General features: G+C 43.1%; 1 protein-coding gene across 1 annotated transcript; it reads right to left on the reverse strand.

Annotated features, from left to right (window-relative positions):
* Positions 1-3,095: 3,095 nt before the first annotated feature.
* Positions 3,096-32,708, reverse strand: LOC147449402 (UV-B-induced protein At3g17800, chloroplastic-like). Its single transcript, XM_086521846.1, has 3 exons — positions 32,522-32,708; positions 4,904-5,172; positions 3,096-4,059 (listed from the first exon to the last, which is right to left on the reverse strand). Exons 1-3 carry the CDS (start codon positions 32,627-32,629, stop codon positions 3,267-3,269), a joined length of 1,170 nt encoding a protein of 389 aa, XP_086377972.1. The 5' UTR covers positions 32,630-32,708; the 3' UTR covers positions 3,096-3,266.
* Between the last annotated feature and the right edge of the window lie 39,381 nt (positions 32,709-72,089).

Raw genomic sequence — 72,089 nt, forward strand, 5'->3', positions numbered from 1 at the left:
ATTTATCGACCTGCGAGCGCTCGCCAACGCTCACTGAAATCGGAGAAAGTGAGCAAGCGTGTGCTAGAGCAGCTGGCGACTAAGCCCGGGAGGAGGTAACCTGCTTTGATACCAATTGTTGGAATTAGGGTTTCAGAGAAACGCACAGCTTGGAGAAGACGAAGGAAGCTCAAGGCACACGGTAGAGAGTGTCTTACTTAGTGTGTAATGGAAAGATAGATAGCCCTAGATTGATGGGCGTATATACAATGCTAGGGGGGAAAAACCTCCTAAAGAGGGAAAAAATGCCCCGACGGTCCTAGTGTGTTCACACACATCACTACCACATGTATATGGTAACAGAATTTTCATAGAAATATACTTGCTTTGCCTCCCCCCCCCCCCCCCCCCCCCCCTTTCATTCATGTCTTTCTTAATTTGCATATTTCCATTAGCCTTATCAAGTGGGCACAACAGCTTCCAACAATTTTACATGGTGATGGGTCTTGTAATCAACAACTAAACCTCTACACTTTGAACAATGAATGAGACTAATGCTCACCATGCTCAAGCTTTTTACACAATGAAGTCCATCCACCACATTTATCGTGCATGTTTGGCTAATAGATTTCCGAAAAGTATTGGTCGTGTTACAAGTTGGTATACAGTTGCATGCACATATGGTTGGGGTTTTGGGGGGGCGGGGGGGGGGGGGGGGGGGGGGGGGGAGAGAGAGAGAGAGAGAGAGAGAGAGAGATTTTGAAGACAAATTCGTCCTAAGAGATGAATTGTAACTTTTTTTTTTGTCTAAAGTGGAAAGGATAACCGGCTAGAGTATACACTCGTTGAGAGGGGATAATGTAATGTGATGTAACATAGAGGAGGATGGAGCAATATGGTGAGGGCTTAGAACGCAAATTGTACAAGTCCAAAACACTAGTATGATGTGCATAATTTGGCTAGATTTTTGGTACTATGGTGAGGGTGTAAAATTGTGTACATCATTAAGGGTGGAATGGGATAAAGAAATCCCTTTTAAAATTTCCTTAATCCAACTAGAGTTGAAATAATCTTTCCTCCATCTCCCTATGGTGCCAAGCTTTGATCTCTATCATATCCCTTTGGTTTTAAAGCATGCGCATCTGATAGCTTAATCCAACTAGAATTGAAATAATCTTTCCTCCATCTACCTATGGTGTCAAGATTTGATCTCTATCATATCCCTTTGGTTTTAGAGCATGAGTGTCTGCTAGATTGGTGCTCTTTGTCAAGCCAACTAGCTCATTAACTCTTTGCCCCTTGGAGTTTGCTGAGTTTTAATGTGGGTAGAGAGTGAGGAGTAGGCTGTTGAAAAAAATTATGTGTTATGTAGCTATTTTTCTCACCCCTCTATAATTTGGACCTATATAGAGATCTCTGTAATCAATGACAAAGACTACCTTTTTTGACCAAAAAACCAAGGAGTGTTCTATAATCATAAACGGAAGCTTTTCATCTAACCTTACCCACCAACAAAATACCATAGCTTAATGAAGGCCGATGTTATTAAGTACACAAAGTAGCTCAATCAAGTAAGCATATATCTAAACAAAAAAATTTCTAGCATTAAAAGTCCACGAATCAAAGTTATGTACTTCAATCTAGGTATTCAATAAAAGCCCAAAGCTGTCAAAACCTATAACATGCATTTTGAAAGGATATTTAAATTTAATTTGGAATAAAGTTATGTACTTCAATCTAGGTATTCAATAAAAGCCCAAAGCTATCAGAATCTATAACATGCATTTTGAAAGGATATTTTAATTCAATTTGAAATGAATACACCAAGGTAAGGCTCCATTTCCCTCTTGAATAAGAGATCTTCAGTTCAACTCTCCTTGTCGGATAGATCTTTAAGGTCTCTTGCGATAGTTTCCTACGACGTTAAAATACTCTATTTCTCGGGTGTGTGTGTGTGTGTGTGTGGGTGTGTGTGCGCTAATAAAAAGAGGAAAATGTTATAACCTTTCTATCACCCAAGTGTGGTAGATTGGTTATGCCATTTCCCTCTTGAATAACAAGTCTTGAGTTCAACTCTCCTCGTCGAATAGATCTTTAAGGTCTCTTGGGATAGTTTCTTACGATGTTAAAATACTCTTCTTCTTCTTCTACAATTTCAAGACATGAAAAACCTTTCAAAACATCTAAAATGCAAAAGTGAAGGGTAAGAGTGTAGGAAATGAAAAGCCTCGTGATAATTAAAAGTCAAAAGTTGTTTACTCTATATATAAAGAGGTGGACTTGTGAGAGCCTCGCGTAAATGCAATGTGCTTCTTTCTTTATCTATCCCTTATGTTTTCTTCTCCGAGTTTCCACTATGCGGACACTATGTATGTATTGAATTTGGTTTTTTGAAGGCCATTAAGTCTCCACAAGTTCGGCAAAATAAAAATCATTTCAAAACATCTCAAATGTATAAGCAAAGGGTAAGTGTAGGAATGAAAAGCATCATGAAGTGCAAAGTCAAAAGACTTCACATGTCTATATAAGGAGGTGGTCGAGTGTGCATGCAATGTGTGTCATTTTACATTGTATTCTTGTTTCTCTTTACTTTTCCTTTAGTGTTTTTGCCTCTGTAGAGTTTCCTTGCGGTATGCTATATTTTATGTAATGAATGTAGTTCCGAAAGACATTAGTACCATATTTGAAACCAAGCTTTGTTAAACTAAACTTCAATACCTGGAGTTTTAACAGTTCAAGCAAAAAACCAGAAAGAACAAAGGGAAAAGAAAAGCTAGAAATCTCATATAAACTTTCTTGTAATGTTGCTAGAAATCTCATACAACTCTACATTGCTGCACTTTTTCCACCCACAAGGGACCCTATCGTGGGGAATAACTTCCCCAATGGCAAAGAGGGTAACACCCATCGAACGCAACCCACGAGCCTCGAACCCTCTAACTAGGGGTTACATCACTAAGGCTCAACCAATTGAGCTACACACTTTGAGTAAAGTACCATATTTTGAGTACCAAGCTTTGTTGAACGAAACTTTAGAATTTCGAATTTAAACTGCAGAAGAAAAAAGGAAAAAAGGAAAAAACAAAACCAAAAAAAAAAAAAAGGCTTACAATGTATGCTAGAAATCTCATACAAACTTTCTTAGAGCAAAGAATATGTACAGGACCTCACACATTCATCACCATATACAATTTGCAACCTGCAAGACCTTGTGTGAAAGCAGTCTTGAGCAGATTGAGAGCAGCTCTCCTATGACTACTAGGATAAATACAAACATGGTGAGAAATTCAATTGTTTACAATGCTGTAATAGCTGTCGACATAGGTTTCCACATCCCAGAGAAAGCTTCCAAAAGCAACTGCCTCTAGAACCAACCCTTTTGACCTCAAGAAATTAAGCTGAGTGCCTTCATCCTTGCCTCCAGATCGCATCGAACCATTTGATGACACCCGAAAGTCCAACTCCTTGAAAAGTGCCTCAGTATGCTTGATCACAATACTGCAGCTCTCTTTTGCTCTAATGCTTCTAAACCCTTTCAAAGACTCCGCATCAAATGACAAGATATAAGCCAAGAATTCACTGGTTTTTAGATGCGACATTGAACTTGTCGACCCCCGTAGATCTCTTAAAATCGACATGGCAGCAGCAACCTCTGGCATCAACCTGCCCCCGATTTCCTGCGGTGACCTTGCTGAATGAGGACACGACTTCACTGCTCTCTCTAGTCGAAACCGATTGTTAAGACGTCTCATGAAGTATCCATAGGTTACAGAGTCTGTGTATATTTCTTTCATGGACTTCTTGCTTATGTGTGCAAATGTGCTAGAGCTAAAGTATTTGGTTGCTGTCTGTTTACCAAGTACAAGTAAAGAATGCTCCAGAATCAAATCCAATGCTTCATTAGAATGGATTGACTGGAGTTCTTCAAATTGTATCGGCCATGACATGTCTCCTGATAGGAGAGTTGGTATACTTGGGACCATCGCTATTTGGGCCCCCACAAATTTCTGAACTATAAGCATGTACAAAATCTCCTCCAATGCATCAAATCTCTCTTGAGATTTCAATTCAGCAATCCTCCTGAAAATGAAAGCCCAACAAAAGGCCAGTAAGGAAATTGTGCATCCCCTTCAAAAATCAGGAGTACAAGAGCAACATTCAAGGCCGAAGAGCCAAAAACACACAGGAAAATATTGCGAGGAGAAAAAAAAGTACTAAGGGGACCTTCACCATGCACCATAAGTCCACCAAGAATAGCTTCAAATGTATAGATCTTCAGATAACTAGAGAAAAAAGTAAACCTCAACTGTAGTAGCAGAACACAAAGGGTAAAGATCATAGATCAGGAGGAACCGATAAATAATCGAAGGGAAAAATTGCCAAAATGTCCCTGAAATTTATGGAGATTCCCAAAATACCCCTCGAATTTCAAAAGTTCCCAAAATACAACTCATAGTTTGTCAAAAAAATCCCAAAAAAAGCCCTTAAATTCTTCCAAATTCCCAAAATACCCCTTGATGTGAGGTTAATTGTCTCCAAGAACAGTTTCTTGTGCAACTCTTCATAAGTCCTTCCTCAATAAAAGATGATAGAACTAGGATTTTAGATGGTATTGTGAGCTTTCAAGATGAAATGGGTCATTATTTTATAGACACAAAAGCCTCTGTTTGTGAGCTCATTGGGAAAAAGATAGTTCTCTATTGTCAAAAAGAATGAACTAAGCAGAAATTGGAGCAATCCATCCAGATATGGTACAAGGGTATTTTAGAGATCTTTGAAGTTGGAAGGGTATTTGGGGAATCACAAATTTCAGGGGTATTTTGGCCATTTTCCCATAATAAAGAGTGTCTGCTAGCTTTCCAGAGAAACAGAGAAGAGCAGTTCTGTCAAAAAAGACCATGGAAGCAAAGGCATGGCCACTTACTTGTACAAGGGAAGGTCTGCTCCGCATGAAGTGAGCTGGTTTTGGTTGGCATCTGCTTCTCTGTTCTCTGCCAAGGCCTCAAGCTCATGCTCCACAGCCATATGAATCAAATCTGGATTGCTCTGAAGCAGATCTGCTAGGTATACACCAGTTGGTGATCGTGGTTGGAAGGGGCTAACTGGGTTTTGAAACCCCTTTTCACTCATGTTTGCCCTCACAAGTAAAGCCCTCAATGTATTTTTTGGTTCACCACACCTTGATATATTGACCTAATCAACAGCAAAACCTTACAATTTGTTAAATGTATCTCACCGCTAATAATGCATTCATTACATTAACCATATAATCAGCTGGATTAATTCAACTAGACAAACGAGATACTGCTTAGGCGCAATGCACTTCGTGGGCCGACAGATTGGCTCAAGGTTGCACCAACACGCAGTTTCGAGCTAGTTTTAAGGTTTGTTTTCATTAGTCAACTCAGAGTTTATGTTTTACTTTTGCTGCAAGTTGACATAAATGGCAATTAGGCATGCAAATGGCAGCCCAAACACGGTTAAGACAGGCAAGGCAGCATATACTAATGTGCAGCTGCAGTGACAGGATGCATTATGAGACAATCTGCCGTGCTGACTTGGGGTCTAAACTGTGAAAACAATCCTAACCTCCTCTCTGGCCACTCAGCACAACCTTAAAGTGCCATGGGCTTGCTTGTTCCTCCCTATCAGCATATGCAGAAATAAGTATATACATCTAGATGGCCATAGACACATAAGAGCTTGAACTATACCCAACAAAAGAGAAGAAGCTTACTTCAATGGAATACATACAAAAATTGGGCATGAGGCCAAATACACCATACACAAAAAAGTACAGAGACTCCATTCCTGTCACATGCACATCTAAACGTATGTGCATGTGGACAAGCTATTCCTACTTCTAGGGTTTAGGTAGCCTAGGAAGTGTACTGGCAACCTTGTGAGCCTGTACATGGGTTGTGCATGTCCAGGCACTTAAGAGTAGTTGCATACCCTCTGATTACACAACCCATGATCACTAGCATTACATTCAGTACCCAGCGTGAGCATTTTCCAGTGCATGAACCCTTTTTTGCCAAAGTAAACATGAACCACCTTTTTCACTTAAATTATTAATAAGTGGCTTTTTAATGCCAAGTCGTGGGGAGCTCTGCTTGACCCAGGCAGATGCACCTATATAAGTGGCCCATGGGGCGCCATGAAGGCAGAAGACACAAGTTGAAGACGACCAAGGAGCACAGACAAGCACTGCCCCTCAAGACCCAACAGCCTCGTGTTTTCTCAAGCAAGCAACAAGATCTAGTGTTTTTGCTAGCAGAGCATTAGCGTTTTCTGTAACAAACTTGGACACTCCAAGTCAAGAATCAACCGCGACAGCACCAAATAACCACTTCAAAACAATTCACAGATCACAATAGATTTGCACTGGCCCGGCGGAGTTCCGTGCCTAGAGATATTGGCCCCAAAGACTGGCGCCCCTTTCGGTATTTCTTTTTGTATTAATCAATCATCAAAGTACAAGAGAGCGGTTAGGGTTTCACTCTCAGACTCTGCGTCCAGATGCTCTGAGAAGTGAGGCCCTCACCACTAATTTAAAGGTTACAAGGGATGCCCAAAAGCAGAGCCCCAAAAGCTTTTAAAATCAAAAGCATCAGTTCTCTCTCTCTCTTAGAGAGTCTTTTCTCTTTTTTTTTTATAAAAAAAAAAAGCAAAAGCAAAATTCGCGTCGCTCATCATTTTCCAAAAAAAAAAAAAAAAAATTTTTTTTTTTTTTTTAATAATCCGCCTCCGCGATTTCCGGAATTTAGGGTTTTTGGCAAAAATTAAGGGTTTGCAGGAATTTTAGTGTTTCTGGCAGAAATTAGGGTTTCTGCTGTCCGCCACGTCATCACTTTGTGACATACCCCCCTCTTGAAAGCATTGTAATCGACCGCGATTACGCCTGCAAAACCGACAAAAGCCATAAACCGTCTTAGCAGACACTGACTGTTAGTACCTACGTACTAGGAACACACATCTACACATGTACAAAATCGACAGTCACATCACACGACATCACAGGACATCACCAGACATCACAGGACATCACATGACATTCAACATTCATTCGGATCTTAGACCATGATTTATCGGCAATGTAGCTAGCAATCACATCTAGGTCCAATCGGGACCTCAACGATGTCCGATTGACTAACCCCTATTGCAACCATGTCTATTCGAGATCAATCAGACCAAAATGCTGCAGTCATTTCGTCTATCAGTTCCTGTACTCACAAGAAGTCAAGAACAAATCAGTATCATAATCAGGAATTCCATTTCATAAAGTCATCCAGCAGAATACTGTCAGCTCTCAGTATCCCTGAAGCTCAAAGAGACATCAGTGACTTTAGTATCAAAATCGAGGCATCTGTTGACAAAGGAGTGGAGCGACTCCCCTCTTGTGCATCCCACTGCACCAAATCTTCGGCCAAGCTGAGTTTCTGGGTTCCGTTTGGAGTAGACTATGCTAAACCAAAACATCGAGGTAAAGTTTCACAATCCGAGGAGTATCTGCTAGGTCCTCCTCCTCCATCCACTTCGCATCAAATGCAGGAAAGTTCTTGAACTTAACCAAGAACCGCCTTCGGACTTTACCTTCCTTCGTATCATTATGTGCCAAAATCTGTTCAGGAACAAGGATCTCCTCGTTTTCTTCCACTTCGGGTTGCTCATCAGGCTCCCCATCATCAGGCACATCACCCTTAACAGGGTTCAAGAGACTCACATGCAATGCATTATGAATCCTCCAAGTATCTGGCAGTTTCAATCGGAAGGAGACATCATTTATCTTGTCAGTAATCTGGAAAGGTCCGTAGTATCACATACTAAGCTTTGGAAAAAGCCTCTCCTTTCCCTTTTTTTTTTCTTAAGCATGCCTTCTCAAAAGTAAGAGCACCCAATCATCCTCCTTCAGTTTCCAGTCGCGACGATGGCGATCCGCTGCCTTTTTCTGTCATTCTTGAGACTTCTGTAAAGTCTCGTGAACCTTGGCAAAAGCCGTATCCAAATCTCGCGAATATTCATCCGCTTCAAATTTCTAATCTTTCGTGCTCAGGAAGGATGGAACCTTCGCAGCAGTTTCAACAATCTCTCATGGCGTCTTCCCCGTCGAAGAGTGTATCGTGTTATTGTAGGCAAATTCCACCAAAGGTAAGTTCTTTTCCCATTGAGTCTTCTGATGCGAGATACAAGACTTCAATAAATCTAAAATCACTGAATTGGCAATCTCAAATTGCCCGTCAGTCTGCAAGTGGAACGATGACGAGAACTGCAACTACGTGCCAATGTTCTCCCAAATTGCCTTCCAAAACCAACTCATAAATCTGGGGTCTATGTCGAAGAGAATCGTCTCAGACGTGCCATGTAATCGGAAAATCATCGTGATCATTCTGTATTCTTGGGAGATCAAAAAAAATGAAATCCATTTCAATATTTTGCCAGGGGCGGGGGTGGGTGGGTATGGGTAAAGGCTGTAACAATCCCTGTGCCTTATGCCTGTCAAACTTGACCTTCTAGCATACCAAGCAACTGCGCACAAACTCTTCCACATCCTTCTTCCGTCTCCGCCAAAAGAAATGTCTCTCTACCCCTTTCATGGTGGTAGCAATGCTGCGGTGACCCGTAAAAGGTGGACAGTGGCAATCAGTCATAACCTTTTCCCTCAACGGCTGTGTAACGCACAACATAGTCTTTTTCATCAAGTAGCCTTCCCGAAGGGAGTATCCAGCTACTGTCTCCCCCTCCCGTATCCGTGTGAAAATATCTGCAAAATCTGTATCTGTGGCATACTGATCGACCATATCCTCGAAGCTCCTATGATGTATCGCGGAAATAGCCAGAACCAACGGTTTCCGAGACAAAGCATCTGCCACCACATTCTTCTGTCCCTGCACATGGACAATCTGGAAGTGGAACTGTGACAAGATGTTCGCCCACCGCATCTGTTTTTCCGAAAGCTGCTTCTGTGACAAGAAGTAGCGCAAACTCTGATGGTCTGTAAAGACAGTAAAATCCGCTCCGAGTAGGTAATGCCGCCACTGAGTAAGAGCATGGATAACCGCCAAAAGCTCTTTCTCATAGATCTGTGCTGTCATCTCCGGCCTAGAGAACAAACGGCTCTCGTAAGCTATGACATGGCCTTCTTGCATCAAGACCGCACCCAGACTACGACCACAAGCATAACAATATACTTCAAATGACTTCTGCAAGTCCAGGAAAGTCAAATCTGGTCCCGTAGTCAATTTCTCTTTCAATGTCCGAAAGGCAGTCACCTCTGTGGGTCCCCACGGAAAAGGTACTCCTTTCTGTGTCAAGGTATGCAAAGGGGAAGCAACCTCTGCAAACTTTCGTATGAACCGCCTGTAGTACGAACACAGTCCCAAGAAGCTTCTAACTTCATGGACATTCCTCAAATCGGGCCAATCACGGATAGTCTCTATCTTGGCCGGGTTCATTTGCACTCCTCCTGCTGACACAATGTGTCCCAAAAAGTGTATCTCTGGTAGGAAAAATTCACTTTTCTTTGCATAAATCACTAACTTGTGATCTCGTAATGCCTGAAAGACCTGAAACAGATGATCTCTGTGTTCTGCCTCATTCTTGGAGAAAACAATGATGTCGTCAAAGAAAGTGCCAACAAATAGCCTGTACTCTCGAAAAATCCTATCCATCATCCGGTTAAATGTCGCAGGAGCATTGGTTAAGCCAAAAGGCATCACCAAAAACTCAAATAACCCAAAAGTCGTCCGAAAAGCTGTCTTGTAGACATCTCTTGGTGCTATCCTGATCTGATGGTATCCACTCTTCAAGTCAATCCTGCTAAAGCACGAGGATCCCTGTAACCTGTCGAGTATATCATCGATCCTAGGAATCGGAAATCTGTTCTTGATGGTTATTTCGTTGAGAGTGCTATAATCGATGCACATTCTCCAAGATCCGTCTTTCTTCAAAACCAACAACACTGGAGAGCAATACGGTGAAGTACTAGGCTGGACAAGACCCTTTTCCAAGAGGTCTTTCACTGAGTTCATAATCTTTTCATTCTGTACTCGGCTCACACGATAAGGTGGCCGATTCGGTGGCGTGCTTCCAGATATCAGATCAATGGTATGATCTTCAGGCCCTCTCAAAAGCAATCTGCATGAGCGTGGAGAAAAAAAATCTTGGCGTTCTTTTCTTCAGGTCAAAACATATTCAATCTTTATCCATCGTTCAGTTCTCCCAAAAGAATGAGTAAGAAAACTGAAGTTCATCAAGTACAATCTCTAAGCCCTTCATTTATCAAAGTCGCTTTCTCGGCCCGGTAGTCAACCACGGCGTAGTTCTTGTGGTACCAAGGGATCCCGAGTAGAACGTCACTCACGTGCCCTGAACACCCCTGTCATTGCAAACAAAGTTTGCCAATGCTCGGTGTAATGGCAACATCCCATCCGGGTGCCAGTCGAACTACCTCCGCCAGTGGCGTCAGTCTGTCGGGCGCAGTTCCAAATCGAGCCGCCAATTCCAAGTGAAAAGAAGTTGGCCTTGGCTCCTTCAAAAGAGCTTCTTGATCCTTCACTTTGCCCCAAAAAAAAACGGCAAAGTTTGTACTTTCATTCATTTGATTCGGTGCAAGTCCCACGCCATGTGGTACCAGTTCTGCTTTTCTATCTGCCTTTTCTGCCACATTCCTCAGCTGCTCTCGAACTCTCAGACCTGTCGTCGTCTTTATCATTCTGTTCTTTCTGTGCCTTATCAGGGCACTTTGCGGAAATATGTCCATGTTTCCCGCATCCAAAGCACTTCCCCTCTCTGATGAAGCGAGCTCTCTCCTCAGGAGTAAGCTTGGGTCGTGCATCCTTTTTTTTTTTTCTCTGGGTTGCTCTTTTTCATTCTACTTTCATTCCCAGAAGTCTGTTTGGCTCGTTGTGTCATGGCCTCATCTGTGGGGTAAGTCAGACTGCCAGAGTGAATGGCAAAGCCCCGCTTCGCATGACTCATCAACTCCTGAATAGAAGCTGACTTCTGTTCCAAGCAGTGGTCTCGGATCTCTGTAGGTAGACCCCAGGTAAACCGCTCAATTTGTTCTCTGAACGAGATCTTCTTGAATGAAGAGGCGGGTAGAAAAGAGCTCCAGAATCTTTCACAATAAGAATTCACTGTATCGCTCTTGGTCATCCGGAGATGGTTCCAAGCAGCTCGTATATCTCGCTCAAACTCTTGAGTCAACCAAGAAGAAATAAAAAGCCTCTTGAATTTCAGCCATGTAACTGGCACAGTCTTGCTTGATAGAAGCGTGGACCACCAAGTACGAGCATTCCCCTCAGAGTAAGAGGCAGCTCTCCGAATCTTGGAGTGCTCTGAATAGCGTCCTCCCGCGAAAGCGATGTCAAACTGCTGTATAAGAGACAAAGCCTTCGAAGCATATGAGTATCCTGAAAAGTATCAAACTTGATCGAGTGGCCACCTTCCTTAAACTCTCGGACTTTCTTGCTGTTATCTTCGAGAAAGTCATACTGGTTGGCTTTGTAAAAATTCTTCTTGTTCACATAAAACTTTCCGTCATCGGAATCTGAGCTGTCTGTAGACGAGTCCTCAGTAGAACTGTCAGTCTCTGGGCGAGATGTAGCCTTCTTTGCCTTTTTCTTGCCCGTTCCGAAGCTTTGTGTCTTGCGCTTTTTGCTTTTTTTTTCTGTCTTCTTCGCTCTAATCCGAGGAGCTAGAAGAACTGTCAGAAGAAGAAGAAGAAGAACTGGGTACTCCTTCAAATCGAACACGCTTCGTCCGTTTCTTTGCTTTGTCGAATGTCGACTGACGACCCAAATATCCCGGGAAGTCAGTACCTTTGTTCTGCTTTTTGCCGTGCTTTTTGCCTTTCTTTTGCACGTCGAAAAGCTGAGCAATCCGTGCATCAACCACGTTCTCCAGTTCCTTCTCCGTATATTTCTTGGAGGCAGAAGGTTTCTTGAGAGCGGGTTTCGGGAGTGGTGTTGTGGTTCTTTGCTACTCCATCTGTACCTCTTTCAAAGAGGTCTGGTTCATATATTTTACCATCTTCGGGTCCTTGGCAAAATTGAGCATCATCTTTGTTGCATCGCCAATCAATTGACGACGCTCCATCTCTGTTTGCTCCGCCTGAGTAGGCCGAGGCGGGCCATACTCTCTGTCTGAATCTTCGTTGTGATCCCAGCCCGCATCTCCAGATGCAGAGGGAGTCGACTGATCATTGCCTGAAGCCATAGGTGCCGCGGAAAAAAAATTCGGGGATCGGATTTCCCGTAGAAGAGAAATCGGCCGTGCTCTGATACCACTGTAACAAACTTGGACACTCCAAGTCAAGAATCAACCGCGACAGCACCAAATAACCACTTCAAAACAATTCACAGATCACAATAGATTTGCACTGGCCCGGCGGAGTTCCGTGCCTAGAGATATTGGCCCCAAAGACTGGCGCCCCTTTCGGTATTTCTTTTTGTATTAATCAATCATCAAAGTACAAGAGAGCGGTTAGGGTTTCACTCTCAGACTCTGCGTCCAGATGCTCTGAGAAGTGAGGCCCTCACCACTAATTTAAAGGTTACAAGGGATGCCCAAAAGCAGAGCCCCAAAAGCTTTTAAAATCAAAAGCATCAGTTCTCTCTCTCTCTTAGAGAGTCTTTTCTCTTTTTTTTTTATAAAAAAAAAAGCAAAAGCAAAATTCGTGTCGCTCATCATTTTCCAAAAAATATATATATGTATATATATATTTTTTTTTTTTTTTAATAATCCGCCTCCGCGATTTCCGGAATTTAGGGTTTTTGGCAAAAATTAGGGTTTGCATGAATTTTAGGGTTTCTGGCAGAAATTAGGGTTTCTGCTGTCCGCCACGTCATCACTTTGTGACATTTTCAGATTTCAGCCCCTAGTGCATCAGCACATCAGCCCTTAGCTTCGCGGTACCACACCGTTCCCGTATCAGATCCTCGCCGGAATCCACTAGCACCATCAGATTCAACCAGCGTTTTCAGATTTCAGCCACCAGCGTTTTTTGCATAGCCTCGTCGTCGTCACCGGCACAGTTGCAAAATCCAGCCCTAGGACAGCGCTCAGTTTTCAGCCAGCCTTCAGCCTAGCGTTTTTCATTTTCAGCCCTCAGTCTTCGTCATCGTCGCCAACAAGTCCCACAGAATCTAGATGCATTGTACCATACCTTTGTGCAATCTAAAGCAAATACCTCTCTAGCAATAGAGAGGGGGGCCCTTGGAGGGGGGTTTGGGACCCCATTTGGTGTCATCTCTTTTCTGTCTCTCTCTAGCACTCTCGTGCACTTTGCACTCACAATTTCCACTCCCTTTGTTTTGGTCATTGCATATTCTCTTTCTAAGCAAGGAAGGCTCTCTCTCCCTCTAGAGTAAAAGGAACCTTGAGCACTCATTGTTCACTCATCCTGAGCTTACACCATCATTCATTTCCGCTGCACATTACATTGGTATCCGAGCCCATCAGCCGATGATGGAGATGATGCTACAACAAGAGGCGCAACACGCTACCATAGACCGCGACCGTGAAGAAAGAAGGGCAGCTATGGAGCTCGAGCGTGAGTAAGCACGCGAAGCTCAACGCTTGTGGCCGAAGAAAGAAGGGCAGCTATGGAGCTCAAGCGTGAGCAGCGAGGCTCAACACATACCGGCCGAAGAGAAGCGAGCGGCTATGGAGTTAAGAGCGAGAGGCGCAGTGGGACCAACGCATGCAAGAGTTGGTCCTACAGGTACTCTCCACGAAAGGGGAGCCCTCAAGGAGGCGCACAGGTAGAGGCAATGACTCCAACAATCCAGCCACTGAGAAGTTGACGTTTAGTAAGTATGATGGTAAGATGGATGCATCTGTGATTCATTCTTGGTTGCATCAATTTAATGCTTACTTTGCAACTGACAAGAAAACAAGTATCAATAAATTTTTGACGCAGCTGCCCTGTATCTAGCAGGGGATGCCATTAATTGGTATCAAACTTGGCAGGAGTTGAGGATCTTGAGCATGCCGAGGAAGGCGTACCTCTCTCTCTCAGTTGGGGCGACTTCCAAGACAAGCTCAAGGCTCGCTTTATGCCACCACAGTACCCAGATCGGTTAAAAGAAGATTGGTGTGGTCTAAAGCAAAATGACACTCTTGTTGTGTCTTTTTCTAACCATATCTTGCAGATTGGCGTCCAAGTGCACAAATCGGATGCCAAACGACAAGAGGCTTTCCTTTTTGGGTTAGACGAGTACATCAAGTTCAATCTGCAAGTCTTCAATCCTACAGACTACAACAACGCAGTGGCGATAGCTCTCACCCAAGAGTTGAAGAACAACAAAGGCAAGCTTAAGGAGGCCAAGACATCTCAAAGTACCTCTCAGAACCCTCGTAACCCACTGACTAGTAAGAACAATAAAACCAATGGTAAGCATAACGGTACCTCTTCTTCTCAATCTGCTTCCACACCTAGAGCACAAAACTCTCACAATGAATCTAAGGGAAAGAACAAATCTCAAGATAAACCTAAGGGAAAGAACAAATCTCAAGATAAACCTAAGTTAACCATATCTTGCAGATTGGCGTCCAAGTGCACAAATCGGATGCCGAACGACAAGAGGCTTTCCTTTTTGGGTTAGACGAGTACATCAAGTTCAATGTGCAAGTCTTCAATCCTACAGACTACAACAACGCAGTGGCGATAGCTCTCGCCCAAGAGTTGAAGAACAACAAAGGCAAGCTTAAGGAGGCCAAGACATCTCAAAGTACCTCTCAGAACCCTCATAACCCACTGACTAGTAAGAACGGTAAAACCAATGGTAAGCATAGCGGTACCTCTTCTTCTCAATCTGCTTCCACACCTAGAGCACAAAACTCTCACAATGAATCTAAGGGAAAGAATAAACCTAAGTTAACACTTGATGAAAAGTTTGCTCAAGGAATCGTAGGAGGTTGTTTAACTCTAGAAGAAAGAGTCGGTTATGGCAAAGAAGGAAGATGCTATCAATGTCACACTAAGGGTCATATTAAGAAAGATTGTCCTAAGAAAGCACCCCCAAAATCAACCACAGAATCCACATCTTCTGTCAGCACCTTGATTAACCCAGAAAGTACACCACACATTTCTGATAAGCACCTTGATGAGTCTCTCTTTAAATGTTATGGTCATGTGAATGGTCAATGTGTTGTGGTCTTGTTTGACTCTGGCAATATGCATGATGTGATAAGCGATTCTCTTGTAAAGAAAGCTCGCCTAAAGGCTATTCCAGCAACTCCTATCGAGGTGTCTGGTTACGCTCCCGGCATGCACTCTTTAATCACGCATGAATGTCCTAGTGTGTTAGTCTCTATTCAACAGGCATCTTTTCGTCCAAAATTTGTTGTTTCTCCTCTCTCAGGATGTGATATGATTTTCGGCATTAAATGGTTTCGTGAGTATGCTCCACACTTTGATAGGAAAGCAAACACGTTCACTCTCTCACCGGAAGGTTCCTCTCCCGTGGTCATCCGCGGTGAGCAAGACCTCCATCCTTTACCTCTCATTTCTCATGTGTAGGCTAAGCGTGAGTTACGATGAGGAGCTCAAGCGGCATTCATCTATGACACTCAAGTGATGCAAGACCTCAAGACCCCAGAACGATGCTCAAGTTTGTTTCAGAAGTATGAGGATCTTTTCTTGCAGGATGATCTTCCACCCCGTCTCCCTCTCGAGCGTCCGGAGGATCAACGCATTGAATTCATGGAGGCGGCACAACCCGTCAGTAAGGATCCCTACCATTTGAACAATTCTCAAGAAGCAGAGTTAAGAGCAGCAACTCACCGAGTTAGTGGCCAGGGGTTTCATACGTCCTAGTGTAAGTCCTTTTGTTGCCTCTATTTTGTTTGTTCGCAAGAAAGATGGGCCGTCTCGTTTGTGTATAGATTATAGGGCACTCGACAAGATGACCGTGAAGGACAAGTTCCGATGCCTCACATTAAGTATATATGTCACAAGACAGGCACCACGTGCCAATAGAAAAGAACAGATTGAACAAACTTTTAGCACTTCAATAACAACTGAACTGAAAGAGAGGGACGACACACAACACGAAGTGGCGGAATTCCACCCCAGAGAGTATTGGCCCCAAACCTTGGCGCCCCTTTCAGTATTTCTTTATATTGCATCAACACAGTATAAGCCGGTACTCAAGACTCTGCACCTTCACCAGGAAGCATGCCAGAGAATGAGCCCTAACCTCATATTTAAAGGCCCTTGGCATGAAAAGCAGTTACAGTGAAAAGCCTTCAAACTCACAAGCTTCCGGTCCAAAAAGCAATGCCAAAAGCTGCCAGCGTAATTTACGGAGATCCGTACAGCCTGCCACGTCATCAACCAACGCAAAACGCGGAATTCCGTACAGCCTGCAACGTCATCATGTCAGTGCAATTTTCGAAAATCTGCCACTCATCAGTTTGCGCAAGTCTTGAGAGTCCAGCTTTATTTAAATCCTTTGTCACTCGGGGCCCCATCGGACGGGGTCCCCATAAGTTGGTAGGACTTCTTCTTCTGTTACTTGTTCTCTTAGGGTTTAGGCCCCTCGGTCGGCATCTACAAGTTGACTCCATTCTTCAGGGCTTTGACACGTCAGCAGTTTGTTACATCTCTCCTTCTTGAAAGAGAGTAATCGTCAACGATTACAGCATATCTACAAAACAACTCAAGCTAGCTCAATGTCACGTGACACATCCAACCCTATGTGTCCGTGGACAAGCTACAGCATGATCAGGGCTCAGTCAGTCCAGATTAGAAGTGATCTGGCACTTTTGTGAGTCTATTCGTAGACCGTGCATGCCCAGTCACTGAGTGTAGATGCATATCCTCTGGTTGCACACAGCATGATCATAAGCATTCCCATCAGAATCCATTAGAATCAGTTAGGGGAATTTTCCAGTGCATTTAGCCTATTTTCCCTATTTTTGGTTATTTTCACTTATTATTTTTAAGTGACTTCCAAACAAAAGTAGGTAGGGCAATTTTGCTAAGTTTGTATATAAGCAAACTAGAGCTAGCACTATTTGGCAAAAGAGGCAACAGGAGCACCGCTCAACAGGCACCTTCTCAGCAAGACCCCAAGGACTTCTAGCGTTTTTGCTCCACAGCAACTTGGCTAGCGTTTTTGGACAAGACCACCGCAGATCAGCCATTGTTTTGCATTTGCAGAGCCACGGCGACAAGACCACAGCAGATCAGCCTAGCGTTTTTGCATTTGCAGAACCTCGACGAAAGAAACACCAGAATTCAGCCCTAGCGTTTTTGGTTGCAGATCAGCCCCGGCGTTTTGCACCTTCATCGCGACGGAGAGTCAAGAGCCACCAGCATTTCCAGTTTTCAGCAGTTAGACTTCGCAGATCAAGTCCCGAACCTCGCAGATCTCACCTTCCCGCAGCAGTTCCTCGCCGCACGGTCAGTTTCCACAAGGTTTACAGTTTCAGGCCAGAAAACGCAGATTTCAGCATCTGCGTTTTTAGCGCGTCGTCGTCGCATCGTCGCCATCGACATCGTCACCGACATAGAGTCAAAATTCAGCAGATACAAGATTTGCAGATTTCAGCCCATAGCGTTTTTGGACAGCAGTAGAAAGATTGCAGATTTCAGCCCTTAGGTCGACTTCGTCATCACCGTCGTCATCGTCGACATAGCCTAGACTTGCATCAGTCTCATGCATAACCATTGTACCAGATTGTGCAATCAATAAGTAGACCACTCTCGCCGACGAGAGTGGGGCCTTCGGAGGAGGGTTTTACAACGTCTCTGGTGTCGTATCTCTCTTCTCTCTCTATCTCTCAGTCTCATTCACTTGCACGCACAGTGTCCATTCACTTTGTTTGTGATCATAGCACTTTCCATTAAGAACGGAATGCTATCCCTTCCATAAGAACTCAAAGGAACCTTGAGCACAATTCAGAGCACTCATCTTGAGCAAAGCGCAAACAATCATTCCGCTGCACCTAACATTGGTATCACAGCTTTGGCAGTGTTCTGTATCACTCAAGGAAAGAACCACAAGAACCACAAGAATTTTTTTGCTTGTTGAGGTCGCACGACCCCAAGTTTGCTTGGGCGTGTCGATTCCTAATCGTGTTTTGTTGAAGAGTGACAGGAATCCCAAGAAAGAAGGACTTGTCCAGCCTCCCCTTGTGTCTCTTTTCACTCATTGAGAGCAGACCGTGCACTTAGCGGCCGGCCAATCGACGTGAGGTGGGAATAAGCAACCTTGGTGTGAGCGCAAGGCCGCTAAGGGGTGCGCCCGCAGAAAGGAGTCTAACTCGGGTGAAGAGAAGATCCTTCTCAAACACGGTTTGCAAGCGAAAGAAAACCTCAAGAATCAAGACCCCCAAGAACCCAAGTTCCTCGTGAACTTAAGAACCCACGATTGCAGAATGATCATCACCCGAAGCGGAATGGATACTTCGCTTGGAGGTGATGAGCATGAGAGGCGAAGAAGAATTTTCCCCACCAGGTGGTTTTTCTGACCGTTCCCCGTCTACGTCAAGGATTGCACTAACTCCTATGGAGGCTTTGAGCAATTGTTTCTGAAACAGAATTTAGAACGCGAAGCAAGAGATGCAGAAAGAATGGCAGAAATGAAACGCAGACACGCAGAAAGAGAAGCCGAAAGAAAGGCAAGACAAGAATGGCGCGACCGACACATGCAAGAGTTCTTGCGACTCTTGTATCCCGTGCCGACAGAGATGCAAGAGATTCAGGAGACGGAGACTCTCTGAGTCTCTTCTTCTCCAAAGCATGACACACAGGATATGCATGATTGTGTGAAGCATGATGATGATTTGATTGACAATGACTTGCATGATGTTTTGAACAACAATGATAAGCACAATGATTTGCATGATGATTTGAATGATAATGATGAGCATGATGATTTGGATGACCATGATAAGCATGATGATCAAGATGTGATTTCTCACAAGCATGATGATTTGCATGATCAAGATGTGATTTCTCACAAGCATGATGAGCTGCATGAAGATGATGTGATTGTTCACAAGGATGATGTGTTAGTTGATGCTTTTTCTAGCAAAGCTAACCTCGTTGTAGATTCGATCAATCACGAAGAACCGATCAAGGCTTTTGAGTCGAGGTCCAAAGAACCCCCACAAGACGATTCGATCATTCAGGAAGAATCGATCTTGGCTCTCGGGCCTAGGTCCAAAGAACCCTCACAAGAAGTATTATGTGTTCGCATGATTGATACGCACGCATTGTCCGAGTGTTTCATTCGTGATCGTTTCCTATATTTTAGTCAACGTCTTTATGTGATCCCTTTTCTTAGGCATGACATATTGTACGTTGAGCATGTTTCACTCATGAATGAGCACGTATGTATGCGGATTGTTCATGAAAAGCTGAAAAGTATGCATTCAAGGAAGTCACATTCCATGTCTCTTCCTTGGCATGACACATTTGTAGAAAGAGCACATGAAAGTATGAGCACCAAGCATGGGCATTTCCGTTGTGAATTGCCACAGTTGATTGCTCTAGATCAAAAGAGAAAGATTCGATCTCATTGTTTGCATGTGTTTGATAAACAGGTTGTCACTCCGTCTCTATGTTCATTTACATTGCGTACACAATCTTTCGAGAAGACACGATTTTTTCCATTCACTTTACATAGAATGGGTATGTTCATGTTTTTGTGTTGGAAATGGTTTCAAGAATTTTCAGCCATGGAGATTCTTGAAGAAGACTCTCAACGAAGTTGAAGAATCGAAGGAGCCACAGAAGACTTTGTGTCGCTTTCGGCGCGGCCCAAAGAAGCAAGCGTTGCAGACCTTTATGAAGTTCGAGTACCGCACGACCCACACATCAGAATGGGGCGGCGAAGAGTCCCTTCCAGGATTCCGGATGCTATTGGCGATCTCCCTCGACACCATACAGTTCGGTACCAGTACCTCACTTTGAAAAGGAGGGGATGTCACTTGACACATCCAACCCTATGTGTCCGTGGACAAGCTACAGCATGATCAGGGTTCAATCAGTCCAGATTAGAAGTGATCTGGCACTTTTGTGAGTCTATTCGTAGACCGTGCATGCCCAGTCACTGAGTGTAGATGCATATCCTCTGGTTGCACACAGCATGATCATAAGCATTCCCATCAGAATCCATTAGAATCAGCATTCAGCCTATTTTCCCTATTTTCCCTATTTTTGGTTATTTTCACTTATTATTTTTAAGTGACTTTCCAACAAAAGTAGGTAGGGCAATTTTGCTAAGTTTGTATATAAGCAAACTAGAGCTAGGACTATTTGGCAGAAGAGGCAGCAGGAGCACCGCTCAACAGGCACCTTCTCAGCAGGACCCCAAGGACTTCTAACGTTTTTGCTCCATAGCAACTTGGCTAGCGTTTTTTGGCAAGACCACTGCAGATCAGCTAGCGTTTTGCATTTGCAGAGCCACGGCGACAAGACCACAGCAAATCAGCCTAGCGTTTTTGCATTTGCAGAACCTCGATGACAGAAACACCAAAATTCAGCCCTAGCGTTTTTGGTTGCAGATCAGCCCCGGCGTTTCGCACCTTCATCGCGACGGAAAGTCAAGAGCCACCAGCATTTCCAGTTTTCAGCAGTTAGACTTCATAGATCAAGTCCCGAACCTCGCAGATCTCACCTTCCCGTAGCAGTTCCTAGCCGCACGATCAGTTTCCGCAAGGTTTACAGTTTCAGCCGGAAAACGCAGATTTCAGCATCTGCGTTTTCAGCGCATCGTCGTCACATCGTCGCCATCGACATCGTCACCGACTTAGAGTCAAAATTCAGCAGATACAAGATTTGCAGATTTCAGCCCATAGCGTTTTTGGACAGCAGTAGAAAGATTGCAGATTTCAGCCCTTAGGTCGACTTCGTCATCACCGTCGTCATCGTCGACATAGCCTAGACTTGCATCAGTCTCATGCATAACCATTGTACCAGATTGTGCAATCAATAAGTAGACCACTCTCGCCGACGAGAGTGGGGCCTTCGGAGGAGGGTTTTACAACGTCTCTGGTGTCGTATCTCTCTTCTCTCTCTATCTCTCAGTCTCATTCACTTGCACGCACAGTGTCCATTCACTTTGTTTGTGATCATAGCACTTTCCATTAAGAACGGAAGGCTATCCCTTCCATAAGAACTAAAAGGAACCTTGAGCACAGTTCAGAGCACTCATCTTGAGCAAAGCGCAAACAATCATTCCGCTGCACCTAACACTCAAAAATTTTCGAGGTCATTCCGAGGGACATTCCAAGGGACAATCAGTTTGCTCTTTTTGTTAAGGAGTTAGCTTCTCCTTTCGGCTCTTTTGATCAAGGAGTTAGCTTCTCCTTTCGTCCAGATCGGAACTCTTGATATTCTAGCGTAGTAAAATTAGCCATCACACCCAGACCGAATTGATCTTCCACGGGTGTCTTGATGCACTAAAATTACATACCCAGGCAATCTCATCCAATTAGGAATATTCATTAGTTGGCACATCACAATGCAACACAAATGCTTACATATACATGTTACAAGACACAACAAACAGCGCCGCTGAGCACTTCCCCGAGACAAACGATCTGCGGTATGAAGCTACTCAACAACTACCTCGTCCCTCCCCCCGCAAATAACCTAAAAAGGTCCGGGCCATGAGCTCAGAGGACTGTACAACCAAACACTCCCAAGACCGCAGTCTGCATCGCTTGGAGGTTCAAGCATACAACCAAACGCTCCCCATGCATCGGCCTGCGTCGTTCGGAGGTTTTCAAACATACAACGAAACGCTCCCCAAGCATCGGCCTGTGTCGTTCCGAGGTTCAAACAATACCAAAACAGTATTTCTCATTTCTCCACCCGGGAGTAAAATCATCAATCAATCAAACCAGTATTGAAACCAGAGTCAAACATTTCAAATCAGCACCAAAACAGGTTCAAAACAGATACCATCCATTTCAAACAAATTCCAAACAAGATCACCAAACAAGTTCTCAAACAGATTTCAAACTTCAAAGCAATCTCGACATTGATCGAGCTCGAAAAGTCGACTGAATTTCCATCATGCACCTGCACCAAAAATTAGGGTTACGTTCATTCCATAAGGTCGTTGCCGAGCATTGCATGGTCCATCACCTCTTGGACAAACAATGTTTCTTTGGCGGCGATGGTAGTCCCAAGATAGCAATCGCACTAGACCTCCAAAGGTCATCTGATCATGAAGAGACATCTACTGGGAGATGTTGAGAAACTTCAAGTTATAATTTGCTAGGGTTTCCATGGCAAGCATTTCACGATACCCCGCTCTGCCAGAAGTTGCACTCCGAAGGAAGATGTCAGAAATCATATAACTTCGAGCAAAATTATTTGAAAGCTTGCCCAAGTCCTTGGAGTTTGCTGCTTGGTAGCTATCAACATCTGCATGGCACTACCTCTAAGAAAAAAAACAACAGCTCGAAACAAATCTTGGATCCTTCTCTTGTAAGTGATCTTAATGGCTTATGCCCTGTAAGACATGAGCGGTGAAGAAGGGAGCGCGTCCGATGCGCGATGAAGTAAGGGTGGGAGTGGCTAATAAGTCCAAGTTAGAGGGCGAAGATACCTCAAATAAAATTCCAATAGCTCTGCCTACTCTTTTGTAGGACCGGTATGCTTTCAGAAAAGCACACGCCTGATGCTCTGATACCACTGTCACAAGACGGGCACCACGTGCCAATAGAAAGAACAGACTGAACAGACTTTTAGCACTTCAATAACAACTGAACTGAAGAGAGAGACGACACGCGACACGGAGTGGTGGAATTCCACCCCAGAGAATATAGGCCCCAAACCTTGGCGCCCCTTTCGGTATTTCTTTATATTGCATCAACACAGTACAAGCCGGTACTCCAGACTCTGCACCTTCGCCAAGAAGCATGCCAGAGAATGAGCCCTAACCTCATATTTAAAGGCCCTTGGCCTAAAAAGCAGTTACAGTGAAAAGCCTTCAAAACTCAAAAGCTTCTAGTCCAAAAAGCAATGCCAAAAGCTGCCAGCGTAATTTACGGAAATCCATACAGCCTACCACGTCATCAGCCAGCGCGTAACGGGACAAGCACCACATGCCAGCCGAAAGCACAGACTTTAGCAAATTTTTAGCACTTCAAAACAACTAAACTAAGAGAGAGAGAGAGAGAGAGAGAGAGAGAGAGAGAGAGAGAGAGAGAGAATTTGCGCGACACACGAAGTGGCGGAGTTTCACTCCCAGAAGGCACTGGCCCCAAACCTTAGGCCCTTTTAGTATCTCTTTACATTCCTTCCACAAAGTACAAGCTCTGCAAACTCTGCTCTGCTTCTCCACGTGGTAGAATGCTAGATAGAGAGCCCACACAACATATTTAAAGGCCAAGGCCCTTGGCCTATCCAAAAGCATCTCACATGACTATAAGCAATTGGTCCAAAAGCAAGCACCTTGCTTAATTTTAGTGTTTAGGCCCCTCGGCCAATGATCTGTAAGTTGGTTGGGTTAGGATTTTTAATCCTAACCCCTTTTGTCTTTTAAGGCCCTCGGCCATCTTCAGCAAGTTAGTATGTTCTTCTTCTGCTTCTTCTTCTACTAGGATTTAGGCCCCTCAACAGAGATTAGCAGGTTGGCTAGGGTTAGGCTCAAGGAGTCTAAACCCCCTTGATCTTCAATGGTTGACACGTCAACAATTTGTGACTCGAAACCTGTAGGCTGTTCTTGATGATGATTTTGTTCCGAGCCCTATAGTCAATGCACGTTCTCCAAGATTCACCTTTCTTTATAAAAAGGAAGCACTCGTGAACAAAAAGGTGAGGTACTCGTCTGAATTAGACCCTTTTCCAAAAGTTCTTTCACTTGGCTCATTATTTCTTCACTCTAGGGTTTGCTCACTCTATAAGGTGGCCGGTTCGATGGCATACTGCTAGGAATCAAATGACTCGTGCGATCCTCATGTCTTTCAAGAGGTAGCTCTCCAGCAAACCCTCTGAGAAACAATCGACTTGAGCTTGCAAGAAATCTTGGCGTTTTGATTCTAAATCTGACAAATATGAACTATTATGTTCTTCCAAATCTCATAGAAAATTTGAGTAAACAAAATGATTATATTCCATTACTTTAGAAATGGCCGAAGCTGATACAAGTGGAACGGACTCGCCCTTCGATTTTACATCTAGGATGATCTCTCTGTCACAAGGCGGGCACCACGTGCCAATAGAAAAGAGCAGATCGAACAGACTTTTAGCACTTCAATAACAACTGAACTGAAAGAGAGAGATGACACGCGACACGGAGTGGCGGAATTCCACCCTAGAGAGTATTGGCCCCAAACCTTGGCGCCCCTTTCGGTATTTCTTTATATTGCATCATCAAAGTACAAGCCGGTACTCCAGACTCTGCACCTTCTCCAGTATGCATGCCAGAGAATGAGCCCTAGCCTCATATTTAAAGGCCCTTGGCCTGAAAAGCAGTTTATATGAAAAGCTTTCAAACTCAAAAGCTTCTGGTCCAAAAAGCATAAAAAGTTTTCAAAAGCTTCTGGTCCAAAAAGCAATGCCAAAAGCTGCCAGCGCAATTTACGGAAATCCGTACAACCTGCCACGTCATCAGCCAGCGCAAAACGTGAAAATCCGTACAGTCTGCCACGTCATCATGTCAGCGCAATTTTCGGAATTTGTCTGCTGCCTTAGGGTTAGGGTTTCAGGCAGAAATTAGGGTTTGCAAGTTTTAGGGTTAGGGTTTCCAAAATTAGGGTTTCAACAATTAGGGTTTTTGCAATTAGGGTTTCTGGCAAAAATTAGGGTTAGGGTTTTCTGCACTCGGGCAACCACGTCCTCACTGTGTGACACTTCTTCTGCTGCTTGTTCTTCTTAGGGTTTAGGCCCCTCGGCCGGCATTTGTAAGTTGGCTCCATTCTTTAGGCTTCGACACGTCAGCAATTTGTTACATCTCCCCTTCTTGAAGAGAGTAATCGTCCACGATTACAGCATATCTGCAAAACAACTCAAGTTAGCTCAAAAATTTCCGAGGGACAATCAGTTTGCTCTTTTTATTAAGGAGTTAGCTTCTCCTTTCTGCTCTTTTGATCAAGGAGTTAGCTGCTCCTATCGGCTGTTTTGATCAAGGAGTTAGCTTCTCCTTTCGTCCAGATCGGAACTCTTGATATTCCGGCGTAGTAAAATTAGCCATCACACCCAGACCGTACTGATCTTCCTCGGGTGTCTTGATGCACTAAAATTACATACCCAGGCAATCTCATCCAATTAGGAATATTCACTGGTTGGCACATCACAATGCAACACAAATGCTCACATATGCATGTTACAAGACATAGAAACATAAAGCCGCCGATGAACACCCCCCCCGCAAATAACCATCCAGGTCCGAGCCATGAGCTGTTCAACGACTCCCTCATCACTCCTCCCGCAAATAACCTAAAAAGGTCCGGGCCATGAGATATAGAGGCCTTTTACAACCAAACGCCCCCCAGACCGCAGCCTGCGTCGTTTGGAGGTGCTGAGAGTAACCACTGCTCAGACTTCTTAATACTCCTCCCGCATAACCATCCAGGTCCGGGCCATGAGTAACAACAACAATACTCACCCCGTAAATAACCACAAGGGTCTGGGCCATGAGTAAAAACAACAATACTTCCCCCGTAAATAACCACAAGGGTCCGGGCCATGAGTAAAAACAACACTTTTCAAAATCATTCAATACTCCCCCCGCAAATAACCACAAGGGTTCGGGCCATGAGTATGAACAAGCATTCTCAAACATCATTTCTCACTTCTCCACCCGGGAATAAAATCACCAATCATTGAAACCAGTAATCAAACCAGAGTCAAACAATTCAAATCGGCACCAAAACACGTTCAAAACAGATAGCATCCATTTCAAACCAATTTCAAACAGGATCACCAAACAAGTTCTCAAACAGATTTGAAACTTAAAAAAGCAATCTCGACATCAGTCGAGCTCGAAAAGTCGATCGACTTTCCATCTTGGAACCCGCACAAAAAATTAGGGTTAGGTTCCTTCCATGAGGTCGTAGCCGAGCACAGCATGGTCCGTCATCTCTTGGACAAACAGTGTTGCTTTGGCAGCGATGGTAGTCCCAAGATAGCAACCGCACTGAATCTCCAAGGTTATCTGATCGTGAAGAGACATCTACTGAGGGATGTCGAGGAATTTCAAGATATAATCTGCTAGGGTTTCCATGGCAAGCATTTCAGGATACCCCACTCTACCAGAAGTTGCACTCTGAAGGAAGATGTCAGAAACCATATAACTTCGGGCAAAAAATTTCTTGAAAGCTTGCCAAGTACTTGGAGTATGCTGCTTGGTAGCTGTAGACATCAACATCTGCATGGCACTGCTTCTGAAAAAACAGTGACTTGAAACAAATATGGATCCTTCTCTTGCAAGTGATCTTAATTGGCTTATGCCCTGTAAGACACTGCGGTGAAGACGGGAGCGCGCCCGATGCACGATGAAGTAAGGGTGGGAGTGGCTAATAAGTCCGGGATAGAGGGCGAAGATACCTCGAATCAAATTCCAATAGCTCTGTCTGCTCTTTTGTAGGACCGATATGCTTTCAGAAAAGCACACGCCTGAAGCTCTGATACCACTGTCACAAGGCGGGCACCACGTGCCAATAGGAAAGAGCAGATCGAACAGACTTTTAGCACTTCAATAACAACTGAATTGAAAGAGAGACGACACGCAACACGGAGTGGCGGAATTCCACCCTAGAGAGTATTGGCCCCAAACCTTGGCGCCCCTTTCGGTATTTCTTTATATTGCATCATCAAAGTACAAGCCGGTACTCCAGACTTTGCACCTTCTCCAGTAAGCATGCCAGAGAATGAGCCCTAGCCTCATATTTAAAGGCCCTTGGCCTAAAAAGCAGTTTATATGAAAAGCTTTCAAACTCAAAAGCTTCTGGTCCAAAAAGCATAAAAAGTTTTCAAAAGCTTCTGGTCCAAAAAGCAATGCCAAAAGCTGCCAGCGCAATTTACGGAAATCCGTACAGCCGACCACGTCATCAGCCAGCGCAAAACGTGGAAATCCGTACAGCCTACCACGTCATCATGTCAACGCAATTTTCGGAATTTGTCTGCTGCCTTAGGGTTAGGGTTTCTGGCAGAAATTAGGGTTTGCAGGTTTTAGGGTTAGGGTTTCCAGAATTAGGGTTTCAGCAATTAGGGTTTTCAGAATTAGGGTTTCTGGCAGAAATTAGGGTTAGGGTTTTCTGCACTCGGGCAACCACGTCCTCACTCTGTGACACTTCTTCTGCTGCTTGTTCTTCTTAGGGTTTAGGCCCCTCGGCCGGCATCTGTAAGTTGGCTCCATTCTTTAGGCTTCGACACGTCAGCAGTTTGTTACACTCTCTACCCTTCATTCTTCAATAAACATTTTCTTGCCCAATAATCAATTATGACATATGTCAAGGAGACTGAATGCATGGAAAAATTGTCCATCACATGCTCCATAAGCTATTGAATGCTCGTGGATTTCTATTTGAAGTAGTATCATTGAATCTCTTTGGGTAATCTACAACAATACCGCTCCATCTTCTCCTTAAAAGACACCTTCCAAAAGAAGCAATCAGCAAATAGGTATCCCAAAAACGTTGACTATAGGTGGTCGAAGTATCATCTTTCCGCATCCACATCGGCCTCATACCGTTGTGTCAACCACATTGAAGAAAACAATTTCTTAAACTTGACCCACTTGGTCGGTGCTTTGTTGTAAAGCAGAAGAGTGGACCACCACATGAGAGCATTCTCCTTCAAAAAGGGTGCCACCTTTTGTACTTTAAAGACTTCCCTGAAGTTGCCGCCAAAAAAAAGCGGCATCAGATTGTCGTCTGAAGGAAAGAGCTCGAGAAGAATCTTTGTAGCCCGGATAAGTATCAAACTTCACCGCTTGGCCACCATCCTTGAACTCCTTTCCCCCCTTTTTCTTCTTCTCTAAGATGTCGTACTAAGAAGCTGATAGCAGGTGATTCTTCTTCTTGCCAAAAATCGTAGCACAAGTGTGGGTATCACTATCAAAACTATCATAGGTGGAAGATGTTTCCTCCTCCGAACTGCTAGAATACTTTTTATGCTTCCTGGACTTTCTTTTCTTATGCTTTCTTTGCTTTGATCACCTCTTCTCATTCTCGTTGGAACTGGAACTAGAACTCAAAGAAGACAAAGATAGTCCTCAAAAGTGGACACGTCTACAATGTTTCTTTGATTCCCCTGAGGCAAGAACCTCGAAGGTAGATTTCCAACCAATATAGCCAGCATAATCCTTAGGCTTGTCACCCTTTCAAGAATGCTTCCGAAATTTCATTAACTAATGGACCTTAAGCTCGAGAGCTTCATCAAACTCTTCCTTGGAGTAAAGCTTCTACTTTTCTGCATTTAGCTTGGCCTTGTTCTTCATTGCTGACTTAATTGGTGTTTTGACGGCCTTCTACCATCTATCATAAACCTCTGTAATCGGGTGATTCTGCGAATAATTCGAATATTAGTATCTAACGTCGCCTAGCACAAGTGTCTAGTTGTAATTCTCACTTGTATTCCATTCTGTCAAGAGCTTCCACTATAGGCTCCCCCTAGTCCTCTCCCAAATCATCATAAGAAAGCTTGCCTGTGTTAGAATCTTCGTTGGTTCTCTCCGTATCCCCATTGTCACAAGACGAGCACCACGTGCCAATAGAAAAGAACTGAACAGACTTTTAACACTTCAATAACAAATAAACTGAGAGAGAGAGAGAGAGACGACACGCGACACGGAGTGACGGAATTCCACCGCAGAGTATTGGCACCAACCTTGGCGCCCCTTTCGGTATTTCTTTATATTGCATCAACACAGTACAAGCCTACTCTATCCTCTGCACCCTCGTCTAGAAGCATGCCAGAGTATGAGCCCATGGCCTCATATTTGAAGGCCCTAGGCCCCAAAAGCAATTTACATGAAAAGCCTTCAAACTCAAAAGCATATGGTCCAAAAGCAATGCCCAAAATTTGCCAGCGCGTTTTGCGAAAATCTGTACAGCTACCACGTCAACACTGTCAACGCAAAAACGCAAAATCCGTACAGTCTGCCACGTCATCATGTCAACGCAAAATCAAGGCTTTTCGTACAACTGCCACGTCATCAGATTCTAAGTTGTGTAAGGATCCAGCTTTATTTTAATTCCTTCACTTAGGCCCCATCGGACGGGGTCCCATAAGTTGGTAGGACTTCTTCTTCTGTTGTTGGTTGTTCTTCTTAGGGTTTAGACCCCTCGACCGTGATTTAAAGGTTAGCTCTGTTCTTCAGTGACTTGACATGTCAGCAGTTTGTGACATCCCCCCTTCTTGAAAGAAAGTAATCGTCCGCGATTACAGCATATCTACAAAACAACTCAAGTTAGCTAAAAAAATTCCGAGGGTCATGTCAAGGGACATTCCAAGGGACAAACAGTTTGCTCTTTTTGTTAAGGAGTTGGCTTCTCCTATCGGCTCTTTTGATCAAGGAGTTGGCTTTTCTTTTCAGCTCTTTTGATCAAGGAGTTGGCTTCTCCTTTCGTCCAGATCAGAACTCCGGCATAGTATAATTAGCCATCACACCCAGACCGCACTGATCTTCCACGGGTGTCTTGATGCACTAAAATTACATATCCAGGCAATCTCATCCAATTAGGAATATTCAGTGGTTGACACATCACAATGCAACACAAATGCTCACATATGCATGTTACAAACACAACAAACAGCGCCGTTGAGCACTCCCCCGAGACAAATGGTCTGCGGTATGAAGCTACTCAACGACTACCTCGTTACTCCCCCGCAAATAACCTAAAAAGGTCCGGGCCATGAGCTCAGAGGAATGTACAACCAAACGCTCCCCAGACCACAATCTACGTCACTTGGAGGTTCAAGCATACAACCAAACGCTCCCCAGACATCCCATCTACGTCGTTCCAAGGGTTTCTAGCATACAACAAAACGCTCCCCAGACATCCCGTCTGCGTCGTTCCGAGGTTCAAACAATACCAAAACAACATTTCTCACTACTTCACCTAGGAGTAAAAATCACCAATGAGCATAAAACCAGTATCAAAACCAGAGTCAAACATTTCAAATCGGCACCAAAACAGGTTCAAAACAGATACAATCCATTTTAAACAAATTTCAAACAGGATCACCAAACAAGTTCTCGAACAGATTTCAAACTTAAAAAGCAATCTCGACATCAGTTGAGCTCGAAAAGTCGACTGACTTTTCATCCTAAAACCTGCACCAAAAGAATTAGGGTTAGGTTCCTTCCATAAGGTCGTAGCTGACCGCACCATGGTCCATAAGCTCTTGGGCAGACAGTGTTCATGTGGCAATGATGGTAGTCCCAAGACATAGTAGTCACACTGGACCTCCGAGGTTAAGAGACACCTGCTGAGAGATGTCTAGAAATTTCAAGTTATAATCTGCTAGGGTTTCCATGGCAAGCACTTAAAGATATCCGACTCTACTAGAAGTTGCACTCCGAAGGAAGATGTCAGAAACCATATAACTTCGGGCAAAAATTTTCTTGAAAGCTTGCCAAGTCCCTGGAGTGTGCGGCTTGGTAGCTATAGACATCAACATATGCATGGCACTGCTTTTGAGAAAAAGTGTGACTCGAAACAAATCTTGGATCCTCCTCTTGCAAGTGATCTTTTTGGCTTATGCCCTGTAAGACATGAGCGATGAAGAGGGTGGGAGTCGCTAATAAGTCCGGGGCCCCGAAGATACTTCAAGTAAAATTCCACTAGCTATATCTGCTCTTTTGTAGGACCGATATGCTTTCAGAAAAGCACACGCCTGATGCTCTAATACCACTGTCACAAGACGGGCATCACGTGCCAATAGAAAAGAACAGACTGAACAGACTTTTAGCACTTCAATAACAACTAAAGTGAGAGAGAGAGAGAGAGAGAGAGACAACACGCGACACAGAGTGGCGAATTCCCACCGCAGAGAGAATTGGCCCCAAACCTTGGTGCCCCTTTCGATATTTCTTTATATTGCATCAACACAGTACAAGCTAGTACTCCATTCTCTACACCTTCGTCCAGAAGCATGCCAGAGTATAAGCCCATGGCCTCATATTTGAAGGCCCTAGGCCCCAAAAGCAATTTACATGAAAAGCCTTCAAACTCAAAAGCATCAGGTCCAAAAGCAATGCCCAAAATTTGCCAACGCGTTTTGCGGAAATCTGTACAACAGCCACGTCAACACTGTCAACGCAAAACGCAAAAATCCATACAATTTGCCACGTCATCATGTCAGTGCAAAATCAAGGCTTTTCGTACAGCTACCACGTCATCAGATTCTACATTGTGTGTGTGAGGGTCCAGTTTTATTTTAATTCCTTTATGTCACTTGGGCCCCATCGGACGGGGTCCCATAAGTTGGTAGGACTTCTTCTTCTGTTGTTGCTTGTTCTTCTTAGGGTTTAGGCCCCTTGGCCGTGATTTGAAGGTTGCCTCTGTTCTTCGGTGACTTGACATGTCAACAGTTATGACACCCACTGGGATTGGAATTCTCTTCTTCCTCTCACAAAACAATAGTAGGACAAATATGTTCGTGTGCTGCAAAAAGTTGGATCGGATCATCTAAGCTTGGATACCCTTGTGACCAGCTTGGAGATCCAAGCAAGGATTTTCAACAACACAAACAAAACTGGAACAACTCAAACACTTGGATTGAAGAGAGAGAGAGAGAGAGAGAGAGAGAGAGAGGGGTCGACACAAAGCGACGGAGTTCCACTTCCAAATACATTGACCCCAAAGTCTGGCGCCCCTTTCGGTACTTCATTTTTTATTGATAATCATGGCATACAACTGCCAAAGGAGCTACTCTGCAATCTGCAACCATGCAATGATCTGCAGAGCGCTCCTCAAGGCACACTTGTAAAGAGTCCAATGGATAATGTTCTAGATACTGGAAAACAAGTGCCCCAAAAGCAGCTACGGCTGAAAATAACTTTCATCAAATAAAACTGGCCCAAAACTGCCGTATAGGCCTGCCAGATCATCAGCGCAATTCGCGGCATGACCTGTGGAAGTTATGCCATGTCAGCAGCTCGCAGAAAATAAGCCACATCATCACTTTGGTCTGGCCCTTCAATTGTCCTTTAGGTGGCAATATGCCACATCATCAAATTTGTCAAATCACCTCACGTTGACACTCCAGCAACCACACAATTTACAGAGTTGGTGGTTCTTCCTCCGTAATGCGTGGGTGATTTTACATTCTCTAGCTCACATGCCTAAGGTTGGGACGAAAGATCCCCTTACATTAGCTTTGCAACTTAAATGGTAATTTGGTATCTGCCAATTGAGCATGCAGTCAATTTATGCCAACTGAGGATTGTGGAAACACCCATGGTAATTCAGCTACACTAGGTATCTCCATGCATGGACGATGCTACTCTCTCTCTCTCTCTCTCTCTCTCTCTCTCTCTCTCTCTCTCTCTCTCTCTCTCTCTCTGTGTGTGTGTGCGTGTGTGCGCGCGCGCGCATTTAAAGAGACTTATCGAGATACCTTGAAGTGGCGATGTGATGGATGGAGGAAGCAGCTGGCTTGTCTCTGGACTGGTGATGGTGAAGCTGCGGGTCTGATGTCCAAGCAAGCACAAAAACCATTTTCCATTTTACTGGGAAACAGATGCCCCGCACCTGGAGCTAAGGCTGCCCAGCTTCGTTCCCGGTTAATGGGGCTATTCGTTTATCTTATCTTTTTCTTTTTTCTTTTTTGGCCTTTTAAAAGAAACCCTTAGTGTTGGGTTGGGTTAGTGTTGGGCTGGGTTAGGGGGATAGTGTTCACCCTGAGCATGATAAAGATTTACCTTTCATTTCACATGCTACCTTTACTTTTCTTGTATTCTATTGTTTAAGACTGTTAGGTAGCATTTACTTTCTCTGCCATGATTGAAAATAATTTTAGAGATCAAAACATTGAACGAAATATCCATAGGAGATTGATCTTATGATGCAATCTTCGAGAAAGTCTTTTTTGGCCTAAGAAGGCCATATAGAGGAGTTGGTAAAGAAAAAGTGCAAATCTCTCACCATCAAAAGTTTCACTATTACATTAAATGTGATGTACCCTTTGTTTGCACTTTAGTCTTTTCATCACCATTTGATTACATACAATATGATTTTTTCTTCATTTTAGTGTTTTTAAAAGGTGTCTCTATATTGGTGTTGATGCAAGGCATTAAAAATGTATAAAGAAGATCCGCTCCTCTCTCTAACCGATGAAAGTAAGGGTAAATTTGAAATTCTTTTGATTTTTAGGTCAAAATTTGAAGCTTTTGCCGGTAATAACACTAAAACTTGTGTAAATTTCTCGATTTTTTTAAAAGCAAGCTCAAAATATAACTGAGATTTTACAATTTTAGCCGATTAAAATACATTGGACCCCGATTTTTTTCCCAAACTATCTCCCCCCCCCCTCTCTCTCTCTCTCTCACACACACACATGCACACACACCAATGTTCGATTTTTTTTTTATACAAATAGAGTAAAATTACAAAAAATACCAATTATTTTGTAAAATTTCTTCTTTGAATCTACCCAAAGGAAATTTTGTATGTTTTCAAAATGATTTTTTTCGAACTTTGATGTCACACACACACACACATTTTGTTACAAATAAAATATTGCTTTCTTGAGGCCACCGTAAAAACTTTACCTTGTTGTCTAAGCGGCAAGTTTTCTCCTTATACAAATATAAAATGGAAATACTATTATAAATTTTTTAATTTGTAAAATATTCGAACTATTTTTTAGTATATTTTATCGGGTTTTTTCTCCTTTGCCATCTTTTGCAACCGGCTAATCTCGATTTTCAATTGACTTAAGCCTAAGTTTAAACACATCTTTCTCAAACACTGAGATATTGATAAACGATTCTCTCATTTGAGGATTTCAAAAAAAAAAATCGCTTCACTAAATTGTTTAATTATTTTCTATGCTTATTTGAAAGCAGTAAAATATTCTTTTGTTTTGATTTTTAATGTGTTTTTTTATTTTACTTCCTTTTTGTTTTATTTTGTTTCAAAATACTAATGTGCAATGTGCACCAATTATCTTATTATTGGGGCCCTTTCATAATATATAAGCCATTTGTGAGTAACGGAAGAACATAAAAAAATGGCATGATTGAGACTTACCTTAAATGTTATTTAAATTTTATTTATTTTCTCTCACATAGCCTTATGTAGACCATAATGAACTTTCACATTGTTTTTTTGGGACTCCATAAGGCCATTGTAAAAGGGTTACATTTTGGGTGCAATTGTGGACCATTCGTTAAAAAGCTTGTTGATTAGTGATACATGGAAACAAACTATCTTTTTTGGCTTTCTAAAAGAAGCCTTAGAGATGTGTTGGGTTAGGATACTTTCAACAGTGATGATTGAGACTTACCTAAAATGTTATTTTGGTTTTAAACTATTAAATGGATATTATTATTTCATTTTAATTCTAGTAAGTTCTATACTACATACATACACATACACACACATATATATACACGCACGCTCTCTCTCTCTCTCTCTTTCTCTCTCACACACAGTTGAGGGCAACTCAAAACTTTGACTATGATAAAGTTCTCTTTACAAAATGACCTAGGTACCTTATATACTAAGGCTACCATAGGGTTAAACAAAAAATAGAGTTCAATGGGTCAAATGGCTCAAATGACTTTGTATTTACAATCTGCAAGTGCCATTGCACCCCGGCTTCTGCAACTAGAATACCTACTCATTACAAATGATGTTTTTAACCATAATCCGCATCATTTCATAACTCTCAAAAAATAAGACTTTGGTACGAGGATTGAGTTATGCCAAAAATCATTTGGACAGAATTTTGAACACTATGTACATTGTACACACGTCCCTAGGGCTCATATATGGCTTTTGTCCCCGTACTCCTCCTATAACGTCATATACTCTAAATTTTGTCAAAAATTATCACAATCAAACGCAAAACTTCAATGCAGCTCACAAAACATTGCCCTCTGATATTCATAATATTAGGTACGCTGTCGTGCAGCTCCGCTTCCATGTAGAGAAAAAGAGCAGAGAAATGCAAGCTAAGCTTCTTTGAAGCCAACACATTTACTGAGCAGTGATCAGGGCTTGTTAACATGCCAAGTTTAATGATTAATGTATGCTAGAAGCGGCTTAAAAAGGCCAAGAGATGCTTCAATGATGCCAAAAATGATTATGCTTGGAGTGAACACAGATGGGATATTATGATCTAGAACTGCAGTGCTTGATGTGCTCTACCGGCCTGTCTTTACGACTCGTCGATTGGAGCTACGATGAAGAAGTTATGGCAGTTTGAAGTTTGAGTTAATGCAGATCCGTACCGGATTGGGCAACTACATCTGAGCTCACAAAATTGAAATGAATGCATCGCGCTGAGGTGCTCACTTTGTGGAGCGCGTCGGTCCTTTCAGATCAGCGAACGGAGTTACGGTTGCCAAGTTATTGGCCGTTAAAGATTCACAGGGGGCCAGCTCCGTACCAATCCGGTCGGCTCGGTTGGAGTGCCATCTGGGAATTTTGCAGCCTCGGTAGGGTTTGTATACATTCTATGCAGTTCGAGAGGTCTACAGGGATTTACGACTCGTTAGACAGAGTTGGCTTGATCAGATAATAGGGCTTGAGGCCGATGACAATTCCCGGCACTATTGAGCTAGGTAATCTTGGCATTATTCGAGATGCTGATATGGGTAGAAAAATTCACGATGTTATTGTCAATTTAGGGCTAATGAGAGCCTTGACGAGGATGGCCGGCGTGTATGCCTAATATGGTGCCGTTACGAAAGCACAAAAAGTGCTTGAAGAGCTTCGTGTTCGGGATGTGGTCTCTTGGAATGCATTCGTTGCGGGATTTACCTCAAAGTGAGAGATTCCCTGATGAGATTGTTGGACGGGGATGTTGGGCTGTGTTTGGCAATGCCTTAGTCGATATGTATGCTAAATGTGGTGCCCAAGGGCCCATAACCTATGGCCGACCACCAAAGGAAGTTGGCCGCCCATTGTTAAGGGGGCTACCCTAAAATTATAAAATGTGAAGCCAATAAAAAACGAAGGCATGGCGTGATCAGAAAACGGTGGCAACGTATACTGGAATGCGCAGGGAAAGAATGGCTAGCAGCGGCCGTAGGTGATCTGGGACGAGGGCGCGCCTGCAGCAGAAGTTGCTTAGCATCTCCGCGCGCAGACTTTTGACACCAGTCCCGTCGGGTTTCGTGATGGTCGACAGTCGGGCTACCACATCACCTAGAGATGTGTTTTATGCCCCTAGCAACGACGGCGCCCTCGTTGCTTAGGGAGGGCTAATAATAGAAGAAAAAGGAGATTTTGAGGAGGGCATGAAGCATAACGAAGAAGAGGGGAAGGAGCTCGAAGGCGACGAGAAGAGCTCGAGGGCAAGAAGGGAGCGAAGCAAGAGGCAACAAGGGGGATCAACGAGGAAGCAAGCGAGGAACGGGGAAGAATCAAAGGAAATCTTTCTCTTCCTCTCTCTCGTCCTCGGCTCGGAAGCCGATCTCTCTTTCTCTCTCTCGTCCTCTGCAAGACAAAGGAAAGCTCTCTCTTCCTCTTTCGCTCTCGGCCTTTGCTAACCAAGGAACAAGTCTCTCTCTCGAGGTGGTTCTTGAAGCTTCGGAAGGCAACGAGGGCCAAAGGAGAGAGCAACCAAGACTCGCAAGCAGTCGTAGGAGAAGAAAGGCAAGCTCAAAACCAAGATTCGGCATAACAAGCAGGGCGAGCTTTGAGAGCTCGGAGCAAGCCGAGCATGAAGGGAAAATCGGAAGTCTAGAGCAATCAACGGCATGAAACTCGAGTCGAGGTCAAGGAGGGAAATCTCTCTCTCTCTCTCTCTCTCTCTCTCTCTCTCTCTCTCTCTCTCTCTCTCTCTCTCTCTCTCTCTTCTGAGCTTGGGCAAGAGAATCCCTCGGTCTTGAGCTAAAGAAAAGTCAAGAAATAATTCAAAGATAGTGATTGAAGACAAATCAAACAGATGGAACTGGCACAATAGGATTTTATTTGTCACCAGCAACTTAAATTAATTAATTCTTTTTTATGCATCGCGGAGCCGTTAACGGCCCGGGTAATTGTAACGGAAGCGTAAACTCCTTGATTTCAGTGAACCTAAGTGTCGGTGCTGTTAACAGCCCGACTTGGCTATTGCCAGCAGAATGTACTCAGAGCTTAAATTGATTAATTGAAGGTTGCGGTGATTGGCAGAGCTATCATTGTCTCTTGTTCTCTCTCTTTCACACCTCCCACAGCCAGAGGCCCGGCGTCTGCCCGGCTCACGTAGCGAACACATATCCCCCGACATCTTTGGTGAACCAGACGCGAAACGAGCCGGGGTGGGAGGTAAAGATGGAGAATTTAGAGCAGATGATGAAGATGATTGCAGAATTAAGTGCGAACGGTTTTGATGATAAGTCAACATTTCAAAATTTTGCAAAGATGCTTCAATTGGTTCAAGGATCTTTGCTTGAAATAGAGACCATGAAGAAGAAAAATCAAATCGATGAAGCTTTGGATGCAGTGTATGACCAGAGATGACTCTTTGATGGATACGATCCAGAGGGCTACCTAGAGTGCTGTGAGCTGGAGACCAAGGTAAGAGGGATACCAGAAGAGTTGATGATCAAATCTTTTGAGCAGTTAGTGAGTTCAGATGTAAAGGAGCAGATTCAAGAAGTTACCAAAGCTTGCAACGATGACTGGGAGTATTTCAAAGAAGCTATTGTGCAAGTACGTTATGAGCAGTATGAATGCTATCAAGAACAGAGTTCAAGTCCACCAGATTACGCAGATATTCAAGGACAAGTACGATCAAAGTTAGAAGCTGTGATTGATGAGTTGATTGTGCAGGATGCTATCTTCTTACAAGCTAATGATGAAGACATAGTTGAAGCTGTGTATGCAAAGTTGGGTTTTGCAGATGTTGTGCATGAAGTAGAAGTCTTTGAGGGTGAGGCTTTACAACTTCAGGATACGCAGATTGAATTTTTTAAAGAATCTACACATGCAATTCGGGATACACAGAATGAATTTTGCAAAGAACCTATGCATGCAGTACATGAAGAAAAGAAATCAGTGAATCAAAACAGTGAAGTAGCTAAAGCTCAGGAAGATGTGTAGGTAAATGAGTGCGACCAAATTCAGGTAGACATGCAAGAAGATTCAGTTACAACTGATACTTTTGCTATTGAACCAGAATTAGAGCAAAATTTTTCTGGTGCAGATTCTACCATAGACGTGATTGAAGATATTGGTACAGGTTTTGCCAAATAGTTGATTAATGATACAGATGTTATAGGTCAAAGCGGGGTTGCTATTGAGAGCAGCAAGACCATGGTTTTTGGTATGCTAGATTTACCAAATTTGGATGTACCAGATTTTGAGGACTTGGCTAAGCAAGATTATGTGCTTGATTCAGAGGGGGTGCATACTCCTTCATTGACAAGTTTTTGTGAAGCACAGCTACCAAATTGGAAACTGACCTTGAACGTGATTATGATGATTCAGAGGGGGTGCAGACTCCTTTGACACGCTTCTGTGACCTAGAGCTACCAATCTGGCAGTCTGACCCTGAATTTGATGATGGTGATGTAGAGGGGGAGCAAACTTCTTCTCTATTGACAATTTGCGACACAGAGCTCACACGATGGCAGAATGATCATGAACTTGATGATGTTGATTCAGAGGGGGTGCATAGTGAAGTGCAATCTCTTGTTGATGAATATGATTGGTTTCATTGTGCCGATGATACAGACAGGGCAGTAGATAAAATTTTCAATGTGCATGCTGAACTTTGTGCTACAGAAGTGCAAAGATATCTAGCTGAGCGTGAAAGACTTGAAGAGCAGTTTACTGCAGATGCGTTTAGTATGCATGTCATATGTGAAAATCCTTGTTTATTGCAGCAACCTGAGATGTACGGGATTGAGGAACCTTCTCAAGCAGTGGACCTAGACCTTATGTGCTTACTAGACGAAGCTTTGGAAGGGTTCTCAAACACAGATGCTAAGGATACCAATCAATTCAGAATCATGCATGAGCGAGTTTGTTCAGATTCAACAGATGATGAACTTATGCAGCTGTTAGATGATGCTTTACTTGATTTTGAGCCTCTGCAAGATAGAGAATTGATTTCAGATGCATCTTTTGAGCCTGATGAAGAGAGTTTTGCCAGAGATTTGATGTATCCAGATGTGCATGATCGGGATTCCATTATTAGTGAGAGTGAAGGTGCACTGCCAATGATTTTACCTGTGATTGATGATCGACAATTGGATGAGCCAATTGCACAGGGGATATGGCAGTATCTGGTGCTACATGATGCTATATGGAATCTGATGTTACCCTATGATGTAGGGGATTTTGAGCTAGCTTTTGATCCAGAAGGTGACAGATATATGCATGTTCCTCGGCAATTGCCTTATATGCCATATGATCCATGCGGTTTGTATGAAGATTTGTGGATTAATGTATGTTTATGCTGTAATGATTGGAAATTCTTGTATTTTCCCTATGATCCTGAAGAATGGTGCAAAATTTTTAAAGGAATGCTCACAATGGGACGAATGATTGAGTTCCCACTTGATCCTGGGGGCTACTAAAGTGCCAGATACGGATTTGAAGAGTACCAGCTATCTGATGTAGCAGGTTGCATGGTACAAGATTTTGTTTCCTAGATTATGCTAAGTCAGAAGAGTTTTTGGTTATGCATTCAATAAGATTACATGGCTGGCTTCTAGCTGACTTCTTTGGATAATTGATGAAGTATCTTCACATCTATTGAGTTGGTTCTGCTAACAGAACTTGAAGTGAAGGACTTGACGACCATTCCGTGTGCAGACAGAGTAAGGCATACTTGAGCTTGACAGGGTTCCTTAAGAAGAGCTTAATGGTCAAGCCGTGTGTATCATTAACTGGAGCACTTGAGTCTGGCGGGGTTCACTAAACATGTTATCCATAATTGAATGCTTTGAAGATATGGCAGATACGGTTCAGAGATTTTTGATGGACAACTACCTAATGATTAAGCTAGAACATTGATGATAGGGTATAAGCCTTATTTCTTTTTTCATACATTTACCACTTATGTGAGTCCGATGATGGAAAAGAGCTTAAGGTACCTAAAGCAGATGCAGATTGAAGTGTTGCTGGCACAAACCGGAGGCTGTGCAGGTTCAGAGGAGGTGGATGTCGTGCAGCTCCGCTTCCATGTAGAGAAAAAGAGCAAAGAAATGCAAGATAAGCTTCTTTGAAGCCTACACATTTACTGAGCAGTGATTAGGGCTTGTTAACAGGCCAAGTTTAATGAGTAATGTATGCTAGATGCGGCTTAAAAAGGCCAAGAGATGCCTCAATGATGCCTCAATGATTATGCTTGGAGTGAGCATAGATGGGATATTATGATCTAGAACTGCAGTGCTTGATGTGCTCTACCGGCCTGTCTTTACGGCTCGTCGATTGGAGCTACGATGAAGAAGTTATGGCAGTTTGAAGTTTGAGTTAATGCAGATCCGTACCGGATTGGGCAACTACATTTGAGCTGACAGAATTGAAATGAATGCATCGGGCTGAGGTGCTCACTTTGTGGAGCACGTCGGTCCTTTCAAATCAGCGATCGGAGTTACGGTTGCCAAGTTATTGGCCGTTAAAGATTCACCGGGGGCCAGCTCCGTACCAGTCCGGTCGGCTCGGTTGGAGTGCCATCTGGGAATTTTGCAGCCTTGGTAGGGTTTGTATACATTCTATGCAGTTCGAGAGGTCTACAGGGATTTACGACTCGTTAGACAGAGTTTGGCTTGATCAAATAATAGGGCTTGAGGCCGATGACAATTGCCGGCACTATTGAGCTAGGTAATCTTGGCATTATTCGAGATGTTGATATGGGTAGAAAAATTCGCGATGTTATTGTCAATTTAGGGCTAATGAGAGCCTTGACGAGGATGGCCGGCGTGTATGCCTAATATGGTGCCGTTACGAAAGCACAAAAAGTGCTTGAAGAGCTTCGTGTTCGGGATGTGGTCTCTTGGAATGCATTCGTTGCGGGATTTACCTCAAAGTGAGAGATTCCCTGATGAGATTGTTGGACGGGGAAGCTGGGCTGTGTTTGGCAATGCCTTAGTCGATATGTATGCTAAATGTGGTGCCCAAGGGCCCATAACCTATGGCCGACCACCAAAGGAAGTTGGCCGCCCATTGTTAAGGGGCCACCCTAAAATTATAAAATGTGAAGCCAATAAAAAACGAAGGCATGGCGTGATCAAAAAATGGCGGCAACGTATAATGGAATGCGCAGGGAAAGAACGGCTAGCAGCGGCCGCAGGTGATCTGGGATGAGGGCACGCCTGCAGCGGAAGTTGCTTAGCATCTCCGCGCACAGACTTTTGACACCAGTCCCGTCGGGTTTCGTGATGGTCGACGATCGGGCTGCCACATCACCTAGAGATGCGTTTTATGCCCCTAGCAACGACGGCGCCCTCGTTGCTTAGGGAGGGCTAATAATAGAAGAAAAAGGAGATTTTGAGGAGGGCATGAAACATAACGAAGAAGAGGGGAAGGAGCTCGAAGGCGACGAGAAGAGCTCGAGGGCAAGAAGGGAGCGAAGCAAGAGGCAACGAGGGGGATCAACGAGGAAGCAAGCGAGGAACGGGGAAGAATCAAAGGAAATCTTTCTCTTCCTCTCTCTCATCCTTGGCTCGGAAGCCGATCTCTCTTTCTCTCTCTCGTCCTCGGCAAGACAAAGGAAAGCTCTCTCTTCCTCTTTCGCTCTCGGCCTTTGCTAACCAAGGAACGAGTCTCTCTCTCGAGCTGGTTCTTGAAGCTTCGGAAGGCAACGAGGGCCAAAGGAGAGAACAACCAAGGCTCGCAAGCAGTCGTAGGAGAAGAAAGGCAAGCTCGAAACCAAGATTCGGCATAACAAGCAGGGCGAGCTTTGAGAGCTCGGAGCAAGCCGATCGAAGCAAGCCGAGCATGAAGGGAAAATCGGAAGTCTAGAGCAATCAACGGCATGAAACTCGAGTCGAGGTCAAGGAGGGAAATCTCTCTCTCTTTCTCTTCTGAGCTTGGGCAAGAGAATCCCTCGGTCTTGAGCTAAAGAAAAGGCAAGAAATAATTCAAAGATAGTGATTGAAGACAAATCAAACAGATGGAACCGGCACAATAGGATTTTGTTTGTCACCAGCAACTTAGATTAATTAATTCTTTTTTATGCATTGCGGAGCCGTTAACGGCCCGGGTAATTGTAACGGAATCGTAAACTCCTTGATTTCAGTGAACCTAAGTGTCGGTGCTGTTAACAGCCCGACTTGGCTACTGCCAGCAGAATGTACTCAGAGCTTAAATTGATTAATTGAAGGTTGCGGTGATTGGCAGAGCTGTCATTGTCTCTTGTTCTCTCTCTTTCACACCTCCCACAGCCAAAGGCCCGGCGCCTGCTCGGCTCACGTAGCGAACACATATCCCCCGACAACGCATTTAGAATGCCTTCCCCCCTCCTATTTGGAGTCCTTCTTAATGACGACAGGGTATCGTTAAGGTATCGTCACAGATATGTATTGTGCTTGGGCAATAAAAATTGTGACAATGTAGGCCTTGTAATGTAGCCCTATTATGCATACACATTCAATGCATGGAAAAATTTTATGATGTGCAAGATATGGGTATAAGAAATTTGCTTATTGGCATTTGCTGGCTAGGCTTCCTACTCTAAGCAACGTGATGGTCTTTGAAGCTCCTATGTCGTTTGCTTTATTTTAGATTGCAGAGAGATTTGGACTTCCTCTATGGTTGCCTCTAGTAATTTTGATTCCGAACTTTTCCTGTGCATTCACTTCATCTCTTGATCCGTAAGCCTTGTGCATCATGTGGTGAAGTGAGCAACTTGCTCTCTTCTAACTGTACTGTAATCGTAGGAGGAATTGAAAGAAATCAAGCGGCGGTGCAATGACAATTGTTTTATTGGTTTCCTTTGGGACCCACTTCTTTGTGATGACTGGCTATCTCGTTGATGATGCTCGTTTGGGATCCCATACTTGTTCCTCCTTCGTTTGTGTTTGAAGAGATTTCTTTGGGATCCACCCTGTCTTCGTGTGAGTCAGTAGGCCGTCTTTGTTTTAGCCCTTGTATGCTTGGTTGGGGACTGGATTCAGACTTTGGGACCCCTTTGTGCTTGAATCAACTTCTTTGGAACCCAATTCTGAGTTGCAAAAGCTTGTGACTTTGTGATCCGTTCTTGCACACTTCAATTGTTTGCCTTTTGGTGTCGGATCTTGTGATTTTTCATTAGAGATTTTTCATTCAGACTTTGGGACCCCTTTGTGCTTGAATCAACTTCTTTGGAACCCAATTCTGAGTTGCAAAAGCTTGTGACTTTGTGATCCGTTCTTGCACACTTCAATTGTTTGCCTTTTGGTGTCGGATCTTGTGATTTTTCATTAGAGATTGTTGTTTTCTTGACCCATACCTACTTTTGACCGAGTTGGCTCTTTGGTATCCAGATTTCTCAAACTTTTTGGTTTTGACTTGTTGTTCTTTGCTTTTGGCCTTCCTTGGTTGTTATTGAAGCTGCTAGTGATAGTGATGACTTGAGTTCCCGGTAGGTGATGTCATAAGAATCATCACTGTCACTACTATCTTCAACAAGGTTGAATTCTGAGGGTGATAGCACAAGTCATTGATAAGGGAAACCATAAGATTCCCCGTTGTCATTTTCTATCGAGTTGTTATCATCATCAAGGTTGATATCCGACGCTTTCCCTTGGTGGTTTGGCTGGTTATGGAAAGTTAATGTTTTTTTGCTCTTGGATTGTAGTTTCTGGAATGACTTTTCTAGCCAATTGATTAGCACGTTTTTATCTCGTTGCCATGGCCGTCTTCTTCTTGGCTCAATCTTTTCTTCCAGTATAGGAACCACATATGAGGATGCTTGTTGTGATTATGTCACCACCGGGGATTTTGGAATCCACTTCTGATGCACTTATTCTTGTAGCAGTGACATTGATTCCTAGGTCTTTGATTTGGACAATCATAAAATCGTGCATTAGTTAAAGTGTCGTTCATATCACCTGTTGGGTTGTCCATATTTCCATTTTCGGCGTCTTCTTGAAGCTCCAAGTGTTCTACGAAGTCATAGAACTCGCCTTCTTCTTTGTCTTGTGCTTCGCGACATGCCTTTGTTTGCTTTTCATTTTGGAAAATTGTTGATGTCTGGTTCTCTTTGTTTTCCTAGATCGCACTCACTGCAAAGTAAGGAGCAAAATAAAAGCCATTTTCATCACAAAAATTTGTTGTTGAATCGTCTTGAATAGTGCACACATCCAGAGTAGCCAAGATGTGTTCACATTCTAGTGGCTCTAATGCTTCTTCAAGAAATGGTTCTGGGATATAATCCTTATCTTCAATCACCCTTTCTAGGATACATTCCTCTCGCTTTAAGCTTCCACATTGTGAAGCTCCACACATCCATAGTTCTTTAGGCTTACCCAACCATGCTAGAAGTTTTGATCCTGCTAATGCAGTTGAATTAAACTCCTCAATCGGGGTTTGCGTCACAAATTATAACTATGGTCTTTCAAGTTTATCCTTGTCGTGGTTTCCAATGCCACAAGAAGTAACAACTACTTTTTCGAGCAATTCTACGGGCTTTTCCATGTGTCCGTCTGCAAGTTGTAGTTTCATCTTGGTAGTCCTCATCGATGGTTTTCCTCATTATTTCCAGATCTCTTTTGTTGCAAACACCAGCTCCACTGTCAAGGATTGCCATTGTTTTTACACCTTGGAATTTCATAGGAAACGTGGCGTTCCCATCTTCTCCCTCAATAATTCTCTCCGACCTTGTTTAATGGCATTGGCCTAGTGTTGAGCTGAGGCATTTTAAGCTCTTTGATCCCTTCTTGTATCTGAGTTGTTTTCATGCCAAATTTCTCTAAGAATTTTCCCACAGTAGTCCACATATTTGGTCTTATTCTGAGCAACTCAGCTAATGTTATCGTATAGGTGACTGGGGTAGATAGAATATCTATTAACCCTTTTGAATTGATGACCTTGTTGGAAGACAATCTTTGTTATGAGACTGCAATAACATCTAATTTGGCCTCATGCTCTCTCGTATAGGACAGTAGTGTTCTTAGCGAACGGGGTTGTATGTCCATAGACTGTACAGATCCTCTGCCTCCCAAATACGGTTGCACTTCTAGATTCATCTGAGATCCAGCCTCAAATTCCTCTAGTGGTGGAAGAAACGCTCCTCTTCTATCACCAGTATTGTTTACTCATCTGCTTAGCTCACTGGCTTCATTGGCCTTTCTGACTTGTTTCCACAATCTGTTAAGACCATCTATTTCTTTACAACCCTCTGGTATAGCTAGGTGAAATCCCTCGAAAGAGTTATCCATCGTATTCAACATTATCCTTGGTTCTAACGCTGGGTCCTTGAGCCTTGGTCCATGATCGTGAGTAGAATCTGGCTCTAATCGTTCCTGGTTTGGTGGGATTATTGGTGTAGGTGGAACAAGAATCACATCCTCATGTTTTTCAACTGGTGTCTCTAGTAAAGCTTGGGTTGTTTGAATCATTTTTTGGCACATTTCAAGCCTTTTCTTTTCTAGTTCCGCACAGGGATATGTCCTCCACCTTTGTTCTTGGGTTTGATTGTTTTTTAGCCACACTTCATAGGCTTTCAAGAGGGCGTCTAATGGCTTATTAACCTTCTCGACCAACATTGATCCTCCTGAACTAGCACTTCTTGGTCTTTCTTCCATAGATGGTTCTTTTGAAGGTTGAGACGTCTATGTAAGAGAAGGTGCAACCCTTTGCTCGTGTTGTCTTATCTTCTCTTTAGCTTGGGTAAGCTAAAGAGAAGGTGCAACCCTTTGCTCGTGTTGTCTTATCTTCTCTTTAGCTTGGGTAAGCTCATCAACAAGGGATTTCTGCTCTTGTTCCCTACATGCTTTCATCCTAGCCTTTCTAGCTTTCCAACTATTCCGTTTGCTCTTGGTTTTTTGACTAGGTGCATCGGTATTTGGTTCACCTGGCCCTAGACTCGTGTTAGTTTCCATTTTCTCTGTCTCTGGATTCTCATCAGCTTCCTTTTGAGCTTGCACTCTCGTAACTACTTGAATTGGCACAACGTTTTCATTTTCCGAGCTACTGTGTAGTTGAACTATTCCTGAGACATTCGTAGTGATCTTTCTGATTTGATTTGGGTTTTTTGGACAGTTGGGGATCAAGTGAATGATTCCATAGTCAAGAAATTAGACATTTACTTGAGTGATCTCTGTCTGAGGACATTGTTGAGGAGCTTCTTCTTGCACTTCCTCTTGGCTGTAAACAGGCTCTAACCTAGCTAAGCTACTATTCACAATGAACCGCAATGTCCGTTCGTCCCATCTCATACCTTCTTTCTTCATGTCAAAACGCAGGAGGTGGAGGTTGTACCGGCCTCACCACTCCATGTGTTTCTCTCATCTTTTGTTGTTTCAAAGGGTAGTACCCACTTTGGTTGTTACAATACATTGTAGTTGGTACTAGCACTTGTTTATTAGATGCTTCCATCATTGGTATGTATCTCATGTCTATAGGTATTCTAGCACCTGGTAGTGGAGGTTATTTTCCTAAGACAAGTTGTGGCCCTGAAACTCCTATTGGACCTTGCGCATTCCCCGTAAGGTATCTAGGTGGAGTGGGTGCTATTGGAACATGTTGTACATACCTCTTCCTAGCATATTCCATGTTATAGTAGCACACTTCCCTCGTATGGTTGGTCCATTTTCTCTCTCAATTTTGCACCACTTAGGCTCCCCTGGATCAGACTTTACAAGAGGAATTATGTGAGAGTGAAGCAGAAAGAGTGTAAGCCACACGCGCCGAAAACGTTGGAGAGAGAGAGAGAGAGAGAGAGAGAGAGAGAGAGAGAACACAAGTGCTCTACAAATGATGCTCTCAATACACAATTTGAATGACTACAAGACCCTAAGCATTCTATTTATAGAATCTTAGGTTGAGGTAGGGCAAAAATGTGTAACTGGTGCAAAAAACATTTGTCTGAAAAAATTGTAAACCAAGAAAATAGTGAAGAAGCCCAAGATCAATCATTTCAAAACGCGTCTCCATAGCTTTTATGATCAACTTGATCTTGCTGGTCCAAGAACCTGTGAAAATGAGATCGACCACATAGACAATCACTATCACAACCAAAGAGCCATCAAAGACAACATAACAGTTGGAATCTGATGAGGTCCACCGTAACCCTAGCTTCACAAGAAATTGGTCAAGTGTGAGGTACCATTGTTGTCCAGCCTGCTTTAGTCCATATTGATAGACCCAATCCTCCTTGCCTCGTATACAAAACCCAGGAGGTTGCTCCACATAAACTTCTTTATCCAAATCTCCATTTAGAAACGCACTTTTGGCATCCATCTGGAAGATAGGCCGACCAATGTTGGTTGCGAGAGCAAACACTGTGCGTATGGTTGTCATGCGAGTGGTGGGAGCAAAGGTCTTGTCAAAGTCCACGCCTGGTCGCTGTGTGAAACCCCGAGCAATAAGTCTCGCCTTGAGTTTGTCAAGGGAACCCATTGGGCTTGTACTTTGTCTTGAAAATCCATTTTGTAGAAACCACCTTCCGCTTATTAGGCCTGGGAACCAAAGTCCAGGTTTTATTCCGCTCGATAACGTCCATCTCTTTTTGCATGGCACATTTTAGGAATCATGCTAGAGTGCTTCCTCCACCGAGGAAGGCTTAACTAGTGAATCCTGAATTTGAGACATGAGTGCAAAGTTCAAAAACTCTGCGCCATCATAAACTTGTATGTCCTTGAGGCGTGCAGAACATCAAGGTTGTCCTGGGTTTGGCGAGTCTGGTAACTTTGTGACACAAGAGGAAGAAATCGTAGAGTAGAGCCAACCGGGAACTAACTTCTCCTTGTGAGATGGGACCGCCCCACCCAAGGAGAACCATCATCCACATTAGAATCAGAATCTGACATGGCATGATGGGGTGAAGTAATTGGCTGTGGTGTAGAGGGAACAGGAATAGGAATAGGGATAGGATCAGGTGTAGGAGGTGGACGAGGAGGAGGTAGGGAAGGTATAGGCTTGGATGATGCCCCCTCTACGGGTGTGTTGAAGAGCTCCATGAAAGTCACATCACGGCTAACTCTGTGGTGGTCTTGGTGTCAGGATCGTAAAGCCGATATCTGTCAGACTCTCGTGAATAGCCCAGGAAGACGAGCTTCTTAGCGCTGAAGTCTAACTTTTGTCCCTTCTCCTTTGGCACATGGACAAAGGTCGGACACTCAAAAACTAAAAAATGTGAGACCGAGGGCTTGCGCCCATGATAAGCTTGATAAGGAGTCATGTCCTGCAAAGCATGGGTAGGAGAATGGTTGTGGATGTAAAACGTCGTCTGCATGCCTCTGCCCAAGAAACACGGGGCAAAGAAGCACGCACAAGCATTGCACGAGCCATCTCCATGATAGTCTGATTCTTCCACTCAACAACTCCGTTCTAGGAAGGAGTGTAAGGATTAGTTAGCTAGCGTTGGGTGCCCTTTGACTTGCACCACTATGCAAAGTCCTTCTAGGTGAACTCACCCCCTTTGTCTGAGCGAATACATTTGACGTGCAAGTCCTTCTCCCTTTCAACCATCATCTTCCAATTTGAAACGAAACTGCTGGACCAGCTTGTAAATCACTTCAAGCACCACAATATTGGCCTATGAGACCACTTTTTGACAATTATCACTGCTTCATGGTCTGTAGGCAGTAACCTCATTTGATGGCCTTAATACACAATTAGCATACATTCCAATCATCTCCAGATGTCATAGCAGAATCTGAATTAAATCATCAGTTTGGCAAAACCATGAAAATGCAAGCATACCCTCATCTTTCACTCCGTGCCTACAAAGCGGCACGAGAACGTGCTATATAGCACAAACCATAGTAGCAGACTATACGGGACCTGTTATATAGAAAACGGAACTAATAGAAATTTTGCACAAAATGATGAAATAGCTTGCACAGTATTTCTTGTAATGGAAACGAAGGCCGAAATGAGCTCAAATAAAAAATCTGAGTAGATTAAGCTCTTCGAGCTTACCTTGAATATTTGTCAACCTACAAACACTCTCCAAAGCTCACAAAAATTGGAGAAAGTGAGCAGGCATGTGTTGAAGCTGTTGGTGGCAACTAAGCTGAAGAGGATGCAACCTGGTATGATACCAATTGTTGGAATTACGGTTGCAAGAAAGAGCCTCCGACTTGAGCTTTAGGGACAAAGCCCAAGTGTACCTGCTGAAATCATCCACAAGCACAAGCAAAAACTGTAAGCCAGAAAATGAAGGGAGTGCTCATTGGGCCACATAGATCAATGTGAACCAGTGCAAGTGGTGTTGAAGCTCTGTTGGATGCCTGCTTCAAAAAGGCAACCGTATGTTTCTTTCCCATCTGGAAAGCCTCGCATACGCCTGATGAGGAGTGTATCGCTGGTAAACCCTCCACCATAGAGGTCCTAGCAGCGTGCTGAAGGTGCTGATAACATAGATGTCCAAATCGTGCATGCCATAGAGAAGAAGACTCCGTGGTCCTAGACAGAAGAGCAGTGAGGAGGTATAGGGAACCATCACGCTCACTGCGTGCAAGGATTGTACCTTTCGTAGAATTAAAAATGGTGACTGTGCAATTCCCAAAGTGTATGTCATCTTCTTGAGAGTCCAAACTCACCACTGAGAGAAGGTTGAAGGCTATGTCTGGAACGTGAACCGCCTCCACTGAACTAAACTTTGGGTAGAACAAAAGAGGGTAATTTGGCATGTGCTAGACACTGGAATCTCATGGTTGTCACCCATACTGATGGTCTGTCCACGAGTCTCCCTGAGAGAGCTAAACCATGACTGTTGGGGAGTCATGTGAGTGGTGGCTCCATTGTCAACAACCCAAGTACCTGACTACGATGTAGCAAGAGCGTGGTCCGTCATCGCGACAAGAGAGACCCTCGCCATCTCGTGACAGGCTACAACTACAATCGAGGCTGTCTATTTCTCCCTGTTGACCTCGTCTCATTTCTTCTTTCTGCATTCTGATTCTCTGTGCCCTTTCTTGTGGCAATGGTAACATTCGATTAAGTCAAGAATCCGTCTCCACAATGGATGTGCATGCTCCTCTTTGGAAACTTCCTTCGTGATGTAGTCTAAGAGGTTCATCATAAGAAAGGTGAATACTCGTATGTCTCGATCCACCCACTCGTCGATCTGTGCCTGAGTGGCGGTGGGAAGGGAAGGTTGAGTAGCTAAATGGGTGAAATCATTCACCCATTACCAGAGTCGATGGGTAGGCAATAATTGTGTGGACTCATGTCCTCCACACAGAATAGTTGTGTAAATCCAACTTCTTCTCCTCAGCAAACTGGGTGAGGGAATATTTGTTGGATGTAGCGTTGGTGGCCTTAGTCGTAGAAGACGTAGTGGCCCCCTTCTGGGATTGTTGTTGTTGTCCCTTCTGCTTTGGAGCCGACATGTCGCGTGTTCAGAGAGAAGTCCCAAAGGTAGATCGATAAGATCGCAAATCGTTGATGAAGGTACCGTTCCCAAGGCTGTAGCAATCCAAGATAACGGCACGGACAACCACCGAATGGTGTCTTGACGAGCAAGGGATGGTTCAACCGCACAAGAGGTAAAAATTAAGCGTTTTGTCTGCCCAAAAAAAAATGATGCAAAGGGTGCTGAAAACGCTGCTGTAATAGAGATTTTAGCGTGCCTGTACGCCATCGGTCGATGCAGGAGCGTCACAGGGTATCAGAGGAGAGGGTTCTCACACTTTTCAACCGTCGAGGGGCCAAAAATAGAGAAAAAATAGCAAGTGTCCCAAAATGGTGCTGACTGGGTGTAGATACCTGAGATTGGTACATTAGGGAGATTTCACTGGAAGAGGCATGTATGCCATCTCTGTGATCATTTTATCTCTTGTTATTGCTCTAGAAGAGAATCCAGGTGGCTCCCTTTTGAGAATTCTCGTAGGAATCCTTGTGTTTAGTGGAGGTATTTGTGGTCCTTCAATGACTAAATATCCACCTATTTCTAATACAGTATGTGGATTTGTGCTTTCTGCACCTCTGTATTCTCGTCCATACTTGTCAACAACTATAGATTTCCATGGACAGTCGACTCCGTATGTATAGACATATAATCCGCCACCTCTTATGGGTTTGAGCACCTATAAAGGTTGACCTCATTGAAGTCAATGTATGTATAAATTCCTGCACTCTCATGATCTGTCATCCAAACTCTCTCAACAAAATTGGTCTTTATCAACCGCAAGTTTGAAAGATCAATTATGGGCGGATGCCCCTCTATCAATGGGATCCCGAAGCTTGTGTAAGCTGAGTTTGAATCTAAAGTAAACATGATTTTTGGGCTTAACAGCTCTAGCTTGGTGTATGAAGTCTTATTCCAATGTGTTCAAGTGCTTTGGTTAGGAAAAAGTCGAAACTATTTCCAATCGTGATCGTTTCCTCACAATTCTCTCAAATTGTCACTTTTAGACACCTCTAACTTTCGGATGCATTTTGAGGCCTTAAATGATGTTTTTTCAAACGTTGATCAACAGTGAATGACCCAAAGGGTTTTTTATTGTTGTTCGGGGTTCGGGGTTCACACTAAATGTTGTAGAGCTACTCTTGAGCTTCTTTTGATAAAAAAAAGTTTCTAAATCTGATATCAAGAGCTCAAGTTATGGTCAAAATAGTTTTCTATCGCAATCAATCTTCATGTTGGTCAATTCTGGCAATTTCATAGTGTCAACACTAGATGCATGCTTTGGTCCACTTACATGTGTCCAAATTTGGTTTGGAATGATAGTTGGGATTCTAGGGTCAAAAGGAAGTCCTTTGACTAATCAAAGTTTTTGTATGGCCTCAACCTATGCCTGGAGTCACCATTTGTGTATGATGTCTCCTGGCTCAAAACTGCTCCAAACTTTAACTGTAGACTCTCCTTGATGTACTCTAACCACTTCAAGCCTCAGTTTGTGATTCTAACACTTTTAGTCAGGTCTATCACTCATTTTTTGTTTGGTTGCTTGCCACTTCCCTGGAGGTTAACTAAACCAAAAGTGATCCAAATTGAATGAAACTTGGTCTCTAGGCCTATTTTGTGATGGAAAACACTTTTGTAAGCTCAAAGTAAGTTTTGTCCTCTAATTTGACACTTAAGACATCATACGTGTATGATGTCTTTTGTGGAAAAATGAAGTGACTTTTATCCCCAAGACTCTTTATCACTCAAGCAACTCTCATCAACTTTCAAAATTCAATTTCAACACTTTTTGCGCAAGTTATGGTTAATATAAGCATAAATCTTGCCCAATTTCTATCTCTTGGCCTTGACAAGGTCAAATGTGCTCCAAATGCAATGAAATTTTGGCTAGGGCCTTCTTTTGTGCTTTAGGACACTAGGGTATACTCAAATGTTTGATTTGACCCCAATCTGGCCTAAAAGTCTTCATACGCGTATGATGTCTTTTGGCTCAGATATTGGAATTGTCTTTACCTTAGGTCCCCCTTATCATAAGCAACAATAATATGTGATCATAGCAAAGTTTAAAGCGCAAAATTGCTCTCAAAACACAAATTTTACCTATCACCTTCCATGAAGTGCAAAATCATACCTTTCTCTCAAGATATATGTCCAAAATGATTCAAACTTGAAGAGCATGCTCAAAACAATGTGTCAAACCACCCTATAATGACAAATGGTCAGTATTGTTCAAACATTGACCCAGGAGACGTCATACGTGTATGATGTCTATGTGTTTCAAATGAGATGAAATTTTGCAAACAAGCTTAAATCATCATTTCCAAACCTCCTGTGTGGTCACAAGTGCAATTGGACTTTCACATCTTAACTTGAGACATCATACGCATATGATGTCTAAGTGATCCGATTGAATGAAATTTGGTCTCTAAGCTTGTTTTGTGGTGCTAAACACTCTGGTAAGCTTGATGTCAACTTTGGTCACTAAAATTTCCCTTTAGACATCATATGATGTATAACTTGTCAGAATGAAGTGAAACTCACTCAAGAGGTCTCTCACCTCAAAACAACTCACAGTAGCAGCTTTCAAAATTCAATTCTACAATTTTTGTGCTAGATATGATCAATTTAATCATTTACTTTGCCTAGATCCGTCTGTGGCCTTTACAAGCCCAAAAATGCTTCAAATTCAATGGAATTTTGCCTATTTGCTTCCTAAATGCTCTAGATCACTAGGGTGCACTCAGATGTATCTTTTGATCTCAAATTTGGCCTCTAGGGCATCATACGTGTATGATGTCTTTCTAGGTAGAATGAAGCTACATTCCTACCCAAGGTGCTCCTTGATGAATACAACATGCACATGTGCTCACGGCAAAGTTTGGGAATCAAAATTGCATAAAATCACCATTTTTTGACAAGGAAATCCTTTGAAAGAGTAAAATCCCCTCAAAACTTAATCTATATGCCCAAATGAAATGAAATTTGGTGTAGGTGCTCAACACAACATGTAAAATAGGGGTACTCCCACACATCATATGGGGTTTTGCATTTATGAGTAGAAAAACGCTTCATTGCCACACCACATGGACTAGCAAACTCTTTTATCACCTCACAAATCACTCGACCACCAACAACTACTCTAATCTACAATTAATATTTCAAATCCTAACTAAATCTATCTAGCCACAGACCCTCGACAAGACACACGCTTCTTGGCTGTCCACTTGATCTCAAAATATCCTCTTTCGGATCCACTTAAGAAAAATTCTTTCTTTAGTCGAAACTAAAGCAGGCAACCATCACACGAGTGTTAGTAGGATTACCTACTCAAGCCCTTGTGTCCCCGACAACGATGCCAATGTTGTGGGAGCGAGTCACACCACCTATAAAGTGCATGCAACACTACCTAGATCAACATAATGTCAATCGAGAACACGTACGACATGATAGGCGCACAGAGGCAATGTCTTTAGCTTGTGAGGCTGAGACCATCCCACACATACAACACTCTGGAAGGCCAACTAAACCACAATCAAGAATCTCACCGCTCTCAACTACACCACCCAACCCACATGCACACAAACGGAAGAAACTCACCAAATCATACCAGAATTGTATGAAACTTAAGGAACACTATCCCCTCACTAGGATACACCTCTCCCAAAGCCTCTACACTCAAAATCCTCACTCCAAACCCATCTGCAAAAAACGCGTATAAAGACAAAAGAATTTGGAAAGTGCCTGAAATTGAAATCTATGAGTATCTGTGTGTAGCTTATGTCGCCACAATTCTAACGACTACTTGCAGGCAAAAAAAAAAATAAATCGTTTGATACACTTACAACCACAAATAGCTCGTAGATGCGTTAGCATGTGAGCTCCGTTTCTCGGGGAATGCTTGGCGTTGTTTGTAGCTCTCCCCAAGTCTATCACAATAGTGCAATAGGATCTCCAATGTGATGAGAGTAGGGAAGTGGCGTCAAGATGGAGCTCACGCTCTCTCTCTTTTTCTCTCACACACAGTCGACGGTAGCTCAAAACTTTGATTATGATAAAGTTTTCTTTACAAAATGACCTAGGTACCTTATATACTAAGGCTACCATAGGCTAAACCAAAAATAGAGTTCAATGGGTCAAATGGCTTTGTATTTACAATCTGGAAGTACCATTGCACCCCGGCTTTTGCAACTAGAATAGCTACTCATTACAAATGATGTTTTTAACCATAATCTGCATCATTTCATAACTCTCAAAAATAAGACTTTACTACAAGAACTTTGAGTTATCCCGTATTTTTGAGCCGTGGGTCAACACTCCCCCCTCCAAATTCATGTCGTCCCTAACATGACCTGATTTTCAATGTCGGTGCGGTCTTTGCTGTCGTGTTTGCTTTTATTTTCTCCACTACTTGTACATTGTATTTTGGATGCCTCCATAAATTCCTTACTAGAATCACTTTTGTTGGCCAATGCTTGTTCTTCAAGAATGACTTACGGCTTTGAGTCTTCATTTGTCTGTCTCTTATGTATGATGTTCTTCATTGGGTACTTCTTTGTTCCTGCATCAAGGTGATCAAAGTTTCATTTTTCACTATTAGCTTTTGTGTGTTGTGTAAACCATTCTACTGCTTCTACTTGATACATGACTTATTTAAATCCTGACAAACTCCAGTTAGTTCCCCAAATTAGTAACTTGCTTCAAAAGGGCCTTATCCGACATCATTCACGATAGATGACCATCTATGAGCTATTATTGTCCATTTGTCCCCAAAACTCATATACATGATGTACTGGGTATGTAGATGGCTATCATGGCTTCAGATTTGAAAAATTGCATCTCTGGCTAGGGTTAAAACTTCTATTCTTTTTCAATTTTTTTCTTCACCCTTAGCTTGTATTCTCTATTCATAGCCTATTGACAAAGTTTGTCTTGATGACTTGTATTTGGCTTTCTAAGTTAACTTCTTGGATTTCAGTCTCAAAAACAACTAATGGGCATCTCTCGCACCTTCTCTCTGCCAAACACATGTAGAACCAATGATGATGACCAGGATTTGACTTGACCGCTGGTTGCTCCTGCACACATTTATCGTGATAGATGACTGAGCTGTCATTTTTGCCTTCTTTTCTTCTCCATTTTTTTTGTTGTAAGTATTGTTAGTCCCTTTTGTTTGTTGGCTTGTCTCTAGACCGCGGTGATGGTGAAGCTGCGAGTCTAATGTCCAAGCAAGCACATATACCATTTTCCATTTTATTTGGAAACGGATGCCCCGCACTTGGAGCTAAGGATACCCAGGTTCGTTCCCAGTTTATGGGGCTATTCCTTTATCTTACCTTAATGTGTATTTGACAAAGGGAAAATTTACCAAAAAGCCCTTGAAAATTGTGGAAATTCTAGAAATACCCCTCAAATTTCCAAAATTCACAATTACCTCTCATACTTTGTAATTTTTTCCAAAATTCTCAAAATGCCCACATATTTCACCAAAATTTTCAAATCCCTTCAGAGATTGTGCAAGATGATAGAACTAGGAGTTTTCACAGTATTGGTGGCTCTCAATGTGTAACAATTAACTATTTGTGAGCTTAGTGATGGAAATTTTGGTCTAAGACACTTTAAGATAGATCTCTATTATCAAAAGGATAAAGATGTGAATGTTGGAGCAGATGGGGCTACCTAATCAGTGCCATGAAAGGCGGCATTCCAAAGGGGTCCCAAAGTCTGAATCCAGTCCCAACCAAGCATACAAGGGCTAAAACAAAGACGGCCTACTGACTCACACGAAGACAGGGTGGATCCCAAAGAAATCTCTTCAAACACAAACGAAGGAGGAACAAGTATGGGATCCCAAACGAGCATCATCAACGAGATAGCCAGTCATCACAAAGAAGTGGGTCCCAAAGGAAACCAATAAAACAATTGTCATTGCACCGCCGCTTGATTTCTTTCAATTCCTCCTACGATTACAGTACAGTTAGAAGAGAGCAAGTTGCTCACTTCACCACATGATGCACAAGGCTTACGGATCAAGAGATGAAGTGAATGCACAGGAAAAGTTCGGAATCAAAATTACTAGAGGCAACCATAGAGGAAGTCCAAATCTCTCTGCAATCTAAAATAAAGCAAACGACATAGGAGCTTCAAAGACCATCACGTTGCTTAGAGTAGGAAGCCTAGCCAGCAAATGCCAATAAGCAAATTTCTTATACCCATATCTTGCACATCATAAAATTTTTCCATGCATTGAATGTGTATGCATAATAGGGCTACATTACAAGGCCTACATTGTCACAATTTTTATTGCCCAAGCACAATACATATCTGTGACGATACCTTAACGATACCCTGTCGTCATTAAGAAGGACTCCAAATAGGAGGGGGGAAGGCATTCTAAATGCGTTGTCGGGGGGATATGTGTTCGCTACGTGAGCCGAGCAGGCGCCGGGCCTTTGGCTGTGGGAGGTGTGAAAGAGAGAGAACAAGAGACAATGACAGCTCTGCCAATCACCGCAACCTTCAATTAATCAATTTAAGCTCTGAGTACATTCTGCTGGCAGTAGCCAAGTCGGGCTGTTAACAGCACCGACACTTAGGTTCACTGAAATCAAGGAGTTTACGATTCCGTTACAATTACCCGGGCCGTTAACGGCTCCGCAATGCATAAAAAAGAATTAATTAATCTAAGTTGCTGGTGACAAACAAAATCCTATTGTGCCGGTTCCATCTGTTTGATTTGTCTTCAATCACTATCTTTGAATTATTTCTTGCCTTTTCTTTAGCTCAAGACCGAGGGATTCTCTTGCCCAAGCTCAGAAGAGAAAGAGAGAGAGATTTCCCTCCTTGACCTCGACTCGAGTTTCATGCGTTGATTGCTCTAGACTTCCGATTTTCCCTTCATGCTCGGCTTGCTTCGATCGGCTTGCTCCGAGCTCTCAAAGCTCGCCCTGCTTGTTATGCCGAATCTTGGTTTCGAGCTTGCCTTTCTTCTCCTACGACTGCTTGCGAGCCTTGGTTGTTCTCTCCTTTGGCCCTCGTTGCCTTCCGAAGCTTCAAGAACCAGCTCGAGAGAGAGACTCGTTCCTTGGTTAGCAAAGGCCGAGAGCGAAAGAGGAAGAGAGAGCTTTCCTTTGTCTTGCCGAGGACGAGAGAGAGAAAGGAGAGATCGGCTTCCGAGCCAAGGATGAGAGAGAGGAAGAGAAAGATTTCCTTTGATTCTTCCCGTTCCTCGCTGCTTCCTCGTTGATCCCCTCGTTGCCTCTTGCTTCGCTCCCTTCTTGCCCTCGAGCTCTTCTCGTCGCCTTCGAGCTCCTTCCCCTCTTCTTCGTTATGTTTCATGCCTCCTCAAAATCTCCTTTTTCTTCTATTATTAGCCCTCCCTAAGCAACGAGGGCGCCGTCGTTGCTAGGGGCATAAAACGCATCTCTAGGTGATGTGGCAGCCCGATCGTCGACCATCACGAAACCCGACGGGACTGGTGTCAAAAGTCTGTGCGCGGAGATGCTAAGCAACTTCCGCTGCAGGCGTGCCCTCATCCCAGATCACCTGCGGCCGCTGCTAGCCGTTCTTTCCCTGCGCATTCCATTATACGTTGCCGCCATTTTTTGATCACGCCATGCCTTCGTTTTTTATTGGCTTCACATTTTATAATTTTAGGGTGGCCCTTAACATGGGCGGCCAACTTCCTTTGGTGGTCGGCCATAGGTTATGGGCCCTTGGGCACCACATTTAGCATACATATCGACTAAGGCATTGCCAAACACAGCCCAGCTTCCCCGTCCAACAATCTCATCAGGGAATCTCTCACTTTGAGGTAAATCCCGCAACGAATGCATTCCAAGAGACCACATCCGACCCGAACACGAAGCTCTTCAAGCACTTTTTGTGCTTTCGTAACGGCACCATATTAGGCATACACGCCGGCCATCCTCGTCAAGGCTCTCATTAGCCCTAAATTGACAATAACATCGCGAATTTTTCTACCCATATCAACATCTCGAATAATGCCAAGATTACCTAGCTCAATAGTGCCGGCAATTGTCATCGGCCTCAAGCCCTATTATTTGATCAAGCCAAACTCTGTCTAACGAGTCGTAAATCCCTGTAGACCTCTCGAACTGCATAGAATGTATACAAACCCTACCAAGGCTGCAAAATTCCCAGATGGCACTCCAACCGAGCCGACCGGACTGGTACGGAGCTGGCCCCCGGTGAATCTTTAACGGCCAATAACTTGGCAACCGTAACTCCGATCGCTGATTTGAAAGGACCGACGTGCTCCACAAAGTGAGCACCTCAGCCCGATGCATTCATTTCAATTCTGTCAGCTCAAATGTAGTTGCCCAATCCGGTACGGATCTGCATTAACTCAAACTTCAAACTGCCATAACTTCTTTCATCGTAGCTCCAATCGACGAGCCGTAAAGACAGGCGGTAGAGCACATCAAGCACTGCAGTTCTAGATCATAATATCCCATCTATGCTCACTCCAAGCATAATCATTGAGGCATCATTGAGGCATCTCTTGGCCTTTTTAAGCCGCATCTAGCATACATTACTCATTAAACTTGGCCTGTTAACAAGCCCTAATCACTGCTCAGTAAATGTGTAGGCTTCAAAGAAGCTTATCTTGCATTTCTTTGCTCTTTTTCTCTACATGGAAGCGGAGCTGCACGACATCCACCTCCTCTGAACCTGCACAGCCTCCGGTTTGTGCCAGCAACACTTCAATCTGCATCTGCTTTAGGTACCTTAAGCTCTTTTCCATCATCGGACTCACATAAGTGGTAAATGTATGAAAAAAGAAATAAGGCTTATACCCTATCATCAATGTTCTAGCTTAATCATTAGGTAGTTGTCCATCAAAAATCTCTGAACCGTATCTGCCATATCTTCAAAGCATTCAATTATGGATAACATGTTTAGTGAACCCCGCCAGACTCAAGTGCTCCAGTTAATGATACACACGGCTTGACCATTAAGCTCTTCTTAAGGAACCCTGTCAAGCTCAAGTATGCCTTACTCTGTCTGCACACGGAATGGTCGTCAAGTCCTTCACTTCAAGTTCTGTTAGCAGAACCAACTCAATAGATGTGAAGATACTTCATCAATTATCCAAAGAAGTCAGCTAGAAGCCAGCCATGTAATCTTATTGAATGCATAACCAAAAACTCTTCTGACTTAGCATAATCTAGGAAACAAAATCTTGTACCATGCAACCTGCTACATCAGATAGCTGGTACTCTTCAAATCCGTATCTGGCACTTTAGTAGCCCCCAGGATCAAGTGGGAACTCAATCATTCGTCCCATTGTGAGCATTCCTTTAAAAATTTTGCACCATTCTTCAGGATCATAGGGAAAATACAAGAATTTCCAATCATTACAGCATAAAACATACATTAATCCACAAATCTTCATACAAACCGCATGGATCATATGGCATATAAGGCAATTGCCGAGGAACATGCATATATCTGTCACCTTCTGGATCAAAAGCTAGCTCAAAATCCCCTACATCATAGGGTAACATCAGATTCCATATAGCATCATGTAGCACAGATACTGCCATATCCCCTGTGCAATTGGCTCATCCAATTGTCGATCATCAATCACAGGTAAAATCATTGGCAGTGCACCTTCACTCTCACTAATAATGGAATCCCGATCATGCACATCTGGATACATCAAATCTCTGGCAAAACTCTCTTCATCAGGCTCAAAAGATGCATCTGAAATCAATTCTCTATCTTGCAGAGGCTCAAAATCAAGTAAAGCATCATCAACAGCTGCATAAGTTCATCATCTGTTGAATCTGAACAAACTCGCTCATGCATGATTCTGAATTGATTGGTATCCTTAGCATCTGTGTTTGAGAACCCTTCCAAAGCTTCGTCTAGTAAGCACATAAGGTCTAGGTCCACTGCTTGAGAAGGTTCCTCAATCCCGTACATCTCAGGTTGCTGCAATAAACAAGGATTTTCACATATGACATGCATACTAAACGCATCTGCAGTAAACTGCTCTTCAAGTCTTTCACGCTCAGCTAGATATCTTTGCACTTCTGTAGCACAAAGTTCAGCATGCACATGAAAATTTTATCTACTGCCCTGTCTGTATCATCGGCACAATGAAAACAATCATATTCATCAACAAGAGATTGCACTTCACTATGCACCCCCTCTGAATCAACATCATCAAGTTCATGATCATTCTGCCATCGTGTGAGCTCTGTGTCGCAAATTGTCAATAGAGAAGAAGTTTGCTCCCCTCTACATCACCATCATCAAATTCAGGGTCAGACTGCCAGATTGGTAGCTCTAGGTCACAGAAGCGTGTCAAAGGAGTCTGCACCCCCTCTGAATCATCATAATCACGTTCAAGGTCAGTTTCAATTTGGTAGCTGTGCTTCACAAAAACTTGTCAATGAAGGAGTATGCACCCCCTCTGAATCAAGCACATAATCTTGCTTAGCCAAGTCCTCAAAATCTGGTACATCCAAATTTGGTAAATCTAGCATACCAAAAACCATGGTCTTGCTGCTCTCAATAGCAAACCGCTTTGACCTATAACATCTGTATCATTAATCAACTATTTGGCAAAACCTGATACCAATATCTTCAATCACGTCTATGGTAGAATCTGCACCAGAAAAATTTTGCTCTAATTCTGGTTCAATAGCAAAAGTATCAGTTGTAACTGAATCTTCTTGCATGTCTACCTGAATTTGGTCGCACTCATTTACCTACACATCTTCCTGAGCTTTAGCTACTTCACTGTTTTGATTCACTGATTTCTTTTCTTCATGTACTGCATGCATAGGTTCTTTGCAAAATTCATTCTGTGTATCCCGAATTGCATGTGTAGATTCTTTAAAAAATTCAATCTGCGTATCCTGAAGTTGTAAAGCCTCACCCTCAAAGACTTCTACTTCATGCACAACATCTGCAAAACCAACTTTGCTTCACAGCTTCAACTATGTCTTCATCATTAGCTTGTAAGAAGATAGCATCTGCACAATCAACTCATCAATCACAGCTTCTAACTTTGATCGTACTTGTCCTTGAATATCTGCGTAATCTGGTGGACTTGAACTCTGTTCTTGATAGCATTCATACTGCTCATAACGTACTTGCACAATAGCTTCTTTGAAATACTCCCAGTCATCGTTGCAAGCTTTGGTAACTTCTTGAATCTGCTCCTTTCATCTGAACTCACTAACTGCTCAAAAGATTTGATCATCAACTCTTCTGGTATCCCTTTACCTTGGTCTCCAGCTCACAGCACTCTAGGTAGCCCTCTGGATCGTATCCATCAAAGAGTCATCTTGGTCATACACTGCATCCAAAGCTTCATCGATTTGATTTTTTTCTTCTTCATGGTCTCTATTTCAAGCAAAGATCCTTGAACCAATTGAAGCATCTTTGCAAAATTTTGAAATGTTGACTTATCATCAAAACCGTTCGCACTTAATTCTGCAATCATCTTCATCATCTGCTCTAAATTCTCCATCTTTACCTCCCACCCCGGCTCGTTTCGGTCGTCTGGTTCACCAAAGATGTCGGGGGATATGTGTTCGCTACGTGAGCCGGGCAGACGCCGGGCCTCTGGTGTGTGGAGGTGTGAAAGAGAGAGAACAAGAGGACAATGATAGCTCTGCCAATCACCGCAACCTTCAATTAATCAATTTAAGCTCTGAGTACATTCTGCTGGCAATAGCCAAGTCGGGCTGTTAACAGCACCGACATTAGGTTCACTGAAATCAAGGAGTTTACGCTTCCGTTACAATTTCCCGGCCGTTAACGGCTCCGCGATGCATAATAAAAATGAATTAATTAATTTAAGTTGCTGGTGACAAATAAAATCCTATTGTGCCAGTTCCATCTGTTTGATTTGTCTTCAATCACTATCTTTGAATTATTTCTTGACTTTTCTTTAGCTCAAGACCGAGGGATTCTCTTGCCCAAGCTCAGAAGAGAGAGAGAGAGAGAGAGAGAGGGAGAAAGAGAGAGAGAGAGAGAGAGAGAGAGAGAGAGAGAGAGAGAGAGATTTCCTCCTTGACCTCGACTCGAGTTTCATGCCGTTGATTGCTCTAGACTTCCGATTTTCCCTTCATGCTCGGCTTGCTCCGAGCTCTCAAAGCTCGCCCTGCTTGTTTTGCCGAATCTTGGTTTTGAGCTTGCCCTTTCTTCTCCTACGACTGCTTGCGAGTCTTGGTTGCTCTCTCCTTTGGCCCTCGTTGCCTTCCGAAGCTTCAAGAACCACCTCGAGAGAAGAGACTTGTTCCTTGGTTAGCAAAAGGCCGAGAGCGAAAGAGATTTTCCTTGATAATTTGACTCTAGATGTATCCTTGGCTTTAGATGAGTGTCATGTGAACTAGATCATTGACTTAGGTTCCATCTTTCATGTTACTTCACATAGGAAGTGGTTTTCCAGTTATGCTCCCACAAATGGTTTGGTGAAGCTTGTGATTTCTATCAACTTGAGATTTTTGGCATTGGAGGTGTGAAACTGTGTATCCATAACAACACTGAGTTTAACCTTTGAGGTTTCAGACATGTGCCAAAGTTGACTAAAAGTTTAGTGTCAGTCAATCAGCTAGATGACTTGAGCTACACTACTATCTTTGGAAATGGATCTTGGATGATTTGCAAAGGGAACTTGGTTATCTTGAAAGGGAAATTTTTTGGCTCATTAAATTCTTTGTATGTCTCTTCTATGAAAGAGAATTCCATCTATGTTGTCAACCTGCCTTCCATTGAGTTGTGGCATAGCCGACTTTGTCATATGAGTCAGAAAGGAATAAAACAATTTCAACATTTGGGTTACTTACATGTGTTAAGTTATTTTGATTTTAGTTTTGTGTGAGCATTGTATATGCAAACTAAGCTTACTTCTTTTCCATTGAATAAAGAGTTAGGAAACACTCTAACTTAGTACGTAGTGATCTATGTGGACCTATGCTCCATAAGCGTATAGGGGGACACTATATTTACTAATGTTCAAAGATGATTCTACCAAGAAGGTGTGGGTGTACCTCTTGAAGACAAAAGACAAAGTCTTTGCTACTTTCCAAAAATCCCTTGTGTTGGTTGAAAACCGGTTAGGACAGAAACTTACGGCTTTGCGCACTGACAATGGGGGAGAATATGCCTCCAGATAGTTCAAGGATTTCTATAGCAAACGAGGCATTAGCAGTACACTATGCCATAAACACCTACAAAAAATGGTGTAGCAAAGCATATGAACAGACCATACAAGAGAGAGTCACAACAATTCTATCCATGGCAAACTTACGAATAGAGTTTTGGGGAGAGGATATTCTTACAACAATTTACACTATCAAAAAATCTCCTAGTAGTCATTGAATTACAAGATTCCTCAGGAGATGTGGACTTGCAAGAAGCCAAACGATGACAAACTTCAGGTATTTGGTGTGAGACAGTGCCACATGTGCCTAAAGATCTACGCAAAAAGCTAGACCCTAAATCACACAAATGCATCTTCATTGGTTATGGTGTTGATGGAAAAATGGGATACTATCTCTGTTGTAGGATAAGCTTAAGTTGCATTATGCGGTGTTCCCACCTCATTGGTCAAGTTGTATGCATTCTTGTAAGGTCCTCCTCTTCGCCCTTACTTTGGATGACATATCTAAGTCGTCGACTTTTCGATTACGATCGAGTATGTAACATTTAATGGCCTAAAAACTTATGTGTAGCGAAAATTAGCATGAACATAGTGGGCATTTCATTAGAGTAGATTCCTAATGAGAATTACAAGAGTGCTTGGGTGGAGAGAGCAACAAAAAGCATAACACCTAGTTAGATAGCATGAACAATACTTTCAAAAGAGAGAGAAATTAAGCTATTGACAACAGTTGAGGACCGGATTTGCATGGAGCCGGTCCCCCCTCCAAAAGGCTTTGTATTATGGTTTCTCCCATCAAGAGAGACATTGTACAATACAATTCTTTGTGTTCCTTCAAGACTAGCTAGTGCAATGAAGATGAAAGCTTCATGCACTAAGCGAAACACTTAATAAACACAACTTTAATTATCCCCGTTCTCAGACCCAAGACCTCACACACCTTCGAAGATGGTGAGAGCTAGCAGGGTATGAGAGTAGATTGAGAGGAAGAAGGAGTATCTTACGAGAAAGATGTAGATCTCCTCACATAATCACTCATATTAGCATAGCTTAGCTTAGTAATTAGCTTGGTAGAGGAGATGAGCATGCATTGAAGCTTGGCTCTTGGTTGGATTTGCATCCACATGCCAAGAGTGTGTTGATGTAGGATTCTATCTCACAAGCTTGGAGTAGGTGATGAGCTCTCCATTAAAGCTTGGGAAGAGATAGTCTTCTCTTTCTTCACCATGAGATTGTGTGAGTGTGTGTGTGATAATGCCTTGCAAAAATCAGTCCCCCTCTCTCTCTTGGGCGAGCCCTCTTGCTATTTGCTCTTGCAGGCTCCCCATTGGACCTCCCCAAGTCAAGCCAATCGCTATTAAGCAACATAAGTGATAGCCTTCTGACATGTGTCCCCCTTTCCCCTTTTGTGAGAGCTTAATCAATTAAACTTAATTGATTTAAATGAATTAAATCCCCATTGGACCTTTCCCCATTCTGACCAATAGGAATTAAATAGCCCATTGGGCTGCTCAATTCCTATTGGACCCCTTCACAGGTTGTCCAATAATCATCTAGGAGACTTAATTTTCATTGGTTCTTTTTCTTAAGTGTTTTAAAATTAATTAGGCTAAATTTACTCTAGCCTAATTCTCATTGGTCCACTTCAAGGGTCATCCAATAGGAATTGGGTACACCTTGTGGGCATCTGGCCTAGGGAGCTGACATGTGTCCCTCATTCCCTTTGTGTAAAGGGAGCTTGTGTGTGTGTGTGTGTGTGTGTGTGTGTGTGGCCTTCTCTCTCATCCCCTACTTGCTAGGCTCGCCCCCTCCTATGTAGGGATATTCAAAGACTTTTTTGGTCACACACAAAGCATCCAATTTCCCTAGGGTTGACCTTTGGACACAACCTTTGAATTTTGGAACCTTGGCATTTTGGAAGTCTTAATGGGCTGAACCTTAGGGTCTTTTTAGCCCATTGTTTCACATGGCTCTTTTGTAGATGGCCCCCCCCTTTGGATCCCTATTGTGGCCGGTCTGCTAGCTTAACCAATATTCTAGCTTTTTCTCCCCTAGCACTTCCCCATATTAAATGATCAGTTTAACATGAGAAAATCATTTAGGAGAATTAGATATTGATTATTATGACATTACCTCTCTCTTGAAATCATAGTTGTCCTCGACTATGGTGTAGAGAAGATAAATCATATTCATGAGTCCTTTTCTTAGCGGGTAGAGGATCCCTATGTTACCCTACGACATCATTCCACAATGGATGACTAGTCTATTTGGCGCTTGAGAGCCTGAGGCTGCCGCAAGCATGTCTGCACATTAGTCCTATCAATCTTCCATAGTAGAGTGACAAGCTCTACTTGGTGTTTGGGAGACGTCGTCTCCACAAACTTGATCTAAGCATGCATACTACTTCATTTTTGTGCACAATAAAGAAAAAGAGAGTCTTATAAAACAAAAACTTTGTTCATTTTTAACATTTTGTACATTTGCTTACTCTTGGGAAGCATTGTAAGCATTGACAAGGTTTAGGTTATCCTTTAATTGTATGCCTTGCATCCATCTAGCATCTTCAAAAGGATAATTCTTAAACTTCATAAGATATCATTGGATAGTCTTACCGCCTCTTAGTACCTTGTCTTCATGTCGGAGAATGGACTCGGGCTGCAGCACCTCCTCTTGGTCCTCGATCTCCGGTGGGTCTTCAATAGTTGGTTCTTGAGGTGGCTCTCCTTTGTAAGGCTTTAATAGGCTCACATGGAAAGCATTGTGTATGAGCCAATGATTGGGCAACTTGAGTTGATAGGCCATCTCATTGATTGGCCTAAGAATCTGGAAGGGACCATAGTACCTTTTTGCTAGTTTAGAATAGTACTTTTGGTGGCCCGTAGGATTCTTGCCCGTCGTGTGCCTTAATCGAGCCTTGGAAAACTTTAATAAGACCCAATCATTTTCTTTAAAGGCTTGGGCTCTTCTGTGCTTGTCAGTAGCAACCTTTTGCCTTTGCTGTGAGATAGAGATAGCATCCTTAATTTTTTGAAAAGATTCTTGTAGGTCTCGTCTATACTCATCTGTAGCAAAGATCTTCCCATGTACTTTAAGTAGCAAGGGGCTTTTTTATCTTCCCTCAATTACCTCGAAAGGTGCTTTTCCCATGGAAGTATGTACAGTGTTATTGTAAGCATACTCCACTAAGGGTAAGTACTTCTCCCATTGGGATCTTTGATCTACTTCCGTTACATAGGCTTTTAGTAGATCGAGAATTGTTAGGTTAGCTATTTCACTTTGGCCATCCGTTTGTGGATGATAGGCCGAAGAGAAGTTTAGCCTTGTTCCTAAATTCTCAAAGAGACCCTTCCAAAAATTACTGGTCATTCTAGGATCTCTATCCGACACTATGGACATTGGCAAACCATGGTACTTGAAAATTTGTGAAATGAAGAGGGTTGCCATTTGATGGGCTTTGATAGTCTTTTTGACAGGTATAAAATGAGCTTGTTTACTGAACCTGTCTACTATCGTCCATATCCCCGTATTCCCATGGATAGACTTGGGCAATCCAAAGATAAAATCCATGGATATGCTCTTCATGGTGAATTAGGGATTGGCAAAGGTTGAAGCAATCCAAGTTGCTTTCCTCTATCAAATTTTGTCTTTTGGCATACCACACATTTAGAAACATACTCTTGTATGTTCACTTTCATGGTAGGCCAATAGAAATATGTTTCAATTCCCTTTAAGGTAGACTGAATTCCTCTATGCCCCGCATAAGGTGGAGCATGAGATTCATACATTACTTTCTCACGTAGTGAGTTAGTAACGCATAGTCTATTTCCATAGAGAAGATAACCATCTTGTAAAGTAAATGGTTCTTCTTTCTTCCCTAATGCAAGGGCTGAAATCACATCTCTAAAATCAGGATCAATAGCGTACTCATCTATCATTGAAGATAGATCATTGTGAGTGGCTATGGAAACTGCATTCACTCTCGGTCGTCTTGAGAGTGCAATGGCTACTTGATTATGCTTGCCAGCAATGTGAGCAATATGAAAATGAAATTGCGGAAGGAAATTTGCCCACCTCATTTGTTTGTCGGAGAGCTTGGTCTGCGTCATGAAGTACTTGAGACTTTGGTGATCCATTCGCAGAATGAAAGGAGTCCCCAATAAATAGTGCTTCCATGAGTCTAAGGCATGTAGAACTGCAAGGAGTTCCTTTTCATATATGCCTAGAGCTTGCTCAACAGGGTTGAGCCTTCGACTCTCATAGCCTATGGCGTGCTCTTCTTGGAGCAAAACAGCTCCAAGGCAATCACCACAAGCATCACATTGGACCTCAAATGGTTTTGAGAGATCCGGTAGTCTAAGCACAGGTTGAGAGATAAGCTTTTCGAAAGCATTTTTCTCCTTAGCAGACCATGTATACCTAACGCTTTTCTTTGTTAGGTCATGTAATGGTCCCGCAATTTATGAGAACTTTTCTATGAAGCATCTATAGTATGCACGCATACCTATAAAGCTTCTTAGTGAAGATTCCTTGGTTTAGGCCATCCTTTTATTACCTCTAACTTTGATGGATCCATTTGGATGCCATCTTGAGAGATAATGTGACCTAAATATTGAATCTCTTGCAAGAAAAATTCACTTTTCTTTCGATTAACATAAAGTTTATTCTCTCTCAAAACTTGAAATATTACCTGGAGGTGTTGCTTGTGTTTGTCTAATGAATTAGAGTAGATGATAATATAATCAAAGAACACTCCAATGAAGGTTCGATGAGGCCTGAACAGCTTCTCCATCAAGCGGTTGAATGTGGCTCGTGCATTGGTCAAGCCAAAAGGCATGACAATGTATTCGTAAAGACCAAATGTGGTGCAAAATGCGGTCTTTACAATGTCTTGATCAACTATCCTTATTTGATGATAGCCACTTTTTAGGTCAATCCTACTGAAGTAGGTCGATCCTTGTAGCTTATCAAATAGGTCTTCTACCCGTGGAACGGGAAACCTATTCTTGATAGTGATCCTATTTAGTGCTCTATAGTCGACACACATACGATATGTGCCGTCTTTCCTTTGCACTAATAGCACATGTGAGCAAAATGGAGATGAGCTAGGCCATGAGCTAGGCCTAACCATGCCCTTCTCAACTAACTCATGCACTTGCCGCATAATCTCCTCTTGCTGAGCTTGAGAAACTCTGTAAGGATGTTTATTAGGCGGTGAACTTCCTAGAAGAAGTTCAATTGCATGGTCATCATTGCCTCGTTTAGGAGGTAGTTCACAAGGGATGTCGTCAATAAAGACATCTTGAAACCCCTTGAGAAAATTGGATAACTCTAAATCCTTGTTAGTGTGTATATTTTCTTTTGCTAAAACATTAAGTTCATTTTGAGAATCTTTAACAAAAATCATGTACATGGAAATAGAGCTCTTTATTGACTTATCGAAAGCTTGCGTATGTACAATGGGTATGGTGTTACCCATGTCCTTAGCATCTATGTACATATCTTTTTCCCTAAACCTAAAGTAGATTTTCCTTTCAGGGAATTTAACATTGGCAGCCATGTGATCAAACCATGGTGCCCCTAGGATTACATCCTCATGCTTGAGAGGAGAGATAAGGAAGTCCTCTTTGTCCACATAGCTTTGGACATGGAGCCTCCATTTCCCGATTAAGGGAGTGACTGAAGCTTCTTGCCCCTTGAAAGCAACATCTGCGGGTAGGACATCTCCCATCTCGTAAGCTTGTATGCCTAGCTTGGTGGCCAACTCTGTGGATATGAAATTGTGAGTAGAACCAGGGTCAAAGAGAATAAAAGCATCATGTTCTCTTACCTTTCCCCAAGCATGGCATAGAGGAGATCCTTTGTGGTGAGTTTGGTGAGTCTCCTCCTCTTGGATTTCTTGGCGGTTGTTCTTTTGGGGACAAGCGCGGTACGCATGCCCTTGTTCGCCGCACTTGAAACACCGGTTATCCTTGCGATAACGCTCAAGCTCTTCAGGAGAGAGTTTGTTTTTACCTTTGTAAAGTCCCTTCTCTTTAGCTTTGTTGGAGTTGCCCTTAGGAGACTTTTGGACATTGTCCTTCCCCTTAGGCTCGTTGGAACCCTTGTTTTCTGGGGGCTTATTATTTCTTTTAGCCCCCGTTTGGAAATTGATTCGAGAGGCCACCATAGTATGGTGTATTACCGCTGATATGGTACGTGGCCTTTGGGAGTTGACATACTCCGCCATTTCTTCGGTTAAGCCCGCACAAAATTGTTGCTTTTGCTCTCCAAAATCCAACTTTTTAAAGACAGTGGCTTTGAGTTGTAGGTCCCAAAACTTGTCTACATATTTGTGAATGGATTCATTGGGAGAGAGCTTTAAGCTTCGCCATTTGGTGAGTACTTTGTCTTTGGCATCAGCGGCCAAAAACTGCTTCATAATGGAAGCTCTTAAAGCTTTCCATGTTCGTGGAGCTTCACCGTTGGCTCGTAGGCTGGACCACCATTTCCTGGCGGACTTTTGAAAGTGCATAGCTACATGGCGTAGCTTAGAAGACTCTGTGAAGCCCTCATCTCCAATCGCCGCATTGAATTGCTGGATAAAGGCTAAGACTTTGTCCGTAGCACCAAAGGTACCATCATAGGTAAGGAAAGAGATGCTCTTTCCTCCCTCTTTGAATTTCTTCAATTTGGACGACCTCTTCCATGCGGCATAGGATTTCCTATGGCCTCTTCTTTTTGATGGTTCAAAGGTTGCACCATCACTTTCTTCAGAAGGTGAAGAATTTGAAGAAGGTGGGGAAGAGGATGACCTCTTTCTCGCCTTTTTCTTGCCTTGTAAGGACTCTTCTTCATCATTTTTCTCATCAAAATCAGCATCCAAAGATTGCTTGCTAGCCATGTCAAACCTCTTCTTATCACCCCTTCTATTGTAGAGAGTGATGGTACCATGTCCCCAATCCTGTATAGCTTTGGTTGCCTGTAACCATGGTCTTCCAAGGATGAGAGGGAAAGCACCAATACCCGCGGGCATAACATGGCAATTGACCAGCACTTTAACATCAAATATATCCACCTCCAAGTCCTTTACAACTCCCAAGCACCTCACCCTTGATTGGTTGGCAAGATGTATGCGAAAACCTTGATCTTCGTCGTCTTCACCATCACTTTCATAAGAGGAAGAGGATGAAGAAGGTGGAGAAGAGGGTGTCCTCTTTCTCGCCTTTTTCTTCTCTTGCTTTTTATCATTCCTCTTTGAATTATGGCGTGGAGAAGAGTGTGATGGTATTCTCCGCTTTGGTGGTGATGGAGAGCGTTTAGCCCGCCGTCTTCGTGGAGCCATCTCCGCCGAGGTGGCGGGAGACTCACTTCTTTCTCGTTCCTTCGGTGGAGGCTCTTGAGTTCTCCTTTGGGAAGGAGATGCATCATCAAGAAGTAAATTCTTGAGCCCTTCGTACGGATTCACTTCTTCTTCCCGAATCGGAGAGAGACCTCTTTTGGGAGTCTCACAAGGAGGCTTCCTAGGTGTTCTCTCGTCATCGTGATGAGCTTGGAGAATCCCGTGAGCAAGGAGCTGCCGTTGCACTTCGCTTTGGAGAGATGGATTGCCCATGGCTTGTTGAAGCCTAGAAACAAGATAGTTAACAAGCATTGAAGCATCATTAGTAGCTTGCTCATGAGCAAAATCAAAGTTATCAACATTAATTTCACTCTCTTTTCTATTGTGAGCCATTCTAACAACTTTTAGGTGTACTTTGGCACTTCAAGCCCTAGTTGCTACTCCTCTTTACCCCTTTAGAAAAAGCACTCAAGCTACTGTACCCGCGGCTCGAATACCATTAATTGCAAGGAATAGAAGAGAGGGTCTTTCGACACCAAAACAGCACCGGCTCCTGTCAAGCTTCTAATAGCTCAATAGTGGTTAAGCCGTAGGCAAGCCCCGTAGGACTCCACTATTAGGACCATAGCTCTCGATGGTGATGCCCCGTTAACTGCACGAAGGCAAGCGCACTGCAAGGCTGAAAAATCCCTATTCTACTTACTCAAAGGCAATTAATAATACCAACCATTTATAGCTAGCTTGAGGACCTCCCTTCTTGAGCAAGAAAAGATAAACCTTGTGCTCTGATACCAATGTAACATTTAATGGCCTAAAAACTTATGTGTAGCGGAAATTAGCATGAACATAGTGGGCATTTCATTAGAATAGATTCCTAATGAGAATTACAAGAGTGCTTGGGTGGAGAGAGTAACATAAAGCATAACACCTAGTTAGATAGCATGAACAATACTTTCAAAAGAGAGAGAAATTAAGCTATTGACAACAGTTGAGGACCGGATTTGCATGGAGCCGGTCCCCCCTCCAAAAGGCTTTGTATTATGGTTTCTCCCATCAAGAGA

This window comes from Adiantum capillus-veneris, chromosome 10 (assembly GCF_014529385.1).
Source record: "Adiantum capillus-veneris isolate H3 chromosome 10, ASM1452938v2, whole genome shotgun sequence".
NCBI classification, from domain to species: domain Eukaryota; kingdom Viridiplantae; phylum Streptophyta; class Polypodiopsida; order Polypodiales; family Pteridaceae; genus Adiantum; species Adiantum capillus-veneris.

Excerpts from the sequence above, each read along its gene's own strand:
- LOC147449402 (XM_086521846.1), bottom strand. The coding sequence starts at position 32,629 with ATGGAAAATGGTTTTTGTGCTTGCTTGGACATCAGACCCGCAGCTTCA. Across the intron at positions 5,173-32,521 it reads CATCACATCGCCACTTCAAG|GTCAATATATCAAGGTGTGG; the intron begins GTATCTCGATAA and ends GCTGTTGATTAG. Across the intron at positions 4,060-4,903 it reads GCAGACCTTCCCTTGTACAA|GAGGATTGCTGAATTGAAAT; the intron begins GTAAGTGGCCAT and ends TTTCATTTTCAG.